This window comes from Vitis vinifera, chromosome 9, assembly GCF_030704535.1.
Source record: "Vitis vinifera cultivar Pinot Noir 40024 chromosome 9, ASM3070453v1".
Classification (NCBI taxonomy): Eukaryota; Viridiplantae; Streptophyta; class Magnoliopsida; order Vitales; family Vitaceae; genus Vitis; species Vitis vinifera.
Window position 1 is genome coordinate 22697978 of NC_081813.1, and position 72089 is coordinate 22770066.

Genomic DNA, 72089 nt, shown 5'->3' on the forward strand with positions numbered 1-72089 from the left:
GAGTTTTATAATAAAAATTTTATTTTATTTTATTTTTAAAACACTTCTTTTGAATTAAATCCTTGATACAATAAAATTAAAATTATAAAATATCTATTTTAATTTATTTATAAAATTCACATTTAATAAATTTATTTTAATAATTTTATAACTTTATTATTTCATATTTATCCATTTTATAAAATAAAGATTTTTGCTATTAAATAATTTTATTATGAAATTTATCTTTTTAAAATCAAATTTTTTATCCTTAGTTCTTTCATGTAATAAATAAATATTTTAAATAAAAAAATCTATTTTAATTTATTTATGAGAATTACACTGAATCAAAATGCATTTTTAATTTATTTATATTGAAATTAATTATTTTATTTTTATGTCTAATATAATTAAATTAGAATTCAAAATAAACTCAACTTCCTTAGTTCAAAAGAATTAACTTTTTATTAAATGATTGATGAAAAAACTAAAAATTATTATTTTATATTTTAAAATAATATTGATATAAAATAAAAATGAAGATGAAATTTAATAATACATTATTTTAATTTATTATAATAGTATAAAATATCATTACATAATCTCCCACTACTAAATTGTTATCTTCCGAAATTCAATATAAATACAATTTTATTTAGTTGTTGATAAAAAATAAAAAAAATAAAAAAAATAAAAAAGCCTCAAACAAGAAAGTAACAGCAAATTCTTTTTTTTTTTTTTACACTCCACATTAAAGGTCACAATTAAATATATAAATTTAAGGGTCAAAAATCTATGTTTGATGTACCACGTGGGACCATAAAATTCTCCTCATAACAACTCTCCACTTTATGTGTGAAGTGACCAAACAACTCTAAAGGGTATTTTGGGCCTCTTTAGAGTTTATATCCTTCGTTATATGACTTAGAAGGACGATCAGCCCATTATCAGTAAGTCAACCGCCATTGTTTCTTCATCGACTTGCCGACCTCTCAAACTTGAGATTGAAAAATCAGCTCACACAAGGCCTTGAAAATTTCTTTGAAGCTTCGGATTAGCAAGATTTCTTAAGAGGACAAAGAAAACCTATTCAAACCATAAGCTTGAGTGAGCCACACGGCTTTGGAGTTGAGAAAAATGATCAAAATTTTGAAAATTACACCTAGCCTGACCTTAGCCTATAAATATGTCCAATCTTCTACAACTATAGCAAAGATTAGAAAGAAACGATGGCAAGAGTTTTGATGGCAATAGGTGGTGGAGGGGAAGTGGGCATGGTGGCTTCGAGCTCTGGGGCTCTCTTTTTGCTTTGCATGGTCATTATGTCCCTCTCAATTCTATCCATGGTCATATTTGCTTGCGGTGAATCTTCTAGTACTCCACATCCCAAGAAAAGACACCATGGTGGAGGAGTCGACCATGGTGGAGGAGTCGTCCACCATGGTGGCAGTGGTTGTGGAGGGGGAGGTGGTGGCGGTGGTGGTTGTGGAGGTGGCGGTGGCGGTGGAGGTGGAGGTTGCTGAAGAAAAAGCAAAATAGTTTTTACTCAAAATATCCTACAAATGTCATAGAATGGCCTTTTTCTTATGAAATAAACCTCAAAATTCTTGTCTTCAATGTTAGAATCCATGTGAGCAAGTCCTAGTGAAGGTCGATGTATTTGTTGATATTTTCTTTGTATTGAAGATTATTTAACAATATATATGATGTCTTTTATCTTGATATTTTCTTTGTATTGAAGATTATTTAACAATATATATGATGTCTTTTATCTTCTGTTTCCTTTTTATAAATAGCATGAATGTAAAAGAGATTTCATCTTTTACAAAGTCCCTTTGACAACCACATGGTCCAGTACCGTTAAAAACTGTGGCAGCTTGATAAGATGGATGGACTTCCTAGTTTTGACAATTAATCAATTTAACAAACCTTCATCCCAAGTATATAGACAAGAGGATCAAGACCTGAGATTTTTTGTTCCTTATCATGAAAAGTTAGCATCAACAGCCAAAGTATATAGACAAGAGGATCAAGACTTGAGATTTTTTGTCACACCCCAAGACCCACTCCAAGGGCGTGACAGTCATTTTACACCTCAAACCCGAAGGCTTAAAGTGTAACCTGACCCAAACAATCATATTATAATTGGAAGTAACCAATTACCAAATACCTGTTCAGAGTAGCGGAACAAAATTCTAAAATTTTCAAACTTAACTTTAAAACTAACCATCCATCAACCAAAATCCGTTATCTAAATAGATTGCAAAATCAAACAAATCAAGTGCTAACAAATCTTCGTAATCCCCAAATCTCAACTTCAAACTATCATAAAAAAAAATATTTAAAAGCTCAATATCTAAATAGCTTCCAAAAACCAAATAATCCAAATGAACATAAACTTATAAGCTAACAATGTCCAAAAATAACATTTTAAGCAAAATTCTAATGATGACCATTTCCCGACCTAGCCATCACTCCTCGCCCGAACTAAGGGTACCTGAAAAAATATTATCAACAAGGGGAATGAGCTCAAAGCCCAATAAGGAACATTAATGCAGTCCATGGATCAAATATTTCAAATTCACTTGCAAAATATGAGATATTATAACTAATTATTTTCATAAACCTTTGAGTCAGTTTTGCCAATACATTCAAAACTTTTAATTGTACACTTTCATTTCTGATTCAAGCATTTTCATATCAAATTTGATCAAAATATTCAAATTATTTATTTGCTCTGTTCATCAAACATCAAATGGTGTCCAGTTAGGTGAGACTTTTCAAATAGGTGGCTAGCCTCAAATTGTTCCTTTAAGGTGGACGGAACCAAACACTACTAGTACTAGTAACCTCTAACCAAACCCCTAGAGGCTGGGGTCCAAATCAATTACATTCCCCACCAAGAAATGTAAAAGTCAACTATTATATCCCATTGACAAGGGCCAAAAGGTCAAAAGTCAACTATTATATCCCGTTGACAAGGGCCAAACAAACCAGAGTTGAACACTTATTTCAATTATTCAAATTTACAAAACATAATATCTCCACATTTCTCTGTTATAAACAAAATGTAAGATTCTAACATACTTTTCATGCAAAACATATTTGATCCATGCATAAAACGAATAATAACTCAAAATATTTCCAAATGATGTATATAAAAATTTGTTTCTAAAAAAAATAATAACTGCATTAATTTCCCTTACCTCAAAAAAGTCATTGAAAACTTGGGAGAAAAATAATCCTGAAAATCTACTTTTCATCTAACAAAATATAAGAGAAATAATCATTACTATTTATCTAAAATTATAAATTTGACAATTCTAAAATTTTAGGTATTCGAATTAATGTTTTTAATCATGAAAGATAATTTAATATATTCCTATTTTAGAAAATTAATAAATTTCTAATTTATATAAAACTTAATTTTTTTATTTTTAATTTATTTCTTGGGACACAACATAATTTAATTAAACTGCAATTTATTTCACTAATTAAATTTTTATTCTACTTATTAACTTAATATTTATCATTAATCTAATTATAATACTATAAATTTAACTAAATTGTATTTCACCTTGTTTATTTATACATAGCTTATTCTACCACTTTCATATTTTTCCAAACACAACTACCCTTATAATATATATATAAATATGTACATACCATCTACCCACCCACACACTCCACATGCATGTCTTTTATTATTATAAATATTATTATTTCTTCCTCTATCTTTCATTCCCACACGCATGCAACTTTTTTTTTTCCCACCATTCTTCTATCTTTCGGTGCACACGCGTTCTCTTCCTTTTTTTTTTTTTTTTCTCACCATTTTTCTATCTTCCGGTGCACATGGTTCCTTCCCTTTTTTTTCTTTTTTTTTTTTAATATTTTTTTTTCAACCACAAATAACAATATATTTATTTACTCTTTTTTTTTATAATAAAATTAACCCTAACTTAAAATCAAAACCTTTCAAGGAATATTTTTTTTTTTTTATCGAAAAAATTTAGGATCTTCCAAATTCCAACAATAAATTAAAATCTTAAATTTTCACTATTTTGATATTAAAACGAATTCAAAAAAAAAATTAACCCTAATCTAGATTTAGGTTTTTCAAAAAATATCTAATGTGTTTGAAATTAACCAATGAATCTAAAATATTAAACTAGGCGTTAAAATCTTACCTATAGAGATCTATTCTTCAAACCTTGAAATCTGACTTCAACCTTACGTTTTTTAGAATTATGCGAATAGGAACGCTATTCAGAAAAGAACAGGAAAAATAGAATTTCTAATTTAAACCTAGAGTAGTTATTCGTAAAATTACATTTTTACCCCTCCTTTTTTCATTTTATTAAATTAATTAATTAACTAATTTAATTATTATTATTAATTTCCTAAATTACCCCTAAAAAGAAAAACTTGGGCGTTACATTTTTTTGTTCCTTATTATGAAAAGTCAGCATCAACAACCATTTTTTCTTCATAACTTGCCGACCTCTCGCCTTGAAAATTTCTTTAAAGCTTCAAATTGAGATTAGCAAGACTTCTTGAGGACAAAGGAAACCCATTCAAACTATAAGCTTGAGTGAGACACACGGCTTGGAGTTGAGAAAAAAATCAAAATTTTGAAAATTACACTAAGCCTCGACCTAGCCTATAAATATGTCCCATCAAATAATGGCAAGAGGTTTGATGGTAGGAGCCTAGAAGGCGGTGGAGGGGAAATGGGTATGATGGCTTCAAACTCCCTTGCAGGTTTGCATGGTGGTTAAAGGTTTGAAATTTCGGTGTATGGGTAATTGAATTTTACGTCTGTATATATATATATAGATCAAATAAAATTGTTTTAAAAATTTATAAAAGTGTTTAAAAAAATGATAAAATAAAAAATAATACATATATTAAAATTATTTTATAAATATAATTAAATATAATATTTATCAAATTTTTATAAATAAAAAAAATTAGTTTCAGTTTCTTTAATATATTTATATTTATTTATTTTAAAATTTTAAAAATATTTTTATTAAAAATTTTATTATATTTTAAATAAAAAATTAAATTGATTTATATAAAATATTTTATTTGAGATTTAATTTTTAAAATTTTATTTTAAATATGTCGTGACAACTTTTTCTATTAATATTAATTTATTTAAAAAATAAAAATTATTAATAATTTATCTTACAAATTAATTCCAATTTATAAAATATGATAACTTCATTAATTTCTTTTATATTGTAGCAATTTTTTTTATAAAATTATATTTTTAATGTTTTAAAATAAAAACATTTAAATTTAAATTAAATTAGAAGGTATAAAAAAATTAAGAGTGGAGTGATAGTAATTTTTTAAAATAGAATTAATGAGATAAATATGAAAAGTAATTAAAAATAAAAAGATAATATAAAATAAAATGATAATTGTGGACCCCGTATTCAATGCGTGATTTTTATTTTGAAAAGTGATTTAATTATTTGGTTAAAAAAAATGACTTGGAGTCGCCACTTATTTTTGTTTTATTTTTAAAGGGTAAACAAAATAAGAAAAAAAAACTCTAAGTGTGACTCCTTATTTGGAAAAGGTGATCTGCGAAAAACCGGATCGGGTTCGGGGGTCATGTTACTTATCAGGAAGGTACGGTACAGACCGTAGCACCCCTTTAAGTCTCTAAAGTCGGGTCTCTACTAATAAAATGAAGCTGACATGACAATTGATGAGGAAATCAATTAATACCCAAAATTATCATGCACATATGAGAATCAAAGCAAGAATATAGAAAGACTATAATGGGAATAAATACGTACCTGGGCGACGAGCTACCATGCGCTATCAAGAGAGAGGGTTAGCGCACAATTTAGGAATAATAGCATGCACATCGGAGAGCAGGATAAATCAATCATACATGGCAATTAAGTCAATCAGTCGGTCAATCAATCGATCAGTCACGTATGTGGGGCCCCCACCAAAGCCCGTTTACTATTGGGTGAATCAGTTTCGCAAATTCTATCGCTAAGAATTACGAAAATAAATTCACACTAATTTTAAAACATTTTAAAAATAGAGGGAGTATGAAAATTGCTTGCCAGAAATAAAAGTGGCAGCAAAGCTTTATTAAAAATGTGATTTTGGAACCTAAAGAAACTCTAAAGATGAAGTATGAGGCAATTGAGACTATTTGAATATTAGGATTTAAAAGAATTTACAAAATGAGATTCCGAAAATGTGAGATGCCCGGAGAAGGGGGAATGTTGGTCGGACATGATTCCAGATGTGAGATATCCAGAGAAAGGGGGAACGTCGGCCGGACAGGATTTCGAATGTGAGATATCCAGAGAAGGTGGAACGTCGGCCGGACAGAATTCCGGATGTGAGATATCCGGGTGGAATGTCTGCGGAGAAGAATTTCGGATGCGAGATGTCCGGGTGGAATGTCGGTGGGGAAGAATTCCGAATGTGATATGTCTGGGTGGAATGTCGGCAGGGGAAGAATTCCGGATGTGAGACATCCGGATGGAATGTCGGCGGGGAAGAATTCCGGATGCGATATGTCCGGGTGGAATGTTGGCGGGGAGGAATTCCGGATGTGATATGTCCGGATAGAATGTCGGCGGGGGAAGAATTCCGGATGTGATATGTCCGGATGGAATGTCGGTGGGGAAGAATTCCGGATGTGATATGTCCGAATAGAATGTCGACGGGGGGAAAAATTTCGGATGTGATATGTCCGGATGGAATGTCAGGGGAGAGGAATTCCGGATGTGAAATGTCCGGGTGGAATGTCGGTGGGGAAGAATTTCGGATGTGAGATGTCCGAGTGGAATGAGTGATGCCACGTGTCGCAAGGGGTCGTCTGCGTGTCCGAGAGAGAGGGAGTTACGCGGCAATTTTTAAGGAGGATCCCACAGGTAGGTGAAGGTTTAGAGAGAGAAACGAGTTTGGTGGTATGGTCAAATGGGTGCTCACATGGGTATGGTAGAGCATGGTTGTGAGTAGCATGAAGGATGGGTATGGGTTGTATTGATATGGGGGCTCGGGTGAGTGGTTTTAATGGATATGCGAAGGAGTGAAGGATGACATGCACTCGTGAGACTCCATGTAAGCGAGGGAGTGGGATGGAGAATGAATGAGAGGAAGATGGGTGTGGTGGAGGATGCTTGATTCCTGCAAGCTTTAGTGAGGAAATGGGTATGACGACCTAGAGAGAGAGGTGTATAGATGAACGATGGGTAAGGTATGCACTCAGGGAGGAAAAGAAAACAAGGAGATAACAGGATAGCAACAAAAAGAAAGAACATGAAGACTTTAACCAGCATATCGAACCCATTTCATCATTTCATCCATGGGTCCAACATCCAATGGGTTAAGATGGAAAATACTCGTCAGAATAAGGCATAAAACATAGCAAACTCTTCCAATATTTAATCAGTAATCACCAAAACAGAACAGCCCAAACAGGCAGAAATGAAAAATCACTGAGAATCAGACCTATGCAGTATATAAAAAAAATGGAAAATATACAGAAAAAAAAAACCAATACTCTTGGACTCTTCCCAGCAACTCTACACTCCTCTGTTCTTAGCTTCCGACTCAAGTTCAACCAATACTCTTCCCCTCAAAACTCTCAGAAAAACTTCTCCCTTCCTCCACAATCCGTCCCCTTCTCATTTCTTTCTCCTTTCTCTGCCTTTTTTCTGGATTTGCTTTTCCAACGATCTCTGCCGCAGCCACCTTTTCCCTGTCCCACTCCTTCTGTAGCCACCTTTTCTGTCCCATCCGCGCCCCCTAACGGCTTGCGGGACCCCCCTCTAGAAAGTTCCTCCAAGTGTCAAAGTCCTACTGTAGCTTCAAAAAGCGAGGTTGATTCCTTATGGCCATTAAGGATGTGACATGTGGCCCGCTGGGATAGTGACACTTGTCAAGCATCAACTGCAAGAATGACTCCCAAAATGGGAGATCAGTCATTATTGATTAGAGTATGCACAAAAAAAAAAAAAAAAAAAAGTGATGATAGCGCATTATTAATTGTATCATCCTTCATTGGGCATGTGTATGGACGTGCCAAGTTGCTTCATTAGGTTTATATGTTAGAGAGAGCTCGTATGGGAGCTTATTCTTGAGATTCATCTTGATGTATATTTTGGGTGAGAGTATGATTCGCCCATTCGTTTTTATGAAAGAGGCGAGTGACTTTTCTTCAGTCTCTCTGGATCCTTGCTCTATCCATCATTCCGTCTATTTCGGATGTGACTACTTTCCATGCTTTGATGCAGGGTGACCATCACTCACTTTTCTATCTCTTCGCCTTCTTCCATCTTTATTTTATCCCTCCGTTTCACTCCACTTCATCTTATTTCTTTCTTTTCTCATCCTGCTTGATGTTTAACTTGGGTTCAACATCCACCCTTTATTCTTGCTTATTCAATGTGTCCATTCATTTATCATCACTTTTGGTGTGGTGACCCCTAGATTCGAGACTCGTGACATTTTCTATGCATTGCATTTCATGCATGAGGGGTATGGGGATCATATCATTGGGATCTTTGAGCCTAGTTTCCTTTCATTTCTTTCACCTTATTACCCTGGCCTACGTTACGTCCCGTGTCTGAAGACCACCCTGAGGCCATTACTTTACATCGTGTTTGATAGCTCCCACGTGGGCAATACTCGAGCTTGGTCGGAGATTATTTCTCAGAGTATGATGGATGGGGAGTTGAGATGATGATTTACATTGGGTCATACCCCTCTTATCAGTGATGGATTTTCAGAGGCGACATTATCTACACTGGGGCATACCCCGCTCATCGATGACAGTTTCTTAGTGGGATGACGCTTTGCACTGAGGCATAGTCAGTTGGTTTTTTCACTCGGTTTATGATGGATTGGGAGTTGTGGGATGACCCTACACTGGGGCATAGCCATTTCAGAGGGCGTTTTTATTGGAGATATAGTCACTCTACTTGATATTCTGCATTGGGGCACACTTCTCTCATTGATGATGGATTTTTCGAGATGATGGCTTATTTTGAGACATGATTGCTTCAGAGATTGTGCATGCATTGAGGAATGACATTGACCTTGTTCTGAGGACACATACTGAGGCATAGCTGTCTCATTGGTGATGGACTTTGATTGTTCATTGGAGCATAGTCACTTCAGTTGGTTTATACTGGGGCATAGCCACCACATTCACATTCATGGAGCCCGGGGATTCTGATTCATATGGATTACGTTGAGATGTTTCCGTTTTGGCACCAGGGGTAGAGGTTGATTGATTTGTTCTCCTTCCCGACTATGCCCTAGTGTAAAATAGTGTATCCGAGTCAACAAATCAATCAACCTCTACCCCTGGTGCCAAAACAGAAACATCTCAACGTAATCCATATGAATCAGAATCCCCGGGCTCCATGAATGTGAATGTGGTGGCTATGCCCCAGTATAAACCAACTGAAGTGACTATGCTCCAATGAACAATCAATGTCCATCACCAATCAATAATGCGCTATCATCATTTTTTTTTTTTTTTTTTGCGCATACTCTAATCAATAATGACTAATCTCCCATTTTGGGAGTCATTCTTGCAACTGATGCTTGACAAGTGTCACTATCCCAGCGGGCCACGTGTCACATCCTTAGTGACCATAAGGAATCAACCTCGCTTTTTGAAGCTGCAGTAGGACTTTGACACTTGGAGGAACTTTCTAGAGGGGGGTCCCGCAGGCCGTTAGGGGGCGCGGATGGGACAGAAAAGGTGGCTGCAGAAGGAGTGAGACAAGGAAAAGGTGGTTGCGGCAGAGATCGTTGGAAAAGCAAATCCAGAAAAAAAAAAAAAAAAAAAAAAAAAGCAGAGAAATGAGAAAGAAATGAGGAGGGGACGGATTGTGGAGGAAGGGAGAAGTTTTTCTGAGAGTTTTGAGGGGAAGAGTATTGGTTGAACTTGAGTCGGAAGCTAAGAACAGAGGAGCGTAGAGTTGCTGGGAAGAGTCCAGGACACGGAGCTGAGAAGAGAGATTTCCAGGTATGACCATTTGTTTTTTTTCTGTATATTTTCCTATTTTTTTTATATACTGCCCAGGTCTGATTCTCAATGATTTTTCATTTCTGCCTGTTTGGGCTGTTCTGTTTTGGTGATTACTGATTAAATATTGGAAGAGTTTGTTGTGTTTTATGCCCTATTCTGACGAGTATTTTCCATCTTAACCCACTGGATGTTGGACCCACGGATGAAATGATGAAATGGGTCCGATATGCTGGTTAAAGTCTTCATGTTCTTCTTTTTGTTGCTATCCTGTTATCTCCTTGTTTTCTTTTCCTCCCTGAGTGCATACCTTACCCATCGTTCATCTATACACCTCTCTCTCTAGGTTGTCATACCCATTTCCTCACTCAAGCTTGCAGGAATCAAGCATCCTCCACCACACCCATCTTCCTCTCATTCATTCTCCATCCCACTCCCTCGCTTACATGGAGTCTCACGAGTGCATGTCATCCTTCACTCCTTCGCATATCCATTAAAACCACTCACCCGAGCCCCCATATCCATACAACCCATACCTATCCTTCATGCTACTCATAACCATGCTCTACCATACCCATGTGAGCACCCATTTGACTATACCACCAAACTCGTTTCTCTCTTTAAACCTTCACCTACCTGTGGGATCTTCCCTAAAAATTGTCGCGTAGCTCCCTCTCCCTCGGACACGCAGACGGCCCCTTGCGACACGTGGCATCGCTCATTCCACCCGGACATCTCACATCCGGAATTCTTCCCCACCGACATTCCATCCGGACATCTCACATTCGGAATTCCTCCCCTCCCGACATTCCATCCGGACATATCACATCCAGAATTCTTCCCCCCGCCGACATTCTATTCGGACATATCACATCTGAAATTCCTCCCCGCCGACATTCCATCCGGACATATCACATCCGGAATTCTTCCCCCACCGACATTCTATTCGGACATATCACATCCGGAATTCCTCCCCGCCGACATTCCACCCGGACATATCGCATCCGGAATTCTTCCCCGCCGACATTCCATCCGGATGTCTCACATCCGGAATTCTTCCCCCGCCGACATTCCACCCAAACATATCACATTCGGAATTCTTCCCCACCGACATTCCACCCGGACATCTCGCATCCGGAATTCTTCTCCGCCGACATTCCACCCGGATATCTCACATCCGGAATTCTGTCCGGCTGACGTTCCACCTTTCTCCGGATATCTCACATCTGGAATCATGTCTGACCAACATTCCCCCTTCTCCGGGCATCTCACATCCGGAATCTCATTTTGTAAATTCTTTTAAATCCTAATATTCAAATAGTCTCAATTGCCTCATACTTCATCTTTAGAGTTTCTTTAGGTTCCAAAATCACATTTTTAATAAAGCTTTGCTGCCACTTTCATTTCTGGCAAGCAATTTTCATACTCCCTCTGTTTTTAAAATGTTTTAAAATAAGTGTGAATTTATTTTCGTAATTCTTAGCGATAGAATTTGCGAAACTGATTCACCCAATAGTAAACGGGCTTTGGTGGGGGCCCCACATACGTGACTGATCGATTGATTGACCGACTGATTGACTTAATTGCCATGTATGATTGATTTATCCTACTCTCCGATGTGCATGTTATTATTCCTAAATTGTGCGCTAACCCTCTCTCTTGATAGCGCATGGTAGCTCGTCGCCCAGGTACGTATTTATTCCCATTATAGTCTTTCTATATTCTTGCTTTGATTCTCATATGTGCATGATAATTTTGGGTATTAATTGATTTCTTCATCAATTGTCATGTCAACTTCATTTTATTAGTAGAGACCCGACTTTAGAGACTTAAAGGGGTGCTACGGTCTGTACCGTACCTTCCTGATAAGTAACATGACCCCCGAACCCGATCCGGTTTTTCGCAGATCACCTTTTCCAAATAAGGAGTCACACTTAGGGTTTTTTTTTTCTTATTTTGTTTACCCTTTAAAAATAAAACAAAAATAAGTGGCGACTCCAAGTCATTTTTTTTAACCAAATAATTAAATCACTTTTCAAAATAAAAATCGAGCTCGCCATCGAGTGGGAAACGCATTGAGCCGAAATGCGGGGTCCACAATAATATAATTTTAAAATAAATAATTTAAAAATCAAAGAACTTGACAAAGATAAAAAAAAAACTGGGTTTTTTTAAACGTGGCTAAAATAATTGCTAATAAATTAACAATTTTTTTATTGAAAAAAACTCCTCCACGTGTGGTCCCTACTTTCAATTTTTCAGCAAAATTTTAATTTTTTTAAGCAAAATTTTGATTTTTATTGAAATATCATCTATATCATCATATTTCCCATTTTTTGGCGAAAAATAGTCTGATCGCTAATCGATAATTGCTTTCACTCGACCACCTCCAATATCTAATTTCGTCGATATTTCAATGAAATATCCCAAAATTTCAATCCTTAATCCCTCTAAATTCTATCCATGGTCATATTTGTTTGTCGTGGTCATGGAGGAGGTGTAGGAGGAGAGGCAGACATGACTGCGGTCATGGAGATGGAGGAGTTGGTTTTGGAGGTGGAGGTGGAGGCAGTGATTATGGAGGGGGAGATTTGGGAGGTCAAGACATTAATGTTGGAAGTGGAGGCATCGGTTTTGGAGGCGGTGACGGTGGTTGTGGAGGGGGAGGGGGTGGTGGCGGCTTTGGAGGTGGGGTTTTCAAAGAAAAAGGAAAATAGTTTTTACTCATAATATCCTATAAATGTCATAGAATGACATTTTTTATAAAATAAACCTTGTAATTCTTGTGTCATATAGATGATAATCTTGTCAAAAATATATGTAAAAGAAAAAAACTTTCCATATTCAACTTGATTCATTGTTAGTCTATGTGAGCGAGCCCCGTCGAGGTTGATAAAAAAAAAATTATTGAAGCTTGCAAATAGTATATACAATCTCTTATTTTTTGTTTCCTTTTTATAAATAATATGAATATAATCGAAGTTTCGCCTTTTTTTTCCTAAGTTAAATGTTTTATACTAGTAAAAAAAACTGATAAATGTTCAATCGGGCACAAAATGGCAAGAGAATAATTTTAAGCATTCCTAGAAGTGCTCATAGACCATTTAATTTTTCCTAATCCAAAAGTTTAGTTGGATCCAAATTGGAGATGTGATCATTAATTGGTTATATATTTCACATTACTTATAAGATAAGATTATTGATCTTACTTTTAGTTAAGTTCTTCAAGACAAAATTGGAGTCCTAACATTGTACAAACCATTGTTTTGAGTGTATTAATAAGAAGGTTTTGTTGAAGTAAATAAATTCATTTTTGGCTCCATTAATGCTTAATTAGTCAAGAACATTCATAATGTTGAATGAACACTTCTAAATATATATGCCAAAGATCAAGTATAAGGAATTGATTGTAATTTTAAAATCCTGATAGGTTGGGTGTCAAACCACAAGAAAGTGATTTTAGATGTATAGGGAAAACAAAGGTGTTGAAGATAAGAAGACCCCTTACCATCCCTTTTCTCTCATGGGTGCTCTCAATTGGAAAACAAGCACAATTTAATTAAATCTAATACTTCAAACTTGGGAGTTAAACCTTCTTGTGAAATCCTTAAAGCCCTCACAACCCATTTATTTGCTAAATTAAGAGCACAATAATAAAAGCATAAAGCCAAAATAGCTCTCACAACTACCCTCAAAAGGACCCTAAACTCCTATTTTAAAGTATCAAGACATGATATTCTAATTAAAAATGGAGAGATTCCACTTACAAGTTGAATAAATCATTAATTATCTAAAATTTGATGATTATTTCATGGGCACAAGGGAGGTCTTAAAGACTCCCTTCTCTTCGGCCTAAAGAGCTACTCAAAAGATATGAAAATGGAATGAAAATGAAGACAAAAAAAAAAAAAAAAGCAGAAAAAAACCATTATTAAAAACTAAGATTAAAGTTCAATATTATATTAAACCAAAACTTAAAAATAAGTGCATCTAAGTATAATCAATGGAAAGAAGCTTGAGAGATTACAAAACAATTAAAAGGAGCAAAACATGATAAAAATTGAAGTTATAGCAAGTCCCAAGGTTGGAGGGTTGAAAAAGAGCTCCCACCAAGGGGCCTCCTTCAAAATCCATTTTTCAACTATAAAATCTCTTTAAATAGTACCATGTGAGTGCATTGAAAACAAGATAGGAGATCTAATGGTGGCTTGGAAAAAGTCCAAAAATATGGGTCCCACACATTCTTGGAGTTCTAGAACAAATTAAGGACAGTGTAAGAGAACATGGCACCAATTTATAAAGGGGGGTCATCTTGGTGGCATTTTTTCTATAGGTATTTATGGCACTATGGTAGAGAGGAAATGGTGCTAGGGAAAGCTTTCAACTCCTTTAGCACTTTTCTTAATTTTCACCAATATTTTTTTATTTTTTCACAAAGGTAAAAAATGTCCAAATCTTCTAAAATTTGGTGAAATTACTTTTCAAAGAGTCTAAAATGTAATAAAATTCACTTAATCTCATTTTCCATTGATTAGATTATAGAGAAATCCGAATTTTGTTAGGTTACTAAAATGACTACTTTAGCATGAGACCTTACATTAGCTTACTAATGTGCCTACTTTTTTATATATAAAATTATTCCTGAAATGAAATTTGAAGGATCAAAATTGAAAAAATTACACAAGTATAACATGAGATCTTACATTAGCTTACTAATGTGCCTACTTTTTTTTTATATTTTTTAAATATTTTTTATATATGTAAGTAGGTAGGGAAGAAAATGGTAAAAAGATTTCTATTACATGCACTTACAAAGAAAAATCGATTGTTTAAGGGGAAAAATCCTAAAGAAAAAAAAATACTAATTATTTTCTCCCATTTTAATTTTAAAAAAAAAAACACACTTAGGAGAAGTTTGGAAGAAAAAAAAATCTTTTTAAATAATTTCATTTATTTAAATTTTTCCTCATATAACCAAACAAGAGAAAAGTTTGTTTGATGGTTTTTCCAAAAAACATAGAATTAAATTACAAAAAGGACCCCACAAAAGCTCAAATGACAACCCCTTCAGTATTTTTCTAGGCTATTGATAATGATATTAAAATATAAAGATCACCAAGTCTTATTCATTGAAGCTTCGAACAAGGGTCAAACTTTCTTTTGAGGATAAGAGATGACTTGGAAATCAAAATTTTAATGAATTATTTAAAGATTGAATTTTAAAAATAAACAAATAAATAAATGAATAAAGTGATAATGATTAAATAAAATGATATGAAGATTAAAATTTCGAAAATTTAAATTAAATTTAGAAATCGAACTCTGGAGAGTTATTTAAAGATTGGAGTTTTAAATTTCAACAAATAAATAAATTAATAAAGTGATAATTATTAAATAAATTGAATTTTGAAGAATTTTTTAAAGATTGAATTTTAAAAATAAACAAATAAATAAATGAATAAAGTGATAATGATTAAATAAATGGTTATGAAAATTAAAATCTCGGAAATTGGAATTTAAATTTAGAAATTGGAGTTTTGAAGAGTTATTTAAAGATTAGAGTTTTAAGTTTAAACAAATAAATAAATGAATAAAGTGATAATGATTAAATAAATGGATATGAAAATTAAAATCTCGGAAATTGGAATTTAAATTTAGAAATTGAAGTTTTGAAGAGTTATTTAAAGATTGGAGTTTTAAGTTTAAACAAATAAATAAATGAATAAAGTGATAATGATTAAATAAATTGATATGAAGATTAAAATTTCAGAAATTGGGATTAAATTTAGAAATTTCAGAAATTGGAATTAAGTTCAACAAAAAAATAAAGTACATTCAATTCTTTTCCGACTCATTAGAATTCATATGATCATTGAGTTTTTAGTGAGGAAGTTTATAATAACATTTGTTAATGTCTTTCTTACAATCTTTTAGGTTCTCTTTGATTACAAAGAGAACTAAACAAAAAAAAATTAAAACTAATTACTTTTTTATATTTGATGTCATGAAGAAGGGATGAAATAAATATCAAGGAAAATAGTAAAGAAAGTTTTCGCCTCCATTTTTCTCATATAAAGGTGAAGAAAATTTGAAGAATGTGTTCCATTCTTCATCACATTTTGATCTATTGTATATAGTCTTTCAAACTTATCCTTTATCTTGTTCTCATAAATAAATAAAAAATTCTCATGACTTAAAATATTTATAAAAATATTCTTATTAATTTTCCTTTCATAAAAAACACCTAATATTACAATTACATATAAATATAAGAAATATTCTATATGATATTCTTCAAAAAATGAATTTATGTTAATTAAAAGTTTGACAATTAATTTCACATATTATATTTTCTCAAACTTTTCGTAACCAACCAAATATATCCTTAATTAATAGCATGTATTTATCATTTGCAGAAGTTTCTGTTTTTTCTTAGTAAAAAATACTTACAAAAAAAAAAGTCGTATTAATGCTTGATCAAAGAAAACAAAATCCAGAAGTATGATTTTGATTTTTCCTAACAATTCTCATAGATGTATCAAGTTCGATTAATTTTGAAATTTGTATTAATGCTATATAAAAAATTAAAGATATAATCATTTGAAGTGTATCATATTAATTAATTAGAAGATAAAATTGTTTCAAGTAAAGGTAGAGCTATTCACAATAATTATATATAGAAAAAAGTGAAGAAGATTGATTTTAAAATATTTAAGAGAACTTTGTGCCATTCCATATTCTTTTCAAAATTATTCTTTAATATAAAATTTTCACAAATACTTTTGACACCCACATGGTCTTAATACCAAATTCAAGATTGTATCATCTTAAGATGGATACACTTCCTAGTTTTGAAAATTAATCTAATTACTTAACAAACTTTCATTCCAAGTTACTTACTATTTTCACAAAGTACAAAAAAAAAAAAAACAAAAACAAAAAACAAACCAAGACCTAAGACTTGTGCTTCTTATGATCATGATGGCTTGAGGTTGAACAAGCTCATCAAAATTTAGAAAATTAGACCAAGCATGACCTCATGATCAAATGTTGCAATATTGGCCAATAATTATGTCCAATCTTCTACAACTCTAAGCATAGATTAGAAAGCAACCATGGCAAGGGGTTTGATGGCAGTGGGTGGTGGAGAGGCTGTGTGCATGGTGGCTTCAAGCTCTAGGGCTCTCTTTTTGCTTTGCTTTGTCGTTATATCATTCCCAATTACAGCCATGGTGGTATTTGCTTGCGGTGATTGTTCTAATTCTCAAGACAAAGAAAACACGAAATGTAGTACTTGGAGGAGCAAGTACTTGTGGAGGTTGCTAAAGAAAAAGCCAAATAGTTTTTAACTCATAATATCGTATAAATGTCATGGAATGACCTCCATAAAATAAATGTCAAAATGATAATCTTATAAAAAATATTTCAAAAAGAAAAAAAAATCATATATTTTACACAAAATTTAGTATTTCTTGATGCCAACAAACCCTAATATCTATTTTTATCCTTAATTTTTTATGCCAAAAATGAGGGTTTTCTTATCTTTAATTTTATTGTTTACAAAGGTTTTAAGTCATTTAACAATAAGACAAGCCTAAAATACACCCAAAGGCAAATTAATTTTCATTAAAATTTTTCTTACCTATGTAAAGAAAAACCTTATCATATAAATATTATAAAATAATCCTTTAAGTAAAATTTTGAAATCTTATGTTAGGCAGATAATCACATAAAACACACAAGTTCAAAAGAAACAAATACATTCAATTCTTTTTGCTGCTAGTTAGAATCCATGTGACCAAGCTTAGTATGGAAGTTTATAATAGCATTTGTTAATGCCTTTCTTACATTCTTTCAGGGTATGTTTGTTCTAGAATTGAAGAAAAAATATATATTAAAGATGACTATTTTTCCATATTTGATGTCATGGAAAAAAGTGATGAAATAAATAACAAGGAAAATAGTAAATAAAATATTTAAAAAAAAAAAATCCTCTCCATTTTTCTTTGATTAAAAAAGTGTATTTTTCAACAATTTAATTTTTTTCCTTTCACTTTTTCATAAACAATCAAACACAAGAAAGGCCAACAAAGCTTCAATGTGAACCAATTAATTTAAGAATATTATGATTTTAACATATAAGGGAAACGAAATTTTAATATGGTTGGACCAACTATACCATAAAGAATATTATGAAGGACTAAAGTCATAAACAACTATTGGGTCCCAAAAAATCTCATGTTTCTCCTCTCTTTGCATCAATACCATAAACTTCATCACATCTCGATCCATCATGTATAGTCTTTCAAGCTTATCTTTTATCTCATTCTCATAAATTTTTTCCCTCATGACCAAAATTAATATTTATAAAAATATTCCTATTAACTTTTCTTATTTCATAAAGAAACTTAATATTACAATAACGTATGAATATAGAAAATATTATATATGATGTTCTTCACAAAAAAAAAAAAAGATTTACATTAATTTAGAATATGAGATACTTTCCTACATTTTTTTTCTCTCAAACTTTTCATAACCAAATATATCCTTAATAAATAACATGCATTTACCATTTAAAGAAGTTTCCTTTGTTTTTAGTAAATTATACTTTAAAAAAAAAAAAAGGCTTATAAAGGCTCAATCGAAGCAAATAAGAGTCATAGAAGCATAATTTTGAGTTTTCCTAACAATTCTCATGGATGTATTAAGGTTGCTTGATTTTGAAATCTCAATTGCATTAATGCTATATCAAAATTGGAGATATGATCATTTGAAGTATATCACATTAATTAGAAGACAAAATCAATGTTTTCATAATCGAATCAATCATTAAACAGAAAAAATTACCAATTCACGATTCATTGGTCGGATCGACATTCGAACTAAATTTTTCACAAATTTTTTTTACCTGTAGAAGTCATCAATCATCATATATCATATCTCTAACACAATATAAGAGGTCATACATTCATAATGTCAGTCAACCCAATATTTATCAAATAATCAAACCATTGCTACCCTACATCAATATATAAGCAATAAACCAACAATGACCAAATTATCAAAGAGTTGTTAACACATTATCCATAAATAGATAATACAAACGTTGACCACAACACTTAAATAATTACTCAAAATATAACATGTCAATATTTGAGTATTCATGAAGAATTTTTTATACTAATAAATATAGAATTCATGTCTTCATTCATTTTGAAAATTGGGATAAGGAAATTCAAAATGAGCATCTGGAAAACCAAAGTTCTCCACATCAAGCCTTTTTAGAGCCACGCCGCCACCATCCTCATCATCTACAAAAATATTGAATATATATCAACAAGAAATCATTTTTGAAGAAAAAAAATATAATTATTGAACTTTTATAAGTGTAAATATTCTACTAACCAATGTAAGAACTTGAACCTTCCACTTCATTTATTGGAATTGACCCTTCTTCATATAAAAGATTTTCCAATTCTTCAACATCTAACTCTCCTAGCTCATCCCCAGCAACTATCCAAAATCAATCTCATCAATGGGATCATAGGTTCTTTTCTTATTATAGAACCTAAAAAAGAAAAACATAAAATTATTCATAATTGTTAATGAAAAAATTTAAATTCAAAACAACTAAGAAAGCATTTATACCAATTTTTTAGCTACAAATTATAATGAACGTATACAATATCATTAAACCTTTGATGTTCCAATCTATTCCTTCTTTTGGTATGTATATGTTCAAACACACTCCAATTCCTCTCACATCCAGACGATGTAGTTTATCTTTGAATGGCTAACTTTTGCAAATATGGTGCATTGTATCCATGTAGCCTCCACCATTCATCTAGTTACTATTTTCACATTAAAAATAAGAGAAAAAAAACGCATTAGAAAGTTTAAAAATATAATAATCTATATTTTAAAGTTAAAACACACTAGTAAATATCAAATAGTAAATAGATAACTAATGAAAAAGAACAAACACACTAATAAATTAAAATTATCTTTTACCAGATTAAAGTACTTCACGTGAAGAATAAGCAAAATCTCTTCCAAAACTTCCCAATCCATCACGAAACAACTTCATTTCATTCATCATTCCATGTTTGCCTTTCAAAACTTTCTAATCAATAACATCCATGACACCTCCAATAATTATTGGCTTATAACAAACGTTTTCTTGATCATATTGGAAACATGGATTTAACCAATAAGTTGTTGAATGAATGATTTTCATTAGTTGTGGATCCCAACGATGTTTTATGATCGTCGTATAAGGCTTGTATAGTCTTTTATTGTGGTTAAATAATTTTTTATGCCCAAATGAGCCCTATAAATGCCTTCATACACATATCCTATCGAATGCCTCTCATCACAATCAACAATACACAATAAGTGAACTAGTGAAGCTATGAGATTCACAACTATCCCTTGAATATCTAGAGTCTACAAAAAACTTACTAGTCACCAAAGCTTGCAAGTCATGTTTATGATCATGAATACTCTTGAGTGCAATGAATGTAGTAGCAAAGTAAGTTGCACCAGGTTGAAGAATCTTTGTCCATACTTCTCGTTTTCTTAACCAACTTAACAAAGTAACATGATAATACACAAAAATTATCACCTTTGATGCACATCTTACAAGTTCAACAACATGGTCCATCTTACCAATATCCTTAAAAATCAAATTAAGACAATGAGCTGCACAAGGTGACCAATTGATGTGTTTATACTTATGAAAAAATCAATCTCCTTATGGCCACAAAATTTGTTGGATTATCAATCACTACATGAACTACATTGAGTGGACCAACCTATTCAATCACCTCATCAAATAGTTGAAACAAATTAGTTGCATTCTTGACAATATCTGAAGCATCAACAAATTTCACAAATGATATTCCTTAAAGACAATAAATAAGGAAGTTGATGAGTGTTCTTTGTCTATTATTTGTCCAACCATCACCCATTATTATACACTCAAATTTTGCCCAAATTTCACGATAAGAGTTCATAAGTAACTAAACTTCCTTCTTGGCATCCTTTAAAAAATTAACCTACAGTTGATAATAATTTAGACCTTTATATTAATCCAAAACCAATTGCAAATATAGCATCCAACATTGGCTTGAAGTAGAAGGAATTCACAACATTAGTAGGAATGCATGCATTATAAAAAGAATCTCTTAACAGTCATATCTGCTCTTCAAACAACTTCTTTCCCAACTAATACACTTCTAATGGAAGGTTGAACTCTTTGAGTATTTCTTGGTGCAAAATACTTATTCATTGTTGATTTTTCTCTTTTTCCACTACTAGTTATCATAGGATTTTGCATTTCTTGAACCTCTTCTTCACCGTCTGGCATATCCCTTTCAAATTGTGACACATTAGGACCATAAGGATTTCTATATTCATATGCTTCTTGGACTATTTTCTTGTAATTCACAAACTCCTACAAAAAATTTTCCATTCGAAATCTAACATCAGGAGGAACCGATTTACATGGACCAATATCTCATTTCACTCCAACAATATGTTGTTTCATTCCATGAATTACCCCCACCTTTTGCAACTTTTTAACAATACAAACAAATGAAAGTTTTCCTTCCATTTGCATATCTTTCTTCAAAAACATGTTCCCATTAAGGAAAATAAAAAATAAATTAAAAATCAATAAATTATTTTTATTTTCCACTTCAAACTCATTTTACTTATTTTCAATCATCAATATAAAAATTAAATAACTTTAAAATGTGTAAGTTTATAACTAGTTTTTATTATATTTGATTTTCTTTTTTATTTTTTATAGAATAACCAAATATGAGAAAATTATTTTCCTTAACATTTTTTTTATTTCCTTAGTATTTTTTGAAATCAAATATAGCTTAAATGAATTTGAAGAAGTATATAAAAATAATTTATTGACTTTTAATATATTTTTTATTTTCTTTAACTTTTACTTTTCTTATACTTTTTCCTTCTATTTTTTATTTTCCTTAACTTTTTCTTTCCTTCTTTTCTTTACATTTTCCCTCAAAATTTACATGAACCAAACATAGCCTTATAAAGTTACAAATTTTCCTAAATAATTTTCTTTATAACTTTTTTTTCTATCATCCTTTAATATTCTTTATGAAACCATTTTATTTATTTATCCTTTAATAAGTAAAAAACCTAAACATATCATATTCCTATTAACAAAATTAGTTAAATCATAAAATATAATTCCAAATCTGTTAAAATATCTCCTCTTTGAAAAGGATTTCTCAAGGTTAGAAATTTATTTTAAAAATTAGTTAAAAAATTATTTAGTGTATAAAAATAATGTATTAATTTTAAGTTTTTTTATTTTTTATTTTCTTTTTCTACTATTTTTTTAAAAAATTTTTTGAAAATAAAATATATAGAGGTTATTACTTAATAACTTAAGTTGAATTTAAGTTACTTGTTGACTTAAAATTTATTAGTTAATTCTTACTTTAAACATTAAAGTTGTTTAATATAATTAACTTAAAATTTGTTCTAAATCATCAAATTGACATATTTACTCTCATAAATTATAATTAGGGTAAAAGAGATTGAATAATAATATAATTAGCAAAAGAGATCGTGGTGGTAAATATGACAAAAAATGGTAAAAATATAAAATAAATATGTGAATTTAAGAATAAGTTAATTGTTTTACTTATTACTTAAAGTTTGTTTTTTTACTTTAAGTTATATCATTAAATTATTTTACCAAACATACTTAATTTACTTAATAATTTAAATTAAATTATTAAATCTCTTTAAGTTATTAAATTGATTTATCAAACATTTACTAACTATCCATTGTAAATATTGTATAAGTGAAAGTAATACACTTTACATGACAAAATAATTAATTAATCTTATGCGTGAAAAATATATTTAAAAAAACATGTTAATTAAAATAAAAATAATTTTAATATTTTAAATAATTAATTAAATAACAAAATTGTTTTCCTGTTGAATTATTGTAATTATATCTCTATTTTTAATATTTAACAATCTTGTCCAAAGCAGATTTTTGTTTATAATTATAATAATTATTTTTGGTTTTTACTATTTAAGATTTTCTTCCAAATTGGGCTTTTTTAATTAAGAAAATAAATCAAAATTCAGACCATACTAATCTTTCTAATAAAAAAATGTTTATTTATTTATTTCTTTCTTTCTTAAATTAAAATTGAGCGAAACCTAAATTCCAAACACAATCCGTCTCTTCCTTCAAAAACCTAAGAGTGAGGGTGGCACGAAGCACAGTGGTGTGCTTTCAAAACCGCAAAAATCAATCTTTCCCAATAAAACCCTTGTAGAAAAAGGCCTTTTTTCACTGTATATTCACAGCATCTCAGCCATGGAAGCCCTCTCAAGCTCTGTATTCGTCTCCAAGTTCTCTGAAACACGCCCTGTTTTCCACACTCCACCACCTTCTTCTTCGTCTTCTTCATCTTTTTCTTGTTCTTTAGTCAAGATATCCAATAAGCGAAGTGGGTCTCTCAAAATCGTCGACACTTCTCCTTCTCTCAGGCTTCGTGCGCTCTCGGGAGACGTCTCGGGAGATGTCGAGGGCGAAGACGCAAGTGGGTTTGGGTTGGCTTCTGAGGAGAGCGTCTCTTCTTTGTCGCAGGTGAGTTTTTTCTGTAAATTTTGCGGCTTTTGATCTGGGTTCTGTTGTTTTCTGCTTGCTTGATGGGAAATTGGTAGGAAAAGGAAAGAAAAATTGGAACTTTGACTGTGTTAGTGCAATCATTTGGTTTATTGAGTGGCGGAGTTGGGATTATAATTGTCAGAACAGCAGAAAGCACAATGATTTACTTCTGGGTTTCCTGTTATTTTCTGTTCGATTGCTGAGAAATTATTGGAAAAAGAACAGAAGTTTTGGAAGTTTAACTATGTTTAGTGCAGTTGTTTAGTTAACTTGAGTTGGGTACTAAATTTCCTAGTGTGAGAACAGAATAAAAGGCAAGAGTTTTGATCTGGGTATCCTGTTATTTTCTTTTTGACTGGTGAGAAAGTGAGGGGAAAAAGAGAAAAGAAAACTTCACTTTCAACCGAGTTTAATGCAAGTGATTGACTAACTTGAGTTGGGTTTTTCAATCGCGTACTGGGAAAACAGCAGAAAGTGCAAAAATTTCAATACTTTCTTTTCTAGATTTCTTTTTCTTTGTTTTCCTGGCAACCAAACAGAAGCTTTCTAATTTTATTTTCACTTTGGCTCATTATATGATTGATAATATAAATTAAACTGAAAAAGCAACCTTGCCTTGTGTAACCACTGGCATAAGAGCCAAGGATCATGAGCTTGCATTGGTTGAGGCAATTTAGAAAAGCCATCTGAGGATGAATGTTAGAAGTTTCCCACAATTAAGTCTATAACTGTTATTCCACAAGTAAGTTTTATTCAAATGTTTCTCAAGTGTATGGTAAATTTGAGTTTTGAGGAGAGTGATAATAGATGGCAGATGTCCATTGGTTTTTCAGTAGGAGGATCTGTCCTAATTCCTTTCAATGGCATAAACTGAATGTCATATTCAGTACCGAATGTCATATTGTGCATCTATATGTGCACTTGTTTTTGTATGTATTGATCATGAATTGCAGTATGATTTAAGCGACCTTCAACAAAATTGGTATTTGTAACATTAAAGATTTCCATTTTTTCAATGATTGCTGAGGGTTTTGATGGTCTTTTTCTATCTTTACCAAGCCTTTGGTTTTGCTGCATAATGCATGAAACATGCTAATTTCCATTATATAGTCAATGAATGGATATATCAAATGGCTACATCGGGTTAGTTGTGATGGCCTCTCTCATATTCTAAAGGGTAATTTAAATCACAATCAGAGTCCTGAAAAGGGTGTGGATGAAATGTCGAAGATGGAGATGCCCCTTACAGTCTCACATGGAAGCATAACAGGTGGTGGAACAAGGGCTGGCCTTTTTAGAACACCGATTTCTGGTGGAGTTCAGAGTGCAACCTCAGCGCATGGTTTGCCCCGGCCAGCCTTAGCAGTCCGCAATCTGATGGAGCAGGTAAAGATTGTTATTTCGGTTTTGAAATGTAATTGTTACCTTTGACATGATAGTATTTATATTTTTGGGCCAATACTTTTTCTCATAGTTGCTTAACTCCTCTTTTTTTTCCCCCAGGAATTTTCTGAACCCCTTTTTTTCTTTGTAATTGAAGGCCAGATTTGCTCATCTGTGTACTGTAATGTCCCGGATGCACCACCGGCGAGAAGGATATCCATTTGGTTCTTTGGTAGATTTTGCACCTGACTCAATGGGGCGTAAGTCATCAACTTTTCAGTATTTAATTTATAACCTTTTTTCCCTTTGGGAAATCAATTGTCCCTATAAAACCTCAACGAATTGTTACATTGGCAAGAAACATGCAAGTCTAGAGACAAGTTTGTAGAATAGATGGGAGATTACAGTTCCAGGCTACATTTTGATATACGTGTATTTGACATGATTAAGTGTCATACTTGTTTTCTTTGTTTTGCAGATCCTATATTTTCATTTTCACCATTGGCCATCCACACACGAAATTTGTTAGCCGACCCTAGATGCACACTTGTTGTTCAGGTTAGTGCTTTGATCTGTCCTCACCCTTATAATGTTTAGGCTGGTAGTAGTTTTCCATTTATGGATTTTATTGACAGTTAGGTTTCATAGATACCTGGGTGGAGTGGCTTATCAAATGCGAGAGTAACAATTTTTGGCGATGTTTTCCCGCTCCCAGAACATCAACAGGTGATTCCCTAGATTCTTTCTTCGATAAGTCCTAGTGAATGGTGTGGTTTATAACAAGCTTGTGAAACGGGATTTTTTTTTAGATCTGCCTACAGAAATGATCCATAATAACACGTGTTTTTGAAAACAGCCTATAAAAATAGCATGTTCTCAATGTATTTTTTTGGAAGAAGGTTTCTCAATGGAACAGTTTTCTCAAGTCATTTATAATAATTTTTTTTTTTCAACAAGTTGAGAAAATAGTGTGTTCTCATCATGTCTCTTAAGAGAAGTTCATTTTGGGTTTTGAAGTGTGAAAAGAAAAGATCCAAGAAACTGTTTTCTTCAAAGTTGAGACTGAGGCAGTTATATATATATATATATATATATATATATATATATATATATATATATATATATATATGTATTTCGGTATTGTGAATATAAGAATTCTGAATGTAGATCCTGCATAAATTTGTCCTTGTAATGCAAGGGATCAAATTTGTACAGGGAGGTTCCAGGTCTGGTGCCATGTATTGAAAAGAAATAATGATAATAATTTTGTTTTTTAAAAGGAGATATCTTAAGTTTGCGTTTCTCTTCTACTACCCACAGTTGTTAGTATTGTAATGTTGGGTTATGTTGCCAGGAATGGGCACACAAGCAGTACATAGCAAAGCATCTGCAGGGGCCTTCTCAACAGTGGGGAAACTTCTACTACTTTAGGATGCAGAACATCAGGTTTGTCTTTGTACACAGTGGTTCGATCCAATACAGTTAGTGATCACCCTGTCAAAACACAAGTCATCGTCCCCCAAAAACTTCTATATTTGCAAATTAAAAGTAATCATGCATAAAAAGGATCATTTCTTAGTTCCCCCCACCCTGGCAGAGCCTATCCCTACTGTCATGCGGTTAAGATTTGTGATACTACCTGATGCATTTTATCCTTGTTTTTGCTACCTTGTGGTTTCTCAAATCCAGTCTGTTGATATGTTGATATGTGTTTGGCTGTCGCTCCAGGCATTTTGAGCCAAAAACTAACTGATCTTCTATAAATAAAACATGGTCAAATGGGTAAACTTTTATATCTATATATAAAGAAATGCTACTTCAACACTTTTGTATCTATATATTCATTTCACCTATCAAGAAGGAAAGAATTCCATATTCTGGATTGTTGTGCATAAGGGCTTCACATGTTCTACTGATTGCTTTCCAATACGCCATTTTAAAATGACATTTTTCTGTAGAATAATTATGGATTTAAAGGTGTGTATCGGCTGAGAACCAACCACCTTGAGTTATTAGATACATGATTAAGCACAAGAAGCTTATATTGTTTGTTTGTTATCCTAGTGACATATATTTCATCGGAGGCTTTGGCACTGTTGCTTGGGTTGATGTCAAGGAATATGAGGCTCTCCAACCTGATAAAATTGCAGTTGATGGGGGCGAGCAGAACCTAAAGGTGAATCTTTTGAATTCCCTGTATTTTTAACTTGAGGGATGTTATATTTGATTGGCATCATTCCATCGCTTGTGACGTGCCCATTTAGGGATTTAGACATCTGTAAAATACACGAAAACTCTGCAATTTCTGAACAAGCACATAAAACTGAATTTGTTTTGAATTTGCTTGCTTTATCTGTAGGAACTCAACGCAGTTTTCTCAAAGCCCTTGAAAGAGCTTCTTTCAATGGAAGCAGAAATAGACGATGCTGCTCTCATATCAATCGACAGCAAGGGAACTGATATCCGGGTTCGTCAAGGCGCCCAGGTACTCACACACTTATCAACACCAACATAGCTAGGTGTTTACTTATTTCCTTTCTTGTGAGTTTAGGAACCATTAAACAGTAGATTTGGCATGGAGTTGAATCATTTTTCATGTTTTTTCGGTTCTAGTTCAACATACAGAGGATACCCTTTGAAGAAGGGCATGCAGTTGAAACACTGGAGGAAGCCAAGGCTGCACTCTGGAAATTAATAAACCAAGGTAGAGTCTACAACATGCAGAAATAAAAATAAAAATAAAACATGGGGTGTTTTCTCGCAGAAACGGGTGCGTAATTTTGCAGAATAATAGGTACTGGAAGAAGTACCAGGTAACAGTGATTTGTATGATAAGTGCTGTTCTATTCGCGAGTTAAACAATCCCAGAAGACGAAAATCTCATGTTTTAAATGGATGATGGTCTTATGAAGGCAGTGATTTGTATGATAAGTGCTGTTCTATTCGCGAGTTAAACAATCCCAGAAGACGAAAATCTCATGTTTTAAATGGATGATGGTCTTATGAAGGCAAGAATGGAGAAAACATATCCACCCTAGAGTGTTTTTTTTTTTTTTTTTTTTTTTTTTTTGTGTAATGATAAATCTTGTGAACTAACTCTTGCTTGGGTTATGCTGGAGATGGGGTTTTCTTTTTCCTAAGAAAATGGGGTATTTTCCGAGAAAATCCATATGGGTAACTAACTGCCAAATGCCAAGAACACTAGTATGAGGCTTTGAGCCTGTGATAAATGAGATTTGACTTTGATTTTATTTGGGACTATGGAAAGTTGTAAAGGATTGAGATCACTTGCTGTCTGTTTCTTTTTTAAACATTTTAGCATCATATGCAGGAAATTTATCTCAATTCAATCATAATCAGTCCGATTAAATTATTCACAAACATCACTATAATCGAATTGATCATTGACTGAAATTTAATGATCGATCTTCATTGAGGTAGAATAATTTTGTTTCCATCTGTTGAAGTAATGATGAATCTTGTGATCTGGGTAACTGTTGTTGGAGATGGGGCATATGGTTTTTTCCCAAGAAAATCCATCTGGGTAACTGTTGTGCCAAATGCAAATAACATTATAATGAGTATATGTGACATTAGAATGAGACCTGCCTTTGGATTTGGTTTGGCAACTTGGAAAGTAGTGAAGGATTTGGGATCTCAGGTGATGTTGGAACTTTCGTCTACATTCTTCTTGATGCCGATGCCCATCTTATCATAATTAATAGCCTAACTCTATTGTTTTTAATAATTTTATTAATAGAAAATAATATATTTGAAAATAATAAAAAAATTCAAAATTTTAATAATAATAATAATCAATAATTTATTTTTTAATAGAAATAAGAAAAAAAATTAGACTAAAAATGTATTTGGTAATAATTTTAAAAAATATTTTTAGTCGTTTTAATACTTGAATGATAAAAAATTTTAAATATTAAAAATGTTAAAAATATTTTTTAAAATCATTGTCAGATTCTAAGAAAATGATTATAAAATTTAATAATTAATATAAAAATTTATTAATTAGATAGATATGGCTAATGAATATTAAGTTCATTTATGTTAATGTTAGAGGAAAAAGTATTTATTTATTTTTTTGTTTTTGAAAAAGTTAGAATAAATAAATAGATAGATAAAAACAAAAGGGGAGAAGGCTACAAAACAAAAGAAAACAAAGAGAGGGACACACGACACTCAACAGCTCCTTTACCCCAAGAACCAAAGCCAGTAATCCCAAAGAGACAACCAAGCTCCCATGGCAGAGACCAGCACAAGGAGCAGCGGCGCCGCCACCACCACCTCCTCCTCCTACTCTGCCAGTGGATCACCCATAACTCAGATGGCCCAAGACCACATCTTCTCAATCCTCCTCCTCCTCCCCACAGACTCCATCATCTCCTTCTCCATGACCTGCTCCAGATTCAGGTCCCTCACCTTTTCTGAGTCCCTCTGGGAAGCCATCTGCAGAAGGGACTGGGGACCCACCACCGTGGATGCCCTCAAGTTCTCTGCTGAAGCCACCAACTGCCAGCAGCAGCTGTCTTGGATGAGGCTCTACAAGCAGGTGTGTCAGCTGGACTCTGTTTCCTGCCATAGACTCTCTGGCCCAGATGCTGGAATGGTGCTTCCCAAGCCCAGAGCTTCACTCTCTCTCAACTTTGTGTCTGACTGCCTGGTCCTGTTTGGTGGTGGCAGTGAAGGAGGTACTGTATCGGTACCCTCCCATATCTCTGGTTTTTGTTGGATTTCTATACTTTTGTTTTGGATTTTTGTTCTGGGTTTTGGTTGTTTGATGGGTTTTAGTTGTGAGATGCATTTGTGGTATTTATCTGGTTATTCTTGAGTTTCCCAACTGATATTTTGGTTTTTGTTTGATTGTTTGATTGTTTGATTCTTTATTGTCTTTGTTTTGGTGGGTTTTGATTGTAAGGCGCATCTGTGCCTTTTAGGTGCTTGATTTATTGTCTATGGTGCTTTTAGTGAGTGGTATACATTGCATTTGTTGTTCTTGAGGTATGGCAGCTAAGTGGGTGTTGAATCTTATCCCCTATGCCTGAGAAGATGTGATATTCATTTAGAAGTTGATATGAGTGTTTCTCCTAATGCTAGAGAAATATGGTGGAAACAAGTTTTAACTCGGCTTCACCAGATAATTTTCCACAAGATAAATGAAATTATATCAGACTTTAGAGAAGATTACCGATGAGAAAATTTCGCCAATATATATATATATATATATAAATTTAAAAAAAAAAAAAAAAAACCCTGATGAGAATCCCAGTTGTAAGTTGCTTTTATGGTTCAGAAATGGTACCAGAGCAATTGGTCAATTATTTGTTGCTCTGAAGTTCGTTATGAACTTATGGTATTCTCACAAGGCTTAAATCCCTGGAAATATACCAATATGCCGAGAGATTTGCAATATTGCTTCAAACTAAAGGGCTAGAGTATTCGTGATTCCCTGCCAAAGTGCAGCGACCACAAGGGATGACTATAGCAGAAATTGTATGATGGGAACCAATTCTCTTGCTGTGCTCTGTGTGTCTCATTTAGAGGAGATGCCTCGTATTGCTCCCTTGTTTGATCTAAGACAGTTGTATTCATATGAAAAAGTGATTTAGACACCTCAAACACAAACATTGCTAACCATACCTTGTCCTGAGCATTTATGTGAAGCTGAAAATAAGAAAACCTTCTTTTTATAGGCAAATTAGATTCTGTATATAAGCACATAACAGAAGACGGGGAACATCCTAAGTACAAGAATGGCAAAAGGAGAAGGAAAGAAGAACAAAGAGCTAGCCAACAATGAAATCTAAGAAAATGTTGACTGTTCAGGTAGTAGTTTAAGGAATAGGTACTTCATTCTTAAATTGGGACTTCTAAGCCATAAAAAAGCCTCCTAATTACACTTATTTCAGTTACACCAGAGTAAACAGAGGGGCCAGCTGTTTGACCTTCTGTTGAACCTTCCTAACAAAGTTACACGCCATCTAGGAACCAATAAACCTCAAACAAAGAGAATAACCAAGATCACAAACAAGATCTTTGCTGACTCTCCATTTACTTTCACAAAAGGCACCAATTTACTATAGTCCACCCCCCACCTCTCCATTGGTTGGTCATGAGCATTTCCCTCAAATTGCATCCAAAAAAAGACTTTGGAAAGGGCTTCAGAATTCTAACACTTTCTTAATTGCAACTGATTGGAGGCTCCTGAATTTGAGCAATTGTAGGACTTCAAAGAGCAGCTTCAATCTTAGAATGCCATCACACCAACTATCAACACAACCAACCAATGCTACGACACTTAGGCTAACTTGCATATCTCCACCAGAATGATTTTCCAATCTCGCAGACTGCCCCAAATACATGGTGCCTAATGACTCCTATCCTCCAACCACCCTCAACAATAAACAAAGCTCAGCCACCTTCCATTCTTATGAGCAGTTAGGAAAAATAATTTGGGGAACAATCTCGTAGAGGTCTCTTACTGTACATTGCTGGAACTTCATTCTACAGCCAACACCAACCAAGATGCTCATTCTCAAACAGAATGATGAAAATAGTCTTCTAATTGTTTTGCAAGACCCTACCTGAAAGACTCTCCCCCTCTTTGCCTTATTCAAACACCATCGCTGCCCTTCCTCTCAAATTTTGTCTCCACTGCAATCTAACAAAAACCTTTTTGAGGTCTGCCAAACACCTAATGCCCAATTGACTCTTGACCTTGTCATAAGAGACCGTTGACCACCTCACTAAAATGTAGTTTCGTCTCCAAGTTTTAAAACCCCCTGCTCAACAACAAAAGAAAAGAAAAGAGAAAAGAAAAAGTCGAAAAAGTCCAACTGAAATCTTCGCCAAAACCAAACCCTCACTGCTCTAGAGATGACATAAAATATAATGGTAAACCAGAAAGAGTACACTTGACAAGCATTAATCTACATCCTTTAGCTAAATATTGTCTCTTCTACATGGCAAGCTTACTTTTCAGCTTGTCTCCATGAAATTTCCCACAGAACTTGATTTAAATGGAGCGCCCAACAGTATATCCAAATGGACTGTGGGAAACCTACCCACCATACAAGACCAATTACTCTGCCTCCCCTACCTTCCTACTCAGGGTGAGTTCATTTTTCAACAGATAACTTTAAGCTTGATACCATCTCAAAGCTAAGGAAAAATCCATTACAATTTACAACTACAAATTCATTATTGTCACCTCTCAGAAGATCTGCGAATCATCAAAAAATAATCAGTGAAATCTCAACCCCAACATCTTCTCTGCCTTCCACTTCAAATCCTCTAACAATACCACCTTCCACCTGTTGATAAGGCAAGTCAAAATCTTCATAACTAGAATAGAATGATTAAGAGGACAGGGGTTCCCTGATGTAGTCCTCAAGTCTGAAACATATATATATCCCAAAAGGGGGGAAAGATGCTTGAGAATATCATGAGTGACTTCAGGTTAAGAGCGGCAGTTCAAACCACTCTAGGTAAAATAGGGATAAAAGTTTTATTACTTGATGTTCTAATGTATAACGCATGAGAAATGGTCTTTACCACATCAGAAATCCTTTGATGAAAACTCAAGCCTCATCGGTTTTAAATTTTATACCACATGAAACTTGACCAAGGATGTTATCCATTTGGTTTACATCCTTGCTAGAGAAGCTTTTTCTTTCATCTGATCTAGCTTTGTGATTTTTGAATTAATCCAAAATATTTTTAATTAACAAGATCATTAATTTCTCTTCACAAGTTGGCTTGCTTTCACTTCTTTTGTGAGATTAAGATACTAGCTTGGTTTTGTAGCTTTTGAAGTATTTTTAATTGTTTATCAAACTTGATGTTTCACGTGAGTCCTGGTATTGGTGTTGACATTATTATCACTCAAGTCTATAACCTGAAAAAGATAAGCTATGCATATTGGTCAGACCAACTTGACCTGAAAATTTTGAACTATGGCCTTGCAGCTCAGTTAATTGAACTACCCAGATATGCTGGAATCAGAATCCAGTACTTCTCAGGATTTCCCCCATTGTATTCCCCTTTGCTGATAACTATATTATATTATGTGTTTATTTTTTGATGATTTGCATGTCTCAGAGGAAAGTTATAACACAGGGTAGGTATATCTCAGTTGTTCCTTTTCTTCAGTGAAAAATACTTTTGTCCCCATTTATTTGAAGTAATAAAAATTGGAATAGGTATTCATGACCAAAGGGGTTTTCTTCCGATCTACTCTCCTTAGAGCCTTGATGGTTTGGAATGTAGTTAGGAATCCTCCCAGTCAGACAACAATAAAGAAATTACTGCAGAATAAAGGTTTTCTCCCCATTCATAGGGTTTTATAATTTTATTTTCCCTTCTACTTTCAGAACAAGTGTTCTGGTGCTGTTGCTTGATGTTCTCTAACTTCTCAAGTGGTCAAGCATGAAACGTGGATTCAAGTCTGCATGCAGCCACTTCATGTAATATGCTGAAGGTTAGGTCTGTTACTGGTGCACCCTTCCCATAACCCTGAAAGGGGACCTGCACTGGGTAATGACCTTTCTAACTTCAGTATTCTTTTGTATTTTCCTATCTTGAAGAGGACATTTTCAGTCTGAATTGCATCCAAGTCCTACTAGTTGGGTAAACTGAATGGTATATATCACCGTAATAAATGAACAAAAAATTTAGTGTTTCATTGAAGACATTTGATAAAGGGATAATCCACCTTCTTCCAACCTCAGGTATGATTTTTTGTTCAAAATCATAGAATAGAGACACATCCAGACATTCTGCAGTTGTTGCCCACTGGATCAGTAATGGAAAATTTAGGATCTAATGCTTAATGGTTTTCCATGATTATGTGCCAATGTCTATGGTGTTTGATCTCTTTCTTGTTTCAATTTAGGACGTCATATTGATGACACATGGGTGGCGTACATTGGTAATGATTTTCGGAGGATGTTAAGGTGGGAGAAGATTACTTCAGGCATTCCAAGTGGCCGGTTTGGGCACACATGTGTTGTCATTGGCAACCATCTTGTCCTTTTTGGAGGGATCAATGACGATGGTATCCGTCACAATGATACATGGGTGGGGCAAGTGGCACTCAATGAGACACTGGGTTTCACAGTCTCATGGAGACTGCTTGATGTCGGTTCAGTTGCACCTCCGCCACGTGGGGCTCATGCAGGATGCTGCATTGGTAACAACAGGATGGTTATCCATGGAGGGATCGGGCTGTATGGTCTCAGATTGGGTGACACATGGATGTTGGATCTCTCTGAAAATCTTTGTTTTGGAACTTGGCATGAGGTTGTGACACATCCATCACCTCCAGCTCGGTCAGGACACACATTGACTTGCATTGGGGGAAGCCGAACAGTTTTGTTTGGAGGGAGGGGATTGAGTTATAATGTACTCAATGATCTCTGGCTCTTTGAATTTTCTGAGGTTTACTCGAAATGGGTACAGATTCTGTATGAATTAAAGAACGTTCCTGGAGGAATTTCCCTCCCAAGGGTTGGTCACTCAGCTACACTCATCTTAGGAGGACGAGTGCTGATTTATGGAGGAGAAGACTCGCAGAGACACCGTAAAGATGACTTTTGGGTGTTGGACACTGGCGCAATCACATCAGTTAATCCAATTAATCCAATTCCACTGAACTCAAGAGGCCTGTTAGTGAACATCTGGAAAAGACTGAACGCTGAGGGATATAAACCCGAATGCCGGTCATTCCATGGAGCATGTACAGACCGTTCTGGGCGCTTCTTGTTTGTGTTTGGTGGAATGGTGGATGGGTTAATTCGGCCAGCTGAACCTGCCGGCATGAGGTTTGATGCTGAACTCTTTCTTGCAGAGCTTGTGCTTCAGCTGTAGCAGAGGAATTAGAAATTGTGGATCTTAGTTGGAGTAAATGCTTCCTCATTACAAGTCTTGTATAGACTGTTTCTCATGTAGCACATCATATGTCTCATGATTCGGGTCGATAAAATAGCCTTTAGCAACTTCAAGAGTCTTGAGTTATCTAAATGCAGCAAGGGTTGTTTGGGAATCCCCTAAGTCCGTGAGAGTATCCTTTGGATGAATTCAAACCAAGAGCTGGGATCTTGACCAGAACTTCTTGAAGACAATTTGATAATGAAGACAAGCAGCATTGATATCTATTTGAAAAGTAGTCAGCCATATTCCAGTCTATGGAGCAAATCATAACGCCAGCGTTTCATATCAGAAAATAATCACCATGGAGTGGTGGGATATATAGGTGATGACCCTTTGCTTGAAAATGAAGGAAGAATGCAGTGTTGAACTGGTGCAAGTAAACCTGAGATTGGTGCAGCAATATGGGTCCAGGGTGATATGATCAAGGAAAATGAGTTTTTGAGTGTCTTTGATGGTTTGAGGCTTTTGAGTCTGATCTCTTTCATCGAGTCTGGGACCATTCTTAGAGCTTCAGAATAATGATCTTGTTGATAATGGACAGATAAATCTTCAAAAATGCATTAAAAAAAAAAAAAAATCTTCTGTTTTATTGCCAATTTTATAGCTATTGTGTTTGATACATGGAAATAGAAACGAAAATAGGATGAAAATGGAGGTGAATCACAATATCATATAAAAAACCAAAGTCAACCAGAGTAAGATTTGATTTTTATAAAAATGTTTTTTATTCTTACTTTCATTTATGAAAAAAAAAATGCAATTCAGGCTTGGTAATGAATGAGAAATTGAATGGATTTCTACTTTGATTCTCTGTTCCAGCACTACTAAAATCCCAGAGTGATTTTCTGACCTAGGATGGGAATCCTGCTCACAATGTCCATTATCATGTTGTCAACTGGAATCTCTAGGGCTTCAAAATAGGCAGATACTATTGATTTTATAACTGCAAATCGATTAGTCTGGGCTCCGGAACATCCAAATTGCAACTTAAGTTTTTAGAAAAATTGGTAACATCCTGGTCATAATTAAGCTTTTAGAAAAGTTGGTAACTTAACATCATAACAAAGCCTAAAGTATTGGATTTGAGCCTCTACGTGAGAAAGTTGGCGACTTCAACAAAATGTTTTCAGTTAAAAACCATCAGCATCCAACTCAAATCAAGTACCAACAGGAAGGGATATAAGATGGCAAAGACCATAGGAAATCAAGCAAAAAGGACCAGTTGATCTGAGAAATCATATAAAAATTGAATAATTTGATTTCACAAAACTGTGTTTACAGAGGGCTAAGGTAATTGATCTTAAATTTCTCCCCATATATATGAGGGAGGGGGAGGCAAGCTTGATTATATATATGAAGTCAATACTCTTCAGGTGGCTCTATGATACATATTTGAAGTTATACAAAAGATGACAACTTTGATAGTATTCTGACTCACTAAGAAGAAAAAAAAATGGTAAGCGATGACTAGCCTGAGAACAAAAAATGATTTTTTTTTTTTTTTTTTACTAAAAGAATACAGAGATTTGATTTGAACAAAGGCTGAACAGTGGTAGGATTGACAGATAATATCATCCTGAAAGAATGGGCCGAAAATAGATCACAAGCTCAATTTGGTTCTCCACATTTCTCCAAGGACCTTCTTTGGTGCAGGATCATCTGGTCCTTTGTCTCGCTGCCCTGACGTGAAGTACAGCCATCCATTCCAGAAACCAGCTAGTGTGGTTTTCACGCGGTATGGAAGTTTTCCGATCACTGACCACTTCTGCATACATCATGGAGCAAAGATAATTCAGGGTTCTCAACAGAAATCACAAACAACTGGATATAATGGCAAAGCAAAAGGGTAGAAGGTCAATACCAGTGAATCCAAATTAAACTGAAACACTTCTCCCACAAGTACCATCTTTTTTGTTATGGGATGCTTTTCTGTTGTGCCACCGACGATAATGATGGAATGATTAACCATAACCCAAGCAAACTCGATATGGGAATCAGGTTTGGGCATAGGAGGTAAATTTTTCCATTTCATCTCATCATCCAGCATGTACACATCACTGAATACCACCTGTGACAATCAAGCATTTTTAAGCTACAGTGCAGCCAAAGAAAAAAGGGAATTGGCATCGAGAACAAAGAAGCTAAAACTTTAAGAATAAATGTAAATACGACATAATACTTACTGAAAATGCCACTTCAAGAACTTTTAAAATGTTGTTCAAAACTCAGTTCACTGTATAAATGAAGCAAACTACTCTATTTGGCATCTCCATAATGGTTAGAAGACATCTTAGCTCTATAATGGTGGCTACTAAGAGTTGTTATTGATCTTGAGATAGAGAGTCAAAACATTATTAATGTCTTGGTTCACGTAATAGGATTAATCAGGGTGTGAGAATACTAAGTGGTGCTTTGAAAAGTAAAACAAACATTAATAATTGTAAGTTTGTAACTGAGTTTGATATGTAAAAACTGTAAAATGGCACAACCCTAAATTACATGAAAACTCCCAAAGCCCTAACTTAGTTGCTCTCCACAGATTCTAGCAACCTAATTTTGGAATTGCCGTGACTAATTACTTTCAAAACTCATCCTAAACCCCAAACAATTAACTTCCTGTGTCAGAGAACCCCAAAGCCAAAGATCCAGACCTCAGCCCACCAAAGCAGGATACTGACAACATTGTTCAGGTCCAAGTGTTTCCAGTCCCATGAAAAGGCCTAACCTCCTTTCTTCCCCCGTCTGCTGAAAGTTTCCCAAGCCTGAACTCAACCTTATTTGAAGGCTTCAATTGTTATCGGGAATCAGGTTTAAAATTCTACACAACTTTCAAGTTTATCAAGTTGACCACCAAACACTTCCAATTACATTTAAGCACTATTTCAACTTCTAGGGATTCAGCATTCAAATTCATTAATTCAGCTTGTGGGAGCTACAAGTTCAAGCACCATATTTTTTACATGCAGCTTACGAACTGTCTTCAGTGTACACCTTGTAGATATGAAAATTGATAATTATCTATACATTTAACTTCCAAACATCCTTGAGTCTGTGCAAGATTTTTTTTTTTTTTTTTTTGAAAGGTAACCATTTTTCCTTCATAAGAATTGAACCAGGAACCTACCACCTACCACATCCCCACCCCAACCCATTTTTACTTGAGCTATGCATGGTGCCCAAGGCAAAAGGATATAGGATTCTCTTTGCAATAATTGATACAGTATAATCAAAACCAATCAAGTAAAATTATTTGAAGAAAACACATTAATCAGCTTACCTCATTCCTACGGGAGCACTTAAAAATAGGTGATCCAGGTTTTGCCATAAAATCGCCCTCTTGACCACCAATAACAAGTAACCGATCATCAACCACAATACAAGCCCTGCATGAAAAATAACATTGAAAAGTGAAAATTTGAGCTAGTTATGTAACAAATTATGGAGAACAATAGTCTATGCATATAACCATGAAACTCCCTAGAATTTTGTCCAAGGAAATTTTAACCATCAGCATATGATTTATCTATGGGAACTTAAAAATCAATCTAGTCCAGTGAAAGACCCACTTTGCAGTTTTGTTTCAAGCAACTACAGAAAACTAAAACACCAAAAATAGTGCCATTAATATAGAGCCCAGAACCTTCTTCATTTATTCACCTTCCTTTTCCATTTCAAGATGCAGACCTTCAAGATAGAGATCTTCATCAAAACCCTTAATTGGCAAGACCATCAACTTTAAGGATGAGAGCTCCAGCACCGTCAACAACATCACGGCCAACACTCAGGACAAGAAAGAAGGCTTCCTTCCAAACCAACAGAGGTTGAATGGTTGATCTTCATCTTCAAGGACAAGAGCTCCAACACCATCAACAACACCAATTCCCAAATTCCAGACTATATAGAAGGTTTCCTTCCAAACCAGAAGAGCTTAATCTTCAACAGCAAAGAAGACAGACACTCTCTGGCCATTGCCTGCAACCACGACCAAATGCACGTCTCTCTCTCTCTCTCTTCCAATCTCATAAACAGGCCAGACAGTGGGAACAGATATTTCACATTTTGGGGTGGAGTTTTATGCTACCCACCCCATTCCAAGTTTGGGATGGAAACAAGGCAGTCAATTTCCACTTAGTGGAAGGGGAGGGGGAGGAGCGTCACTCCTGAAACCACCCCGTTGACATCTTAAGCACCAACATAGAACAATTTTGTGCTTTGAAGCACAATCATCCATATAATTTTTTCTATGGTTCATTCACCAAAAAGGCTTTTGACTGCTGGGTTCAGTGTTCAACAAGCATGGTAACATGACCAAACTTGGAGCCATGACCTTGTGTTGAAAGAACAGAAGAAGGATACAATCATACAAATGTATGCTATCAAGAACATTAGAAAGTAGGGGTAAATAAACCAGTTCCACAAAGTACTAAATTCATAATTACAACTCAAACTAGTCAAAACAGTCGAATGATTAAACTCATAAATGCAGCAGAAGATAACTATAAAATCTTTTGCAGGACATAATTTTTTCTAGCAGAAGATCAACTACATACCTATGAGGCCCTCCTCGAGGAATAGGTATTTCAGACCTCCACTCCTTCTCTAAGGCTTTGCCATTCTTTACAGCAAGGCTCCAATGCTCTAAAGCAGGTGTATGTCGATTCTCTCCGCTGCCACCCATCACATGGAGTCTACCTCTCCAGAGTTGGGTCGCCGGTGCATACCTGAAATTTATTTATTATGTTAAAGCTTATCATTCAAATTATGGACTGCAAAAGAAATTTTCACACCATGAATTCTTTCAGACAAAAAAATGTTCAGATCCAACATAAAATTCTGTTAGTTCCATTAGAAAAAAAAAAATACACATTAGTCAGGTTCTATCATACATCTTGTAGCAACTATCAACCATTATTTCAAGGCTCCATAAATCCCTAATGAGCTATGGCAGGAAAGTCTCTTAGACCAGATTAATGGAACCAATCTCAAGTTGCCAAGCAACCAAGGCAATTGGCAAAATCAGCAACAATAACAAGGCAATTGAGTTGACAAACACAGCATTTATCAGAGACAAACACAAGACTACATCAACTTGCCTTGTGTTAGATGAGGATTCAATGGAGAATAAAAACAACATCCACAACAATAAAAATAAATCTCCAAACATGTACAAAAATATTGGATTTTTTCCACCTTGTCTTTTTCTAAGAATAGGTCTTCTTCATTTCTTCCTTCCACAAAGAATGCGAACATCAATTGTGAAAAAAAACAAAAAAAAAAACCAGTATATTATAGTTTGAAGAGATCACTGATACCAAAGCATATCAAACATTATGTTTCAGTTTGGTAGGGTCCAATCCAGATATAGAGACCACCAAATTAACCAAAAGGAAATGCTTTACATGACTCAAAAAATAGACTATACCTTAAAGCGTCATGACAGGTATCAGAAAATGTACAACTTATAAATGTCATAATAGTGAAATGGACTTATCAAATAATAATAATAATAATAATAATAATAATAATAATAATAATAATAATAATAATAATAATAATAATAATCGTGAAATGGTAATGATTAATTCTTTACCCAATTAAAGTAAAGAATAACCACTTTTCAATAATATCCTCTCATATCTAGACATATAACACAAACCCAATTGATAATAGATGATAAAATTTCTGATGGTGTACAAAGAGATGACAATTTGCATTGTTAATGCGTTTATGGACATTTTAAAGAGACTTCCAAACATTGGTATCCAAATCTTATGAATTAATGGGATAGACAATGCAGTGGAGCATGTGGCATGAGGCAACCTCAGGCCTTAAAATTAATCTAGTGAAAAGTGAATTAATTCCTGTTGGGGAGGTTGCCAATGTGGACAAGCTTGCTAGGATATTGCATTGCAGAGTGGGTACCCTTTCATCAAGATATCTTGGCCTTCCATTGGGAGGTCCTTTCAAATCAACCTGGGTTTGTGATGTGATTGAGGAGAGATTCCAAAAACAACTTGCTATGTGGAAAAGACAATACTTATTAGAGGGAGGCAAATTGACTCTAATTAAAAGTACGCTTTCTAGCTTGTCTATTTACTTCATGCCTCTCTTCATGATTTCACAAAAGGTGAATTTGAGGCTTGAAAAGATCTAAAATGATTTCCTATGGGGAGGAGGAGTGTTCTTGAGAGCAAGCCGTGTTTGGTCAATTGGTCCTTAATTTGATAAAAGAAGAGATATGGGGGTTTGGGTATTAGAAGATTGTCCATCCTCAATAAAACTTTGCTTGGCAAGTGGTTTTGGAGATTTGCTAGCAAGAGTGGCTCCCCTTGGGAAACAAGTGATTACAAGGAAGTATAGGGAGGAGGGGGATGGTGCTCTAGAGGAGTGAGTGAAGGGTATGGGCTAGGAGTGTGGAAGGAAGGCCATCACGAATAGGTGGGAAGAATTTAAAAGTGAAGCGGCCTTCAGGGTGGGATGGGCAAAGCATAAAGTTTAGGACGAACAAGGGGTGGGAGGATGAGCCCTTAGGTGAGGCTTTCCCTACGCTTACCTCAATAGCTTCCTCGAAAGATGCATGAATAATGGAGATGTGGGAGCAAATTGGGGAGAGTGGGTGTTGTACCTTAAGTTCACAACATAGATCCATGATTGGGAATTGGATGAGGTGGAAGCCTTTTTTAGGAAACTATAGTCATTGTCGATTTGCAGTGGTACAAAGGATAAGATGGTTTGGTAGCACAAAAAATGTAGCAAATTCTCTATTAAGTCTCTTTACTCCTTTTTGCATTGAAAATTTAGAGGTGTTCCCCACAAGCTTGGTTTGGAATCCTCAAGTCCCAATGAGGGTGAGCTTCTTAGCATGGAAAGCTACTTGGGGGAGGATTTTGACATTGGAACAACTTAAAAGGAGAGGATGGAAAAGTCCAAATAAATGCTTTATGTGCAAAGGTGATGAAGAAACAGTTGATCATATCCTCCTTCATTATTCAAAAGCAACCACATTGTGACTTCTTATTTATGCTCTTTTTGGGATAGAATGGGTGATGCACTCTACCATGAGAGAGGCCCTTTTAAATTGGAATGATTCTTGTCTCGGGAGGAAGAGAATGAAGGCTTGGAGAGTTGCCCTTTTGTGTTTATTTTGGACAATTTGAAAAGAAAAAAAGAAAAAAAGGAGAGCTTTTGAAAACATTGAAAAGTGGACCAAGTTATCAAGCATGCTTTCATGTACATTTTTTAGGAGTGGGTTAGAATGTACATAGGTGATAGCTCTTTGTCCATGTTGGACTTCATTGATTGGCTAAGCTCTAAGTAAGGCAGGGGAATTGCCAGAAGGCATTTGCCAGAAGGCACAACAAAGTAAACACAAAGCATACAATTAAGGTCAAAAGGCAAGCAAGAGAAGAGAAAAGAAAAACCCAAAACCCACCACCCTAGCAACAAACAGCCACCAAAGGAACTGTGATGCTAGAGAAAAAAACTGCCCACTCCAACCTAAAATTTGAATCCCCTACTAGACACTAGAGCTTCCCAAGCCTGACTCCAACCCCTCCCCTTTCCCCTGACAATGGATGGAGAACTATTGTAGTTGACTGAACACTCTTAACTTTCAGATTTCCCTCTCAAAACGAGAAGAAGGCACAAATTTCTTCTTCCCCCCAAACCCCTTAACCCCCCTCCCTTTTCTTGATTCCAATTTCTTAAGAAGAGAATTGATTTCCTTCTTGAAGCCCGCGACTGCCATCCCCAAACCACTGCTGAACTTGACAATGTTACTGGGCAGTCTAACAATTTCCTCCCCCTCCACAGCACATTCAAAGCCCAAATCACAAGGAGGGTTCATCTCCTCATCCCTGACCACCAACTCCTTACTTGAATGGCCCTTCACTGCCCTTCCCGAAAGGTCCAACGAATGGGCATCCTGAAGCAACATCTTTAAAGGCTGACATCACATTATATTATATGCAGTCAACCATGCATTAATAACCATTTCATTGCTTATCTAGTGTTATTTTTTCATGCTTTTTCCTTTTCTCTTTCAGTGATTGCTAATACATTATTCCTTTATTTTTTTGCATCAAATCAAACTAATCAATGCCAGGTTGTATCACTAATAAAGAGTTGCATCAAGTCCCTCGATGCTGTTACCAAGAACACAACCCATGACCATGAAGCAATTGTGCATGTAGGTTTGTACCAAGTGTCAGAATGTGAATAAAAAGCTCCACTTTTACACATGCAGAGAGGGAATCCCAAGGAATCTTTATAATATATCAGTACAATTGCATTTTGAAGAGTTGTGACCACTCCTGATATTTCTCTAACTGATACGAGGCAGTAAGGCACATGAAGGTTAAATGAGCAGCAAGGAAAAAGTGGATGACAATCTTATTAGCAGATAGAATATTGGATCTAGTGATTTCTTTTTCTATTAAAAATACTTGCTTTTAGAGGGAAATCAATGGATGGTTTCAGAATTCAATAGTAAGACCCATGTGTGGCTTTCAACAGAACATAAAACTAATTTCATGCATATCTTGATTAATGCACATACCTCGGGACTGGTAAAGGGGGCATGTCACTCCATTGCTTTGTCTTGGTATCCAACACAAATGTGCGAGCTGTAGGCCCTCTACATTGTGGACCATATTGTCCTGTGACCACATAAATGTATCTTCCATCTGTTACCATCCCTAAATGTGAATGTGCCATTTCTTTTGGCATATCAAACCTTCCTCCCCAGGTATTATCCGTAAAATTGTAAACATCAACATGAGAGTGCACCTACCACATATGGATACAAACAAACAAAAGACATTAAGCCCAACAGCTTTATGTCCCTAAAATGTCATAAGAAAAATATTTTTAACAGGTAAAGGAGCAAGCCAGTTTTGGAAAAATACATAAACAATAGACATGCCAGGTTGCGCTGATGATCCAAAGTGCAGGTCAATAAGCACAAAACTAAATTGTTTTTATTTTTTCTGATAGATAAACTATTTTTTTCCTGCTTTCTTTCCTTTGTCCATACTGGGACTCAAACCTCAAACCTCCCACAATCCCATTCCAACCCATTACCACTTGAGCTATGTATCCTAAAATTTAAGTAAATGACGTGCTAGAATTATAATGCAGTTAGTGACTTCAGCACCCAGTAACCAGGATAGGGCCCAAGTGATGGATTGATGCCAATCTCAATCAGATAAAGGGATAAAACCTGAACACTTTCGTTATGCCAGACCTAAATGGTAGGTGCAAGGTCACATTGCGGTCATGGAAATCTTTTCCTTACCAGACCTCTGCATCATATTGGTTTTAGTTCATGAATCCAAAAGACCTAGGTAGTACCAAGATAAGTACATAAGTCTAATTTCTGCTTGTACTTCGCTTATTCGATCATCATTTCCAAGATTTGCATCAACTACGAGTACAAGGAACTGGATTGATATAGCTTGACAATATTGCCCAAAAACCAACAACCAAACAAAAAAAAAAAACCCTAAAATGCATTGCTTGAAGCAAGCTTTAAAGAACACAAAGAAGCTTTCTACATAAAACTTAATGCAAGAAAAAATATTAACCACACTCCAAAAGAGAAAATGATTAACAAAAGCTCTTGTAAATCTCCTATATTCTGCCAAATAGAAAAAATCCAAACTAGAAAGCATTTAGTTAACACATCCAGCCTTTCAATTAACCAGTGAATATAAGTACTCCAGGAGTTAAAACTTTCTTTCCTTTGTAATCTTTTTGCTTGGGTTGGCTTGTATATAAGTGAAGGTTCATTGCCATTGTTTGATTTTATAGAGTGGATAGGATCCTCTTGAGCGTATTGGGTGTTTTTTGTTCTTTTTTTTTTGAGGCCCTCCTTCTGGTGATCTTTGTATATGTCCCGTGTACTTTGGTATATCTTCATCTATTTTCTAATATATATTTATCTAACTTTACCTATGAAAAAAAAAAAAATTACTCTAGGAGTTTATCAGGGTCTTACAAAATCAATGGTGCCATATCCAGCAAACACGTATAAAAGATTCTTAATCTGTATTGCAGCACCATCTAGACGAGGCACTGGTGCAGGTGCCATCTTCTCCCATTCTAATTCAGGCGCCGGCAAATCAGCAAAAGTTGCAGATAACACTCTCTCAGGAACATCAGCCTTCTTCTTATCTTTCACATCACTTCCCTGTAAATATTGGGCATTCTGTAGATCAACATAATTCAGGCAATTTTGCATTTTTATAGATTTGAAATGACTAAAATTAGATCACTTACAATATTTCATAGAATATAAATTTATTCCAATCTTTTTTAGGGCATGATAGGAAGTTCCATACAAATTGAAAACTGCCATTATCTTTTATATTGCAATTGAATGCCATACAAATTAAATATATTCAATTTTCATCCATATTGTTTCTAGAAATTCCATTCTAAACAATGAAATTGTGCATTCAAATACCAAAGTTAAATAATTTTGTTACCATTAAGTTTCAAATGCAAAAACATATAAAACACAATGACAACGGAAAACATGCAGATACCCTAATTTTTTTTCACTTTCTATTATCCTCCCATTTTTTCTCTTCATTCGAAAGGAAAAATTATACATTCAAATGCCAAAGTGAAATTTGGTCCCAGGCACAAGATTTCTAACCACCCCTTTAACAATAATACAAGGAACAACATCAAAGAAACCCCTAACTTTCCCTCATTTTCTTTCCATTTAGTCCCCAAGAAAACGGCGAAGCCCCTTCTTTGAACTTGGGTGGTTGCTGCTGAGGTACAATGAAGTTACTCCAGGATCAATTAGAAACCAAATTGTACCCCACCTTATCTTAGATAGCATTTTTTTTTATGAGTTCCTCATCTTAGATACCATTAGAATCAACAAAGTTAATTTCCTGCAAATAAACCATTCTATTTCTCTAAATCTAACTCTAAACAGACAAAATTCATGAAAGCAAATGCAAGTGTGAAAATTCTGTAACCCATTAGGTTTCCAACTGAACTAATAAAACCAAGACACAAACAAAACAGAAACCTTAATCCTACTTCATTTTCCCTCCCTTTTTCCCCCTTTTCTCCCCAACCAAACAGAGGACACGCCTCTTTAGGCATGAACTTCTGCATTTGCTGCTGGGGCACAATCAAGGTACTATAGAGCTAGTCGGGCACCAAATAGAACACCACCGTTGTGCTTAGATAGAAATATAGTATTTGAATCAATACGAGATAATTAATTCAATTTCTCACAATAAACCCATTTTATTTCTCTAAATTGAACTATAAACAATCTAACATTGTGCATTCAAATGCTCTTTAAACTAAAAACATATAAAACCCGTAATTCTCCTTCATTTATTCCTCTCACTCTCCCCAACAGAACAAAGAACCCATTGTGTTTAAGATAGCATTAGAATCAATACAAACTAAACACATTCAAACAAATCAACACTATTTCTCTAAAATCAACTCTAAACAGACAAAATTCATGGACCCAAATGCGAAACTGAAAATTTTCCATGACCCATTAGGTTCCCAACTGAACTAGCAAAAACCCATGGCACAAAAGAAACCATAAACCCTAATTCTCATTCACTTTCTCCCCAACAAAACAGGCAACCCACCTCCTTAGCCTTCTGGGGTTGCTGGTGGGGCACAATGACGGTGCTCCGGGAATCGTCAAAAGCCCAATTGGTGGCAATGGAGTGGTACCCAGAGGACGACTTGGAAGAGGCCCAGAGGAGATCCGCAACGAGGCCAGCAGCCAGAAGGCCGAAGCAGGAGATGACGAAGACGAAGGTCCTGGAGGCGTGCTTGGGGGTGGATCTCACCATGGCATTGAAACCCTAGAACAGTGGATTAATGTAGAGAGAGAAACAGAGAGAGAAGAGGTTGTGCTACAGAGGAAGAGTAGATCTTGAGAGAGGATGATGATGAGGAAGAGCGTCGGCACTGGCAACCAAGCAGAACCCATGCTCACATTATTGGGAATATATATATATATATATATATAAATTTAGGAGATTATTTACAGAACCCATGCTCACATTATTGGGAATATATATAAATTTAGGAGATTATTTACAATTTATGTTTTTTTTTCTAATAATATTTATTTATTTATTTTTATTTTTTTGGCATGTTGGATAGGTATTCTTAAAACACTTTTCTCCTTTTAAAATAAGAAAGATATTTTTAAAAACACATTTAACAAATTTTGATAAAAATATTTTTTTATAATTTATTTTAAAATGTGCTAATTTTTAAAATAAATTTAAATATTTTTTATTGTTGTTTTAAAGTTTTTGAGTAATAATTAAAAAAAAAATTTACATTGTATTAGTATTAATACATTTACCAAAATAAATTTTTATATTTGAATTCTTAAACAAAATTTTATTTTTAAAAATAATTGAGAAAAAATTTTGGATTATTTTTAAATGGCCTTAAAAAAAATAAAATTACCATAAGTGAAAATATTTCATTTTTCAAGTAAAAAAAAGCATAGGAATAGATTTATAAATTTTGGAATATTTCAAGAATTTGAGATTGTTTCATTCTTAATAACCCTTTAATTTAAAACACAAAAAAGTTTTGAAAAACCCAATCCTTGCTAATGCTTGGTGAAGCAATAAAAATAAGAAAGCACAAATTATAAGCATCTAGCTAAAAAGTGTTTTCGAAAAAGTTTTTAAAAATTATTTTCCAATATTATGTAAAACAAAAGTCTATTTAAAAAATATTATTAACTTATTTTCTATATTTAAAATATTTTGTAAACTAACTATTATTTTATAATGCTTTTATTTTTAATCATTTTTCATACTTATATAATTATTTCTTAAAATAACCCTTAGAAAACAAAGTAAAAACAATTAAAAAATGATCTTTGAAAACACTTATTTTTTGTTTTTATGAATAAAAAAACTTTTTCTGTTTTTTATTGCAAAATATGTTTTCTTAATTTTTTATTTTAGAGAACATAAATGATAAAACTATTTTAAAAAATAGTTATCAACGGTACTTAAGTCTCTCATAATTTTTTAGAATAAAATTATATTTGAAAACTTGAATATACAAAATACAATTTAAACTTATTCTTTTATAACATACCTATTAGTTGTGCAAAAGTATTTTTTTTTTTTTTCAATCATTGTTTAAAACACTTAATAAGAAGAATTTGAAAATATTTAAATTTTATTTAAAAAAATTGCTTTTAGAATAATTATTTATTTTCTATCAAAAATTTCTTAAATATATTTTCTAAGTTAAAAAAATTATTATCTACTACAAACAACATGAAACTATTTTAAAAAATAATTCCAAATAAGCCCTTTAATTTTCCAAATTCTAAAAATATTTCATATTTTTTAAATTTTAATTACATAAATATATAGACATCAAAATTTTTAGTAAATTAAATTATCATTAAATTGGTTTTCAAAATTGTGCTTCCCAATTTAACAAAATTTAGGCTCCACAAGGGATGGGTCACACACATTTGACATATGACATGTATTTAAAACATGTGACAAAATTTGGTCTTACAAATCAAATCAAATCTTCTAATTAAAGTCAAAGGAGAATTAAAAATAAATATTCTCTTGTTCACATATTTTCCTAATGAAGAAAGACTACTTGTTAAAATTAAAGAACCAAATTATTTATATTAAGCAACTAAATTTGAAGAATTCCAAATTTAATAATCTAATTTCACCTATAAATAGGGGTGACTTCCTTCAATGAGGGGACTTTGAACGGCAAAACAACTCCACGCAAAAAAAAAAAAATGTTTCACAATGAAGAAAATATTTCACAAAAATTTATTTATGAGTCCAAGAAATTACAAAAGAACTACATACGTATTCTTCATATTTCAACGAAGTCATTCGGATATAAGTCATTCTAAGCCCTCGATTGACTTTCAAAACAAATAAAACACTTTTGCCATTTACTTTTGGATTGTGCTCAAAGTCATTTAAGAATAAGTCACTGTAAAGACTTCACAAAATCTTCCGACAAGTTCAAGAAATTGCAAAATAACAACATACGTATTATTTATATTTCAACAAAATAATTTGGGAATAAGCCACTCTAGGCCCTCAATTGACCTTCAAAATCAAGAAAACATTTTTCATTGTCTAGCTATTTTCGAATTGTGATCGAAGTGAAAGAATCAAAGGAAAAATATTTTTTATAAAGAATATTAACACTAAAATTGTAACCTACAATTATCAATTTTAATAAAAAATTTGTTCGCATTATTTTCTTAGTTTTTCAACCTTACCCTCTAACACATAAGCATGCATCGACATTTTCCATCCCCCTTAATGTCCTATAAACTTTCCTTCAACGGATCTTTCCACTTAAACCTCATTTGTTTAAATGTGGTGTCTTCTCATAGTAACCTTCTTAAGACTTTTTTCCTTAAACTTAGAATTTCATTATTCTTTAGCTAAAAAAGGAAGAAAATTCATTTTATTTTATTTTTTTCTTTATTAGAAAACCTCCTCCTATATGGCTCAATAAAGATCTACCCGTACCATTTTGTTGGAATTGAGCCTCTAATAGCAAGACATAATGTAACAAAATTAAACTTAATTGTTTAATTGTTATCCCTTTAGTATATTGACATTGATTTGAGCATTCAACACATATCTCTTACATTATACATAACTTGAGTGCATTAGAAGTTGCATGGATGATATAAGTTATGAGTTTTTTGTAAGTAGATGAGTTGTCCACAGTCAATTTATGAATTTCGGTAATCCAGTAAAGACTATAGTGCACCACCTTCTAATTGGGGAATAACTTGTCTTGGCGATTGGAATGAGTTTCTCATGATAAAAGCACAAGTGTATGTGATGTATACTAGAGAGGACCTACGAAAAATCATAATGCAATACTAACAATTATCATGATTCACCAAGTTACTATATTGCATGAACTTTCAACTTTAAGAGGATATTGAGTTTGTACACAAATTACCAATGACTTTGACCTACTATGAGATAGTAAACTAATCATATATTCCCTATTAATTGGGTCATAGTTGATGGAAGTTGATAATAACAAATATTCTCAATAGATGCATCATGATATCTCATGGAATTGAGACAGTGTGCCCCATTGAGTGATCCAAATGACATGTGATCATAAAATTTGTGGTGTCACAGTAATTCCTTAAATAGAATTTGACATATGCTATTTATGAGTTAGAATATGTCATTTGATCACAAAATAAGTAAGATCTATAACTCAAATATTTGAGAGGTAATCTTGATAAGTGATAACACTACCTTGTTAGATTATAGACATCAGTTCATGGGGAGCTTACATATAGTGAATAGTATGTTACGAACCTAGGCTTCGTCTCGTTGTTATTTACATAGGATATTAAAGTGTAGTTGATTCTCTTTAGTGAAATATTGAATCAACTTTAGAATTGGATTATGAGTGAATTGGTACTCCTATGGGTCATAGTGATCCCCACTCTGAGCTTATATACCATGATGACACGATTTATGAGGGTTAGATTAACTTTAGGTTTACTTTAGTGCATAAAGGCGTTTTGGTAATTACATAAAATTGCATAGGGAATAGTGAACAAGGTCTATTGATTGAGTTAATTAATTAATTAGATGACCTTGTGTAGTTAATTGATCAATTATAATTCATTTTAAACTAAATTTAGTGACTCAAACCTTAGTGGACTCAAGTCATTTAAGTCTCATAGGGGAACCCTATAAATGCTCTCTTAGGGGTTAAGGTTTTCATCACTTTTTTAGAGACAACCGTCTTCCATCTCCGAAGAGAAAAAAAGTCACAATTTCCTCCATTTCATTGCCCAAACTTTGGAGTGGTAGGATTGTGATTCGAGTCATTAGATGGAAAATCTTGGGTGTACGAGACCTTCATGTTTTTTCTTCTCCATGTGGAATTGATTTGGGAATATTCAAATCCAGGTATGAGTTTTTATCTTCTCTGGATCTTTATCTTAATATGGTTTTTGTAGTCATATGTTTCCATTTTGATATATTTAGAGAAACTTAGGATAGTTTGCATGCACCCTAAAAGATCCAAGGACAAGGAATGGAGAAATCCGGATATTCCTAACACGTTTATCCCTCAAACATCATTCTAACTCAAGTTAGAACAAAATCGAATTTCCCAAACATCGTTTCCTTTTTCTTTTCTTTTTTTTTTCAAAATTGATTTTAGCTTATGTAATGAGCAAAATATCAATGACTTCTAACTGCTTAGTTTAGGCACCAAGGCTTAAAGACACAAGGTCACTGCCTTCTTGGATAGTTTATTAAAAATGGTTGTTGAGAAAGAACCTCCCAAAAATGGTTAATTAAGAATCGGTCAAACTGATTGCCCTTTTCTAGTTGTGATATGATCCAGGCTCCAAATAATTTTATCTTTTTTTAGAGAGTTTGCATTCCTAGTTAAGGCTTCACCTTTCATGGTCAAGGGTTAGTTAAGGCTTAGAAATTAGTTAAGGCTTAGAAAGGATCGACAATCACTTGTAATGCATTTAATACTCAACGACTAGTCAATCAATCAAACCGAAGCTCGACTGATTGAGGCTCTTTTCTATTGTTTGACGTGTCAAGGTTGAAAACCCATAAATTGAGAGTTTTTGTTCTTTTATTAATAAGAGAACACTTGTGTTGAATCCTCTAACTACCATTTTCTTTTATTCAAAGCCCCGAACTCCTTGTACATTAATCACTTATTTGCAAATCATTCTTATTGCACAATTTTTGTATTCATCTTAACCTTCTTTGTATTTGTTCATTTATTAAGCTAGGTTGAATAGATTAAATCTTCATTAGTTTGAGAAAGGTCAAGTGTGGAAGCTTCAAGTTAAGATTGAACTTGAAGAGGTTCTCATATGTGCCTATTGGAGCCATGGAATCCAAGTGTAAAACTTGAAAGCTTGCGTTGAAAACCTTAATCTAGTGGAACCCTCACTCAGAAGGAGTTTGAGGAGAGTGAACATAGGTGAGAATAGTGGAACCACTATAAAACCAAGTTTGCATTTATTTTTCTCTCTCTCTTTCTCTTTATTTTCATTGAGTTATTTATTGCTTAATTAAGTGTGTTTTTGAAAAAGTTTTTAAAAACCTAACTCACATCCTCTTGGGTGTTTTACTTAATCTAATTAACTTTGTTTTACAATTGATATAAAAGTTAGACCTCTTGATAGAGATATAATCATCTAAAAGGATATGACTAATTCATCAAATTCATCTTATTTAAAAGGTTTTTCAACCACCTGACCTCCATTCTTTATGGGAAACGATTACGTTTATTGGTATGGTATGAGAGCAACCAAGGTAAAGGAATGTTATAGTGTAAAAAAAGAGACCAATTGTTTATCCTTCACCTTCTAAAATCCACTCTTCTACTCCTCCATTGTCACCCATAGGATTTTCATAAAATGAAGATTCATGCCTTAAATCGACAAATGTAGGTGACAAAGATTTGGGGATTTTGTCTCAAGATCCACACTTGTAGATGATAGAATTTTAAGGTTTTAGGAACTTTGGAGTTTCTCAGATTTTAGGGATTTCAAATTTTTCAGATTTGTCCCTTATTTAGGTCTCCTCCTTCCCATTTACAAAATTACCACCTCAACTATTCAGACTTGACATAAGAGTCTCCATGTCTAATTTTTAAAAAAACCTTATTAAACATATATTTCTACTCCGTCAGAGCAATTATGCAAAATTTGTAGCCTTTAAGACTATCATCACCTTCATCAACCCTTTTAATATAATTGTCCCAAAAGAATAATTCCCAAAATAATTTGACCAAAAGAAAATGCTAACAAAAAATAAAATTCTTTTTCCAAAACAACAAAAAGTTTTTGCTGGGATTAAAAGAAGTTTTGGCTTTCAAATAAGCCAAATTGAAACAAAAATAAAATAAAAATCCATTTTCATGATAAGAATAGAAACTTAAACCAATTCAAATGGAGCTTTAAATCTAGAGACTAAATATCAACTATCAAAGTCAATAGAACATTAAGAAGTTTTATTGAATTGGGAAAAAAAAACCCTATTTAAACAAAGCCTAAGAAAAAAATGATAGAGAGTGTAATTTTGATATTATAAAATTTTCATTAAATATGAATTATTTTAAATTAAGCAAAAGTGTTTTTAATAAAAAAAATATGTTGTACTTTTTAAAACTTATTTTTTCCTGATGCTAAAGAATGTTTGGTAAAATTAATTTTAAGTTATTGAATTGACATATTTACCCCATTAGATATAATTAATATTTATTATTAAAAATTTTAACTAACATTTATTTTCATTAGTTTTAACTAATGAATTTCTTTATCAAACATTCATACTTACAGTATTGTAGATTTATAAGATAACCTTAAAATATTTACTAGAAAAAATGAGTCACGGATTCAAAGTCACGATTGTTAAATATATTCTTATTAGATGTGAACAAATAAAATAAAAAAATGAAATTGAAAATAAGTTAACTCTTTTATTTAATATTTAAAGTTATTTTTAACTTTAAGTTATATTCTCAAACATACTTCATATTCTTAATAACTTAAATTAAATTATTAAGTCACTTTAAGTCATTAAATTGATTTACCAAATATCTATCAGGGCTCATTTTGATTCTCGAAAATTAGTAAAGAAAGAAAAAAATGATTTTATCTTGTTTGGTTTTATCATAAAAAATACAAATACGAAAAAAAAAATCAAATATAATTAAAATTAGTTATAATTAATATATTATTAAATTATTTAATCTCTACATAAAAAAAAAGTGAAATACGTTTAAAGTAACATATAAAAATAATTTATTAATTTTAAACATTTTTTTTTATTTTTCTTCTATTTTCTTTCTCTAATATTTTTCTTCAAAATTTTCAAGAACCAAACATAGCCTAAGTGTCCATTGAAATTTGGTCTTTATAATAATAGAGGTCATAAAGTTCCTATTTTTCCTTGAACCTTTTGGGAATCAAGCATATCCTTAAGTGTACATTGAAATTGGGAATTTGACATAGCAAAACAGGAAAGTTGCCTATTGAAATAGTATCTCTTCTATTTTTCCTCTATATTTTATTTCTTTGATTTTTTTTTAAATGTTTTGGAAACTAAAACCAAACATAGCTTAAGATGGTGTTTGTTTTTTAATTGAATAGAAAAAACCAAAATATTTAACTTTTTCTATTCAGATAAAAGTAATCTATTGACATCAGTCAACATAAGTAAAGTGAACTTCTTATCAATATGTTCAGTTTAATTATATTGGATGATGTCAACAGGTTACTTTTAGACGAGTAGAAAAAGTTAAATATTTTGGTTTTTTCTATTCAGCCAAAAAATAAACACCACCTAAGTGTCCACTGAAATTGGGTCTTTATACTAATGGAGGTCATAAAGGTTGTACTTTTTCCTTGAATTTTCTATGAATCAAAAAGGAATGTGACCTAGAAAAACAGCCAGAAAGTTGCCCATTGAAATTGGGTAGATAGAGGGCCCATCAAAACAGCCAGAAATATGGAAATAGTATATAGGTCTCAAATTAAGCCCAAGAAAACAGTCCAACAAAAGGTAGACCAGGAAAATAGCCCAACAAAAAGGGACAAATTAAAAATATAAAAACAATTTTCCGTTGCCGGGACTTGAACCCGGGTCTCTCGGGTGAGAGCCGAGTATCCTAACCAACTAGACTACAACGGATTTTAATTTTATTGTCAGAATATTTTTTAATTAGTCTAATATTTGATAGACTAAAAAAATCCAAATCCAATCCACCCATTATAAATTTTGATTTTTTTTAATTTACAATTAATTTTTTCATAAATCACCTTTGTATTTCATTATTGAGAAATTACATGAAAGTAAATATGATTAGAGGGTGTTTGGTACATAAGAATAAGGAATAAGAATGAATATTTTGTTTCCATTCCTATTCCTCGATGAATGGAAATGAATTTAGTAATTTTATTTTCAGCATTTCGATGAACTTAAGAATTCAAAATTTGAATGATTATTTGTTTTCATTTTAATCCGATGTTTGGTAATAATAAGAATAAAAATAAAAAAATTTGACAATAATACCCTTACATATAGTTTAAAATAATTTTTTATTTTTATTTTAAATATATATATATATATATATACTTGATAAATAAAAATTTGACCAAAAAAATCATATAACCTTAATATACAAATTTTTAATTATTCTTTTTATAAAAAAAATTGAATAATTTGTCAAAGCAATTGTAAAATTATATTTTACCAAAAAATAAAAAATACATTTATTATAATATTTAAATTCTAAAAGTTATCAAATGTTTATTATAATATTTGAATAAAAAAAATGATAATTTTATATTATTTCGTGGTATGAATGAATCGGAATATCATCTAATTGTAATAAATTTAAATCCTACTTGAAATTTGATGTATTTCATAATCATTTTTGATTTATTTCCAACCTTCGTAAAATTTATCGAAGCATCGGAATTTGGAAGAGAAGGAATGCGAAGCCTTTTTGCACTCCCCATTTCCACTGCCAAACAACCCCTAAAGTATTGGATTATTGAATTTGGAATAGGCAAATTAAAAAGTGCTCGTAGAAGATTACATGGTAATTTGAAAAAAAATAAAATTATTAAAAATGTATTTCCCTCCAAATATTTTGGCTCCAAAAGAAAGCAGACTGTCACGGACTTAGTCGTTCACTAAGCTCGTGCGGCACTTAGACAAGTCAAGACGCTTGCTCTTGCTAAGTCAGCCTTGCTCCCCAATGCTTAGCTTGCTAGGCTAAGACACTTGCAACTCAAAAGCTTAAGAAGCTTGGTAGGCAACTCCTTAAAGAATGGAAGCTTTATTATCTCAAGAAACCTTTACAAGTGCTTGGATGCTCACTTGCTTGGTGCCTTGGCCAAATGAGGCCCTCACCTATTTATAGGCACCAATGGAACTCTCTAGAACCTTGGAGGGTTCCTTACAATTCATGAATATTCTAGAATGTCCTACACTATTCTAGAATATTCAAGAGACTTCTAGAATGTCCTACACTATTCTAGAATATTCAAGAGACTTCTAGATTTCTCTAGAAAGCTTTGGACCCTTCTCATGCCTTCTACCATAGTGTAGAGTTGTGTGGACTTCTCTAGGCATTTCTAGAACCTTCCACACTCTTCCCACTAGTGGCTAAGTGTGGATGTCTCCAAGGGTCTCTAGAAGCTTCTCACCTCCTATATAAGCCATGGGGAGGGTCATTTGAAGCATCTTGTGACACTCTCCCCCACCTAAGCCATCGATGTCCTCGTCGTTGCCTCTTTCTGAAACCTCTCGATGTGTTTCCAGAACCTTCTCAAGGCATCCGCATGTTCCCAGCTTACCTGCCTCTTAGGTAGTCCTTTCCATTGGACTAGATACTCTGTCATAGGAGGGACCCCTTGTCTCCTGGTGACCCGTTCAGCCAGGATATTCTTCACCTCCTTCTCTCGTGAGGCTTCAGAAGGATGCAGACCCGTGCGCTTTCGACGCTTAGAGTGCTGCTTCCTCTTACCCATTGAGTTCACCTTTCCCTCGGTGACCTCTTCCATGTGTGTGCGAGCTACCTCAGCTCGCTCCCCTTTTTCCTCCTTTACTTGCACCCCTGCTAGTAAGGAGGTCTTAGGCGTGCTAGGCTTCGGGTTGAATTGGAGGGCACCTAGTAGCTGCATTGAGCCCATATGTGCTTCGTCCTCCTGCTCCCTCTCCTCGATCATGGCACTAAGCGCCTTCCTCTTTGGACAATCCCGTGCCCAATGTGGACCGTCACACAGGAAGCATTTGATTTTAGGCGTAAACTCCTTCCTTTCCGCCTTACCCCTTCCTTCTCGGACGTTAGACGTCTTGCCTGATCCCTTTTTATGAGCATTGTGGTCCCTTGGAACCTCGTCTCCCCCACCCATGGCGTGGCTATCCTCCAAAGACTCAATCTTGGAGGAGTCTCCCCTCTTATAATCTGTTAAGGATTCTGCTATTGCCATAGCAGTGGCTAAGTCTTGTACGGCTCGGCGCCTTAATTCCTGCTCGGCCCACCCTTGCAAGTTATCCATGAAGTTGAATAGCAACTCCTCCTGAGTCATGTTAGGAATCTCAAGCATGAGCGAAGAGAATTCCTTGACATAGTCGCGTATTGAGCCTGTGTGCTTAAGACGCCGCATGTTTTTCCTAGCCAGGTAAGCCACGTCCTCGGGATAGAACTGCCTCTTGATCTCCCTCTTGAAGTCCTCCCACATTTCTATGGTGCAAATGCCTTTCTCCATATCGGCAAACCTTCGACGCCACCATAGAGTAGCTGTGTCAGTAAGGTAGAGAGTGGCAGTTCTTACCTTAGTCGCCTCATCCGTCAATGCGATAGCTTCGAAGTATCGCTCCATATGCCATAAGAAGTTATCCAACTCCTTGGCATCCCGATTGCCACTAAACCTATGTGGCTTCGGCACCTCCACCCTAGATGCCTCCTGTGTGGCCATGACCCGTGCCGACACAGCAGCCTTGTAGATGGCCAACTCCTGCCTAACTTCCTGGTCTCGGGACTCCATTCGAGTGGCCAAGGCCTCTATCCTTGACTCCATGCTAGCAAGCATGCTCAAGACCTTTCCTTGGAAGGACACAAACTCCTCGTGCGACACTGGTTAAACCTGTGAGACTAGCACCCCCTCGCGAAGGTCTTGGATCTGTTCCCTTAGATCTTCTAAGCCCTTCTCCATGCCTTGCTCGATCAAGTCCAACCCCTCCCGAGTGTCCGCCATGGCTAGCTCCACCTTGGCTAACCTTGCCTCCATGTTGGCAACGGCATCACGAGACTTATCCTTCCTACCCCTGCCCCGTGCAGTAGGCTCGGTCTCCCTTCCGCGGGTTTGCTCACTAGTCTCTTCCACGTTAGAGCCCGACATGCTTCCTTTGCTATGCCCACCTCGTAACCGCGCTCTGATACCACTTGTCACGGACTTAGTCGTTCACTAAGCTCGTGCGGCACTTAGACAAGTCAAGACGCTTGCTCTTGCTAAGTCAGCCTTGCTCCCCAATGCTTAGCTTGCTAGGCTAAGACACTTGCAACTCAAAAGCTTAAGAAGCTTGGTAGGCAACTCCTTAAAGAATGGAAGCTTTATTATCTCAAGAAACCTTTACAAGTGCTTGGATGCTCACTTGCTTGGTGCCTTGGCCAAATGAGGCCCTCACCTATTTATAGGCACCAATGGAACTCTCTAGAACCTTGGAGGGTTCCTTACAATTCATGAATATTCTAGTGTTGGGCTTTGTGGAGCCTAGTTTTGTTTGATCCGGTTTGACGACCCGACCCGAATAATATTGCATGGCTTTTTTAATGGGAGATTTATTGAGGCCTGTTGGGCCCGTTTAGCCCATTGTGGAACCACCTTTTGTAATTAGGGTTTTTTAGTATGGTAGGGTTGTCGTGCTATATATATAGAGAGAATATTGTAGCCGCCAAGTTGTACTCTGTATTCTTCCCTGATAATAGTGATATCCCTGCAACTCCGTGGACGTAGGCAAATTGCCGAACCACGTAAATACTGTCTTGTGCGTGTGATTGTTTTTTCTTTGGCGTGTGTTTTTTCTCTAATTTTTGTTTCTCACGGGTTGGGAATTCGGTTTAATTCCCTTCAACTGGTATCAGAGCCTAGGGTTAGGTTTGAGTGGGAGCAATGGCAGAGGAAGCAGGAAAGGCGTCTGGAATAGAAAAGTTTGATGGCACAGACTTTGCGTATTGGAGGATGCAGATTGAAGATTATCTCTATGGGAGGAAATTGCATCTGCCTCTTTTGGGGACAAAACCTGAGAGTATGAAGGCTGAGGAATGGGCGCTTCTTGACAGACAGGTTCTAGGAGTTATTAGGTTAACTCTGTCTAGGTCTGTTGCACACAATGTTGTAAAGGAGAAGACCACAGCAGATCTGATGAAGGCTTTGTCCGGTATGTATGAAAAGCCATCCGCAAACAATAAGGTGCATCTGATGAAGAAATTGTTCAATTTGAAGATGGCAGAGAATGCATCAGTAGCACAACATCTGAATGAATTTAATACAATCACAAATCAATTGTCGTCTGTAGAAATTGATTTTGATGATGAGATTCGTGCTCTGATTGTCTTGGCTTCTTTGCCAAACAGTTGGGAGGCAATGAGGATGGCAGTAAGCAATTCTACAGGAAAGGAAAAGCTCAAGTACAATGATATACGAGATTTAATTCTGGCTGAGGAGATTCGCCGAAGAGATGCAGGTGAAACCTCAGGATCTGGTTCTGCCCTAAACCTTGAGACAAGAGGCAGAGGTAATAACAGAAATTCAAATCAGGGTAGATCAAATTCTAGAAATTCTAATCGAAATAGAAGCAAATCTAGATCAGGCCAACAAGTACAATGCTGGAATTGTGGGAAAACAGGTCACTTTAAAAGGCAATGCAAAAGCCCTAAGAAGAAGAACGAAGATGATTCTGCTAATGCTGTAACAGAAGAGGTACAGGATGCATTACTTCTTGCAGTAGACAGTCCACTTGATGATTGGGTTTTGGATTCAGGAGCTTCGTTTCATACCACTCCACACCGAGAAATCATACAGAATTATGTTGCAGGTGATTTTGGTAAGGTGTATTTGGCTGATGGTTCAGCCTTGGATGTTGTGGGTCTGGGAGATGTCCGGATATCGTTGCCCAATGGGTCTGTTTGGTTACTGGAGAAGGTTCGACATATTCCTGACCTGAGGAGGAATCTGATTTCTGTTGGACAACTTGATGATGAAGGACATGCAATACTATTTGTTGGTGGTACTTGGAAGGTTACAAAGGGAGCTAGGGTATTGGCTCGTGGAAAGAAGACTGGCACTCTGTATATGACCTCATGTCCAAGAGACACAATTGCAGTTGCTGATGCAAGTACTGATACAAGCCTATGGCACCGCAGACTTGGTCACATGAGTGAGAAAGGGATGAAGATGTTGCTGTCAAAAGGAAAACTACCAGAATTGAAGTCCATTGATTTTGACATGTGTGAAAGTTGCATCTTAGGAAAGCAAAAAAAGGTGAGCTTCTTGAAAACTGGCAGGACACCGAAGGCTGAAAAATTGGAACTAGTACACACTGATTTGTGGGGGCCTTCTCCGGTTGCATCCCTAGGAGGTTCAAGGTACTACATCACCTTTATTGATGACTCAAGTAGAAAGGTATGGGTTTATTTTCTGAAAAATAAATCTGATGTATTTGTAACTTTTAAGAAGTGGAAGGCCATGGTTGAGATAGAAACAGGTTTGAAAGTAAAATGTTTGAGGTCAGATAATGGAGGAGAGTACATAGATGGAGGATTCAGTGAGTATTGTGCTGCACAGGGAATTAGGATGGAGAAGACCATTCCTGGGACACCACAGCAGAATGGTGTGGCTGAGCGCATGAACAGAACTCTCAATGAGCGTGCTAGAAGTATGAGGTTGCATGCTGGACTACCAAAAACTTTTTGGGCTGATGCTGTTAGCACTGCTGCTTACCTGATAAACCGAGGACCATCAGTTCCCATGGAGTTCAAACTTCCTGAGGAGGTTTGGAGCGGTAAAGAGGTGAAGTTTTCACATTTAAAAGTTTTTGGTTGTGTTTCTTATGTTCATATTGATTCTGATGCTCGTAGTAAACTTGATGCAAAGTCAAAAATATGTTTTTTCATCGGCTATGGTGATGAGAAATTTGGCTATAGGTTTTGGGATGAACAAAACAGGAAAATCATCAGAAGTAGAAATGTGATATTTAATGAACAGGTTATGTACAAGGATAGGTCAACTGTAACGTCAGATGTTACAGAGATAGATCAAAAGAAATCTGAGTTTGTCAACTTAGATGAATTGACTGAAAGTACTGTCCAAAAAGGGGGTGAAGAAGATAAGGAGAATGTAAATTCACAGGTAGATCTGAGTACACCTGTAGTTGAAGTTCGCAGATCTTCTAGAAACACTAGACCTCCGCAACGTTATTCACCTGTTTTAAATTATCTCCTGTTGACTGATGGTGGTGAGCCAGAGTGTTATGATGAAGCCTTGCAAGATGAGAATTCAAGCAAGTGGGAGTTAGCCATGAAGGATGAGATGGATTCCCTGTTGGGGAATCAGACATGGGAACTGACTGAATTGCCAGTAGGAAAGAAGGCTTTGCACAACAAGTGGGTATACAGAATAAAGAATGAGCATGATGGTAGCAAACGTTACAAGGCCAGATTAGTGGTTAAAGGGTTCCAACAGAAGGAGGGCATTGACTACACAGAGATATTTTCTCCAGTTGTGAAGATGTCAACAATTAGACTTGTACTTGGAATGGTGGCTGTAGAAAACTTACATCTTGAGCAGTTAGATGTGAAGACAGCATTCCTTCATGGTGACTTGGAGGAAGACCTTTACATGATTCAGCCAGAAGGGTTCATTGTTCAGGGACAAGAGAATCTAGTCTGCAAACTGAGAAAGAGCTTGTATGGCCTTAAACAAGCTCCTAGACAGTGGTACAAGAAGTTTGACAATTTTATGCATAGAATTGGGTTCAAGAGATGTGAAGCTGATCATTGTTGCTATGTTAAGTCCTTTGACAATTCTTACATCATATTACTGTTGTATGTGGATGATATGCTTATTGCAGGGTCTGACATTGAGAAGATTAATAATCTGAAGAAGCAATTGTCCAAACAGTTTGCAATGAAGGATTTGGGAGCTGCAAAGCAAATCCTTGGTATGAGAATCATTAGAGACAAGGCTAATGGTACATTGAAACTTTCACAGTCAGAGTATGTGAAGAAAGTTCTCAGCAGGTTCAACATGAATAAAGCTAAACCAGTGAGCACACCCTTGGGTAGTCATTTCAAACTAAGCAAAGAACAGTCACCGAAGACAGAAGAAGAAAGGGACCATATGAGCAAGGTGCCCTATGCCTCAGCTATTGGCAGCTTGATGTATGCTATGGTGTGTACAAGGCCAGACATTGCACATGCAGTGGGAGTTGTGAGCAGATTCATGAGTAGGCCTGGAAAGCAGCATTGGGAGGCAGTCAAGTGGATTTTAAGATATCTGAAGGGTTCATTAGATACATGTCTTTGCTTCACAGGTGCAAGTTTGAAACTGCAGGGTTATGTAGATGCTGATTTTGCTGGTGATATTGATAGTAGAAAGAGTACTACTGGGTTTGTTTTTACTCTAGGTGGTACAGCTATATCATGGACTTCAAATCTACAGAAGATTGTTACTTTGTCTACTACAGAAGCTGAGTATGTTGCAGCAACTGAAGCTGGAAAGGAGATGATTTGGCTACATGGTTTCTTAGATGAATTGGGTAAGAAGCAGGAGATGGGCATTCTACACAGTGACAGTCAGAGTGCAATTTTTCTTGCCAAAAATTCGGCTTTTCATTCAAAGTCGAAACATATACAAACAAAATACCACTTTATCCGTTATCTTGTTGAGGATAAACTGGTAATACTTGAGAAGATTTGTGGATCTAAGAACCCTGCAGACATGTTGACTAAGGGTGTCACTATTGAGAAGTTGAAGCTGTGCGCAGCTTCAATTGGTCTTCTAGCTTGAGGACAGGAGGATGAGTTGTAGGGATGAGGGATCGTTTTTTGGAGGATAGCGGTTTGATGTTGGTGATTGAACTAGTCTCCAAGTGGGAGATTTGTTGGGCTTTGTGGAGCCTAGTTTTGTTTGATCCGGTTTGACGACCCGACCCGAATAATATTGCATGGCTTTTTTAATGGGAGATTTATTGAGGCCTGTTGGGCCCGTTTAGCCCATTGTGGAACCACCTTTTGTAATTAGGGTTTTTTAGTATGGTAGGGTTGTCGTGCTATATATATAGAGAGAATATTGTAGCCGCCAAGTTGTACTCTGTATTCTTCCCTGATAATAGTGATATCCCTGCAACTCCGTGGACGTAGGCAAATTGCCGAACCACGTAAATACTGTCTTGTGCGTGTGATTGTTTTTTCTTTGGCGTGTGTTTTTTCTCTAATTTTTGTTTCTCACGGGTTGGGAATTCGGTTTAATTCCCTTCATCTAGAATGTCCTACACTATTCTAGAATATTCAAGAGACTTCTAGAATGTCCTACACTATTCTAGAATATTCAAGAGACTTCTAGATTTCTCTAGAAAGCTTTGGACCCTTCTCATGCCTTCTACCATAGTGTAGAGTTGTGTGGACTTCTCTAGGCATTTCTAGAACCTTCCACACTCTTCCCACTAGTGGCTAAGTGTGGATGTCTCCAAGGGTCTCTAGAAGCTTCTCACCTCCTATATAAGCCATGGGGAGGGTCATTTGAAGCATCTTGTGACAAGACGCACTGAAAAGTGCGAACCGGAGAAGTCGACAACTTTCTCGGTACAGAAAGGAGGAAGGGACGCACGAAGCGGCGCCGTTTTGAGGATGCAAACCAAGATCAGCTCCTTCTTCAAGCCCTCTTCTGCACCCAAATCACCTCCAATTTTCTACGACGATGATGATGGGGACAATGAACCGACGCCGTTTTCTGACAAGGAGGAACCTCCCATTTTCGGCGGCGACGACGAAATGGTGTCGTTTTGGGAGAAGGAACCAGAGGTCGTCATCACCTACAAGCGCAGAGCTCCGAATCCAGATAGGTACGACGCCGTTTTGCTTCCCCTTGATTTTGCTTCATTTGGGTATCTATGTTTTCCGGTTTTGGTCATTAATATTTAATGTTTTGGTGTCTCATTTTTTCTCGAGGGTCTGTTTGGTTGCTGAGAAAATGTGGAACAGTGGGAGAAATTATTGACACCCAGCATAATTGTTTTGATTCTTATTTATTTGTTTTTATTTGGAACCTTTCGGGGGGGGGGAAGGGGAAAATTCGGCTGAATTTCTTCATGGTCTGTTTGGCTGCTCAGAAAAGTTTGGAAAGTATAAGAAATTAATACTTTTGAATTCTTAACTAGTTTTTCGTTGTTTAGAAGGTTTTGGGGAAAATGGTAATTGCACAAATTAGGGAAGTATCAGAAATTGTTGAAACCCGAAATCACTGTTTTTATTCTTTTCTTTTTTGTTCATTGTTTGGAACATCTCCGGGAAAATATCTGCAAATTTCTTGAAGGTTATATTTCTTTGCGGAGAGAGGTACGAAAATAGAAGACGGTGAAACTTTAATTCTTAATTATGTGTCATTATTTAAAAGGTGTTTTTTTTCTTCCATTTTTTGGTTGGTGTGGGTGTGGTAGTGGGGGCAATTGGAGGAGCAGGGGTGTGGAGCGAAATTCCACTGATTTTTTCCTCTGTTTGGGTGCTGAGAAACTGTAGGAAAATAGAAGAAAACAATTTTATGATTATTATTATTATTTTCTTATTATTTAGAACATTTTAGTGAAAAAGGGGAGGCTCTGCTAATGTTTTAAGGCAGGAAAATTACACTAAATTTCTTTAAGGTTTTCTATGTTGCTTTGAAAAGGTAGGAAAATAAAAGAAATCAGAGTGTTTGATTCATAATTTTTCCTTATTTTGAACATTTGGGAGGAAGAAAAAGAATATTCTGCTTTGCTCAATTTCTTATGTTTCCCTTTGGTTGCTGAGAAAATGTAGGAAGAGAGGAGAAATAATAAAATTTTAATCATCAAATTTTGAATAATTTAAAATATTGGGGAAAAAAAGGATATTCCACTCACCTCAATTTTTGAGAATCTGGTTGGTTGCTGGGAAATATGTAATGAAGTAGAAGGAATCTAATTTTTGTTTGTCATTGTTTAGAAGTTGGAACATTTGGGAAAGAAAGTCTCTCAGTTGAATTTGACACGACATTTCTTTGGATTGTTAAGTTCGGGGTTTTCTCTTTTGCCAAACCAAGACAATAAAAAAGTATGATACTTAAAATACATATCCATGTATATTGCCTTTTTATTTTCTCCTAAGGGTGATGAAGATCTTCATTTCAATTTGCTGTAGATCAGTTACTTTTGGGTTAGAATGAAACCATTTTTTTTCCCAATTTTATTCCTGTTTCACATATTTTCAACCTTGGTATGTTTTCGGGTTCTTGTATTTTTCAACAACTTGGGCTTTTTGGTTCTGTAATCAAGGGAAAAAAACGAGACAGATGGTGGTTTGATCGCTGAAACCATGAAGAAACCCATTGTAGTGGATTCACCACTCCCCAACAGAACCCTCAATAAGAAGAGAAACTATGCTCAGTTCCATTTAGAGTTGGGCCAGTCTGATTTCCTTCTGCATTCATGCTCTACATGTGGGCTTAAGTATGCTCCTGGTGATGAAGGGGACGAGCAAGTTCACAAGGCATTCCACAAGAATTTCACCCATGGAATTCAATTCAAGGTTCCTTAGTAGGAAATTTTAGCATTTGGCTGTGTTTGTCAGGTTTGTTTTGGTGTTTGTTGAATCATATTGCCATTTAATTTCACAGGGTTGGCGCAATGAGAGAATCATTCGTATGCCTTCAACTGGAGGGGGACGAATTGTTTTGGTATTGGATGGCGACCCTCCTGCTCATAAGAACAAGGTTTATATCAATTTCTCGTTCTTGGATCTGATGGGTGAAGTTTTTTACATGTTGATCTTGACATTTGGTCATTATTGGGAGCTTTTAATTAGGATTCTTTGGTATTGGCAGGTCCATGAGGTTGTAAAGATCATGGAGGTTGAATTTGGAGGTGGATGGATTTTTCATAAGAACTGTAAGGTGATTAACATCAAATTCTACTTAGTTACTTTGGAGGTTCCATTATCCAGTTTACCTAAACATATTTCTAAAGTATATTAGATTGCACATTACCTTACATTTTATCCCTTCTAGTAGTTCACAACCCATATATGAACTTCCCATATGCATATTCAACAAATTCCAAATTATCTGCTAAAATTTGTCTAATTCTTCTACTTAAGAAATAGTAGCATATGCTTTCTATTTTCCAATATGCTTTGGTCTTCTTAGAATACTCATCCTCAAGTTCTTCCCAAAATTATTTTTGAAATTTTGATGAAGTTGTTACCATCACTGATGTCCAGACTGATTCTAGAGTAATGATTCTCAACTCCCAATTTCATATCTATGATTTTTTTTTTTTGCATTTTTTCTTATTCCTATGGTTGCAGGCGTATCTATTCATTTCCTCCCAAAGGGTTGCTGGCTGTCTAGTTGCAGAACCAATACAAAAAGCCTACAAAATTCTCTCGTCCTCACCGGATGAAAGATCTGATGATACTAGCTCAAAGGAAGCAGGACCGAATTCAAACAAACTTCAGTTTGGGACCGTAAATTTTCAGAGAGAAGTCGTCCAAAGAGCTCCTTCTGTTAATAGCCGTGAAGCATTGGATGGGACACCCAATGGACCTATAGTCTGTGAGAAGGAAGCTGTACCTGCTATCTGTGGCATTAGGGCCATATGGGTCACTCCCTCCAACAGAAGGAAACATATTGCTAGCCAACTTCTGGATGCCGTGAGGTGAGTTCATGAACTTCTGTTTCTTTCACCATCTCCTCTTGGTATTGGTCATTTGATTTCCCCTCAAGAAACCAACAAATTGTGTGAAGTAAAAAGAAGAAAACTACATGAAATTGAATTAAGGGTTTTGTGTGATATCCTAAATGACCAATTTAGGTGCCTTGTCTTGAATTTTACTGAACAACTGGGAATTTTTTTGCGGCTGTTTGATGATAAAGTAACCAAAGGAATCATAGCCGAGTTTAATGATTTCCAAATGTTAGCTGAAGCACTCAGAATGAGTGTAAGCCATTTTTTTCCTTCCCTCGAGTCTGAAGCAGCCTCCAAACAGAGGTTGATTGTTGCTTTTCCTGTCAATTTGCTGGTTTTTCTTTTCTTCTTTTCTGTTCTTATTTTTTCTCCTTTAATGCAGGAAAAGTTTCTGCATGGGGTTTGTCCTCAAGAGCTCTCAGCTGGCATTCTCTCAACCAACATCAGCTGGAATGGCATTGGCTTCCAATTATTTTGGTTCAGTATCTTTCTTGGTGTACAGGACCGATAAATCAATCTGCTGAATGGTATGAAGAAACACAGATTATTAGGTTGAGCTCCATCAATTTTGCCATTGAATGTTTTCTCATTCTCATTTTCATCCCAAGTAATAGAAGATTGACAAGTAACATGTATTTAAATTAAGGTAAAGCGTAATAAGAGTAACTCAGTGCCTTTACATTCAACATAGTGGATTTGGATACATGCAAAAGCATTTCAGAGCTTCAAATGCCGCTCTGCATGAATGATGGCTCTGTATGCATGTTTGAGATGACTGATGTAAAATGTCATAAAAGGCTTGGTTTCTTTCATTGGATGCCAATTAGTTTTTGGTTCAAGTAGTCAAAACTCTATTTAAGTAGTGTTAGAGTGAAGAACATGGGTTCAACTCTTCTAGGATGAGTGATGTCAAATTTTATAAAAGGTTTGACCTTCTTCACTAGACATCAATTAGTTTTCAAATTTTATAAAAGGTTTGACCTTCTTCACTAGACATCAATTAGTTTTCAAACAAAATAATCAAAGTCGATCTGAGACTAGTAACATATTCGGGAACTGTTTTTAAAAATGAAAAACTATTTTTCAGACTTGAAAACATATTTAGCAATTGAAAACAGGGTGTTTTCTAAAAACATATTTGACCTTTTTTTTCACATGCCCCTAAGGGTTGTTTTAAAAAATAATTGTACAAATATGAAGAATGATTAAAAATAGAGCATTGTAAGTAAAAATTATGTTTGAGAAATATTTGGAAACATAGAAAATAGGTTGAAGACATTTCAAATTCTCAAACACACTGTTGCTCTAGAAAACATTAAAGAATTATTTTTGAAAACTGTTCTCAAAAATTGTTTTTAGGGACATTTCCAAAGTACAGTATTGAGTATGATTCCGGTTCCATTAGTCCCCTTCTTTCAGTGCTACGAAGTCTTGATGAAGAAAGGGCAATGCAAGATTAGCAGTGGGAGAATATATCCCTAAGCGTGAGAATGCTGAAGTTGTTAGTGCCATGCTTGAGGTATTTATGTCATTTTGATCTTTGTCATATACACGTGTTTTTACTTCTGACACGATTGATTGATTTCTAAGTAATTTGTTTTGTTTTTTTTTTTGTTTGTTTGTAATAATGTAAAAGCTTCTAGATTTTGTACAAAAGTCAATTTTTAGGATACTTAGGGGTTTGAGAGAAAATGTGTTTTCATGGGGAAGTGAAGTGAGAAAAATAGGTCAATTTTTATGTCTATTAGCAAACTTGGTTAATTTTAAAATGATATAGAAATATCACTATCTTCTTTATTTATTTTTTATTAGAAACAAACACATTTTCATTAAAAATGAAAGTACAAGAGAAGGATGAGAAATCATTTCCTACTTTACAAAACCCGATCAAAATAGTGGAAAAAAAACACTCCCTAATAAACATCAAAACAACTCAATATTGCTATTTTAACCCTTTGGATCTAGATGTTGACATCCAATCAAGTTGAATTATGTTGAGAGGAATGCCTTAGAAAGTTGTAGTAGAGGTCTAAAAAGATGAATAGAAGTAAACTAGATCCCATATCGTTTCGGTAGAGCTCCACTTGTCTTAACAAAACCTTGCATTTCTTTCCCTCTATACCATTTAAATAAATGAAAGACAAGCAATTTGCCATAGAACTTTTAAAACCTAAGAGAAAGAGAGAAACAATTAAACACTGCTCTATATTTTTTGAATAAAAATAATAGATACAATGCACAATATTCTTAGTCCTATATATAGAGGAAACCGAGGAAAAAGGGAAAATAATAAATCCCTTAAGCTATGTTTGGTTCCCGAAAAATCTAAGGGAAAATGCAAGGGAAAAAATATACAAAGGAAAAGTAGAAGAAAAGAAAAAGTGAAGAAAAATAAAAAATAGATTAAAAGTCAATAAATTATTTTTATTTGTTACTTCAAATTCATTTTATTTATTTTAACTCATCGATATAAAGATTAAATAATTTAAACATATATAAAATTTTAATTAATTTTAATTATAATTTATTTATTTTTTATATTTTTCATAGGACAACTAAACATAAAAAAAAAATCATTTTCCTTTGTATTTTTTTTTTCTTTCCTTAGTATTTTCTGGGAACCAAACACAACCTTAAAGTTAGGGATGCTACAATTCTATTTTTTGCAACTAACTAAAAGAATTAATTTAAGATTATATATAGCTGAGAAAACAAAAGGCTATGTTTAGTTAAGAAAAACACCCAAAAGGGGAGGTGAATTGGGTTTTTAAAATCTTTTCAATCTCAACAAAATTAAACAAAAGATAAGCAAAGTAAAGAGATAGAGTTGAGAGAATTCAAACTCGGGTTTATAGTGGTTCGACACTTCCTTGCCTACGTGCACTCTCTTCAACCTTCTAACCGAGTGAGGGTTCCACTAACTTGAAGTTTCAACCAAGCTTCCAATCTTTTTACACTTGGATTCCGGCTCCAATGGGCTCTTACACAACCTTTTCAAGATTCAACCCTCTTGAAGGCTTTAACACTCGGATTGTTACAAGATATAATCACTCAACCTAGCTTAAAGATGGCTCAAATACAAGACAAGGCTAGGATGATAAACAAGAGTCCACTAAAGGATATGTAAGTGGTGATTTAATGCACAATGAAAGAAATGTGAGCTTTTTGATCAAGAACAGGTAGGTAGGCTTTGAATACAATTATTCTCTTGTCAATAAATGAAGTGGAGCTCTCAATTTATAAGTTTCTAAGCTCGAGAGTCAAAATTAGCAAAAGGCAACCTTGTCCAGTCGAGCTAGGGGTCGACCGATTCACTAGTCGTTGGAGCATTTAATGAATGACAGATTACCGTTGCCTCAACCGGACCTCGACCGGTAAATGAATCACCTCGATCAGGAAGAGAAGGCTACTGGGAGAGAGAGAAGGTTTTTAACCTTCCTCAATCGGTCCTCGACCGGACGACCTAAACAGGTCGACCAGTTGACCGGTTAGCCATAGCCTCGACCGGTTGAGCTTTTTTGGCCCCGAAAAATCTATTTTTTGATTCCTTTCTTTTCTAACACTTAGGCAAGGTATTTAGGTAAATTATTAAGCCAATTTTGAAACATTTTGCCTAAGGTAAATTAGTTAAAAACTCGGGTTTTAATGAAGTCGACGTTTTAAAGAATAAATCGAGTTTTCTAAAATGCATGAAAACATATGAAAATCCTAAGTGCACTCATGCATTCATCTTACATTAGTTTCCTATGATCTCAAGTCTTCCAAGCGTCTCGATCTTGTATCCATTTGGTCATTTAATGAATTTTCGAGTTTATACCTGAGATTCTTAAACATTAAACCAATTAGTTACTTAACCATGATTTGTTATCATCAAAACCCGATTAGGAGAACCCTTGGGCTAACAATCTCCCTTTTTTTTATGATGACAAACCTTGGTTATCTAGGAGAGAAAGAAATCTCCCCCTCAAACCAATCATGGATCAATCAAACGATAAGCAATGTAAAACACGAAAAATCAAGGGATAAAAATATCATATCATATATATATGGAAATCTCACATGTATAATAAGATAGATATGACAATGATAACAATGACATGCATGAGAGACTCCTAGATCCTATAAATATCTCCCCCTTTGGCAACATAAAAAAGAAACGAAGGGGGATGTCTAAAAAGCCTCAAGGCTGAGGGGGTGGAGAAGGAAACACGGAGCGGAGATATGCCATTATCTCCTCATGCTGACTCGCCTGACGGCTCTCAATACGATCCATGCGCTGCTCGAGATGGTCGAAGGTAGCCTGCTGCTGATCCATACGCTCCTTTATGCGCTCAAATCGCTACTGGAAGTGATCAAACCGAGAGGTGACTTCAGTCTGATACTAATCGAGATGCTCCTCTATAGAGTAGAAGCGGGAGTCATGGATTAGGGCAAGCTCCTCCATACGAGTCCCAAGAGAGCTGATCTGCGCGGAGAGATCCATCCAAGGCGCATGATCAGGAACATGAGGTGCCTGAGATGGTAGCTCGGTAAATGATGGCTGAGATGAAGGGCCTGCTATGAAGGACGACTCAGTCATCATAGGCTCGGAGAAGGTAGCCTCAACATGAATGCCCTCTGACTAATGTGGAGGCGGAATGTCAAGCTCAGGCCCTCTCTGCTCAAAGTTCCTCTGAGGGTCCAACCCATCCTCCATCTCTCTGATCTTGGCCTCTTTCTCTACTCCGGGGTGTATCTAATCATGTCCCCGGGCCTGTCGCTCGGTTTTCCTAACCCAGGAGCCATCGGGTGCCTTCTCGAACTTCATGCGCCCCAGAGACTGCTCATCATACGTGTCATAGGTGGTGGGAGTCTCAAAATCTGTCTCTCTACTCAAGTCGACCCCGGCATCCTTGAAAACAGGGGTAAGGAAGCGGCTGTAGGGGAGTACTCGTGTCGAGCTCTCAACAAAGGAGATCATATGCATCATCATAAGGTATCCAACATGAATCCGTTTCCCGATGAGGATCGAGTCCACAATGAAAGCCTCGAGGTAGGATACCTTGTCTCGATGTCCTCCATGTGGCAAGAGAATCGAACAGATCATATGGTGAAGGACTCGGCTAGTCACTGTCAAGTTGTGAGCCGATGGTTTGCCCATCCCCTGGGGTTCGGCAAGTCCGCACAGCCTCTGAACAGCCTCTCTAGGATCAAATCCCGGCACAGTGGGCCACGCCTTGGCCTCATAAACACAGAGTCCAACCGAAGGGATGTCGAGAATGCGGCAGATGCTCTCGGGACTCAAACGGATCTCAACGCTTCTCATAGTGGATAATACGGGTCCTCCAAGCCTGTAGGTCGCCTGAGAATAGAAAGCCCGCACCAGAGTCGGGAAGACCAGCTCAGAAATCGTCACTACGGGCAGCTATCCCATCCGTTCGAATAGCCCCTCAAATCCAAAGTGCTGAAGTTGAGAGAAGTTAACACTTCTCCCTGGGACGACTTTCCTCTAGGCAAATTTCTGCTTGTAGCGCTGATAGTCTTCATTCAAACTGAAGAGTGCCGT

At 35.0% G+C, this 72089-nt stretch overlaps 4 protein-coding genes and 1 non-coding gene across 8 annotated transcripts; 3 read left to right on the forward strand and 2 right to left on the reverse strand.

Moving 5' to 3' along the window:
• Window positions 1–23204: 23204 nt before the first annotated feature.
• Window positions 23205–28328, forward strand: LOC100253108 (uncharacterized). 3 transcript variants are annotated; one of them, XM_019222422.2, is made up of 9 exons: window positions 23205–23663; window positions 24861–25070; window positions 25225–25327; window positions 25546–25625; window positions 25716–25793; window positions 26422–26513; window positions 27132–27243; window positions 27427–27552; window positions 27681–28328. In XM_019222422.2, the coding sequence occupies exons 1-9, from the start codon at window positions 23391–23393 to the stop codon at window positions 27795–27797; spliced, it is 1191 nt and encodes a 396-aa protein (XP_019077967.1). In that variant the 5' UTR covers window positions 23205–23390; the 3' UTR covers window positions 27798–28328. The 3 variants fall into 3 exon arrangements, with proteins under 3 accessions (XP_019077967.1, XP_019077966.1, XP_019077968.1); XM_019222421.2 differs by having other exon boundaries at window positions 23220–23663; window positions 24795–25070; XM_019222423.2 differs by having other exon boundaries at window positions 23221–23663; window positions 24882–25070.
• An 896-nt stretch (window positions 28329–29224) lies between these two features.
• LOC100263374 (F-box/kelch-repeat protein At1g51550) lies at window positions 29225–35605 on the forward strand. The gene is made up of 2 exons (XM_002264940.5): window positions 29225–29770; window positions 33973–35605. The coding sequence occupies exons 1-2, from the start codon at window positions 29323–29325 to the stop codon at window positions 34944–34946; spliced, it is 1422 nt and encodes a 473-aa protein (XP_002264976.1). The 5' UTR covers window positions 29225–29322; the 3' UTR covers window positions 34947–35605.
• A 632-nt stretch (window positions 35606–36237) lies between these two features.
• Window positions 36238–46992, reverse strand: LOC100258237 (kelch repeat-containing protein At3g27220). 2 transcript variants are annotated; one of them, XM_010656994.3, is made up of 7 exons: window positions 46643–46992; window positions 45007–45198; window positions 43567–43796; window positions 39560–39730; window positions 38287–38392; window positions 36871–37077; window positions 36238–36774 (listed from the first exon to the last, which is right to left on the reverse strand). In XM_010656994.3, the coding sequence occupies exons 1-7, from the start codon at window positions 46850–46852 to the stop codon at window positions 36610–36612; spliced, it is 1281 nt and encodes a 426-aa protein (XP_010655296.1). In that variant the 5' UTR covers window positions 46853–46992; the 3' UTR covers window positions 36238–36609. The 2 variants fall into 2 exon arrangements, with proteins under 2 accessions (XP_010655296.1, XP_010655295.1); XM_010656993.3 differs by having other exon boundaries at window positions 45007–45216.
• Window positions 46993–54672: 7680 nt separating this feature from the next.
• TRNAE-CUC (transfer RNA glutamic acid (anticodon CUC)) lies at window positions 54673–54745 on the reverse strand. Its single transcript has one exon. It is a non-coding gene; the product is annotated as a tRNA-Glu (tRNA).
• Window positions 54746–61036: 6291 nt separating this feature from the next.
• LOC100242830 (protein CHROMOSOME TRANSMISSION FIDELITY 7) lies at window positions 61037–67356 on the forward strand. The gene is made up of 7 exons (XM_059739610.1): window positions 61037–61859; window positions 63386–63688; window positions 65135–65387; window positions 65476–65571; window positions 65683–65751; window positions 66165–66514; window positions 66927–67356. The coding sequence occupies exons 1-7, from the start codon at window positions 61144–61146 to the stop codon at window positions 67066–67068; spliced, it is 1929 nt and encodes a 642-aa protein (XP_059595593.1). The 5' UTR covers window positions 61037–61143; the 3' UTR covers window positions 67069–67356.
• Window positions 67357–72089: the final 4733 nt, after the last annotated feature.

What these genes read in the sequence shown, in the direction of transcription:
- LOC100263374 (XM_002264940.5), top strand. Translation starts at nt 29,323, where the DNA reads ATGGCAGAGACCAGCACAAGGAGCAGCGGCGCCGCCACCACCACCTCC. An exon ending in TGGTGGTGGCAGTGAAGGAG is followed by an intron (nt 29,771 to 33,972) that starts GTACTGTATCGG and finishes GTTTCAATTTAG; the next exon opens with GACGTCATATTGATGACACA.
- LOC100253108 (XM_019222421.2), top strand. Translation starts at nt 23,391, where the DNA reads ATGGAAGCCCTCTCAAGCTCTGTATTCGTCTCCAAGTTCTCTGAAACA. An exon ending in GCGTCTCTTCTTTGTCGCAG is followed by an intron (nt 23,664 to 24,794) that starts GTGAGTTTTTTC and finishes TCCATTATATAG; the next exon opens with TCAATGAATGGATATATCAA. An exon ending in GATGCACACTTGTTGTTCAG is followed by an intron (nt 25,626 to 25,715) that starts GTTAGTGCTTTG and finishes TAGGTTTCATAG; the next exon opens with ATACCTGGGTGGAGTGGCTT.
- LOC100242830 (XM_059739610.1), top strand. Translation starts at nt 61,144, where the DNA reads ATGAAGGATGAGATGGATTCCCTGTTGGGGAATCAGACATGGGAACTG. An exon ending in AGAGCTCCGAATCCAGATAG is followed by an intron (nt 63,689 to 65,134) that starts GTACGACGCCGT and finishes TCTGTAATCAAG; the next exon opens with GGAAAAAAACGAGACAGATG. An exon ending in CCCATGGAATTCAATTCAAG is followed by an intron (nt 65,388 to 65,475) that starts GTTCCTTAGTAG and finishes TTAATTTCACAG; the next exon opens with GGTTGGCGCAATGAGAGAAT.
- LOC100258237 (XM_010656993.3), bottom strand. Translation starts at nt 46,852, where the DNA reads ATGGTGAGATCCACCCCCAAGCACGCCTCCAGGACCTTCGTCTTCGTC. An exon ending in GATATGGCACCATTGATTTT is followed by an intron (nt 43,797 to 45,006) that starts GTAAGACCCTGA and finishes CATATGTGGTAG; the next exon opens with GTGCACTCTCATGTTGATGT. An exon ending in AGTTTAATTTGGATTCACTG is followed by an intron (nt 36,775 to 36,870) that starts GTATTGACCTTC and finishes TGATGTATGCAG; the next exon opens with AAGTGGTCAGTGATCGGAAA.